The sequence below is a fragment of the Syzygium oleosum genome, unplaced genomic scaffold (genome assembly GCF_021117445.2).
Source record: "Syzygium oleosum isolate NSW1041296 unplaced genomic scaffold, Sole_v2.1 Sole_v2.13, whole genome shotgun sequence".
NCBI classification, from domain to species: domain Eukaryota; kingdom Viridiplantae; phylum Streptophyta; class Magnoliopsida; order Myrtales; family Myrtaceae; genus Syzygium; species Syzygium oleosum.
The window spans coordinates 9,173,444-9,243,768 of NW_026607497.1; the positions used below are offsets into that span (position 1 = coordinate 9,173,444).

At 40.4% G+C, this 70,325-nt stretch overlaps 6 protein-coding genes and 1 pseudogene across 8 annotated transcripts; 3 read left to right on the forward strand and 4 right to left on the reverse strand.

Moving 5' to 3' along the window:
- The first annotated feature begins 230 nt into the window (after positions 1–230).
- Positions 231–7,818, forward strand: LOC115693904 (thiamine biosynthetic bifunctional enzyme TH1, chloroplastic). The gene is made up of 10 exons (XM_030620963.2): positions 231–348; positions 429–743; positions 848–922; positions 1,916–1,991; positions 2,085–2,160; positions 2,837–2,971; positions 3,659–3,723; positions 3,822–3,949; positions 5,561–5,817; positions 6,946–7,818. The coding sequence occupies exons 1-10, from the start codon at positions 295–297 to the stop codon at positions 7,475–7,477; spliced, it is 1,713 nt and encodes a 570-aa protein (XP_030476823.2). The 5' UTR covers positions 231–294; the 3' UTR covers positions 7,478–7,818.
- A 750-nt stretch (positions 7,819–8,568) lies between these two features.
- LOC115693905 (serine/threonine-protein kinase SAPK7-like) lies at positions 8,569–12,891 on the reverse strand. Its single transcript, XM_030620965.2, has 9 exons — positions 12,540–12,891; positions 12,304–12,378; positions 12,061–12,162; positions 11,701–11,754; positions 11,522–11,614; positions 11,335–11,427; positions 9,975–10,079; positions 9,789–9,887; positions 8,569–9,428 (listed from the first exon to the last, which is right to left on the reverse strand). The coding sequence occupies exons 1-9, from the start codon at positions 12,657–12,659 to the stop codon at positions 9,105–9,107; spliced, it is 1,065 nt and encodes a 354-aa protein (XP_030476825.1). The 5' UTR covers positions 12,660–12,891; the 3' UTR covers positions 8,569–9,104.
- A 1,779-nt stretch (positions 12,892–14,670) lies between these two features.
- Positions 14,671–34,625, reverse strand: LOC115693906 (CHD3-type chromatin-remodeling factor PICKLE). 3 transcript variants are annotated; one of them, XM_030620968.2, is made up of 32 exons: positions 34,402–34,625; positions 33,570–33,716; positions 32,993–33,130; positions 32,743–32,897; positions 32,414–32,575; positions 31,809–32,056; positions 31,614–31,709; positions 31,396–31,532; positions 31,106–31,315; positions 30,923–31,030; positions 29,875–29,925; positions 29,672–29,771; positions 28,995–29,137; positions 28,812–28,915; positions 28,463–28,601; positions 28,169–28,338; positions 26,102–26,168; positions 25,895–26,017; positions 25,668–25,777; positions 25,508–25,589; positions 23,705–23,902; positions 23,311–23,461; positions 23,105–23,210; positions 22,779–22,853; positions 21,768–21,829; positions 21,579–21,655; positions 19,350–19,480; positions 17,671–18,052; positions 16,790–16,925; positions 15,722–15,795; positions 15,259–15,575; positions 14,671–15,140 (listed from the first exon to the last, which is right to left on the reverse strand). In XM_030620968.2, the coding sequence occupies exons 2-32, from the start codon at positions 33,711–33,713 to the stop codon at positions 15,122–15,124; spliced, it is 4,215 nt and encodes a 1,404-aa protein (XP_030476828.2). In that variant the 5' UTR covers positions 33,714–33,716; positions 34,402–34,625; the 3' UTR covers positions 14,671–15,121. The 3 variants fall into 3 exon arrangements, with proteins under 3 accessions (XP_030476828.2, XP_030476826.2, XP_030476827.2); XM_030620966.2 differs by having other exon boundaries at positions 14,671–15,575; XM_030620967.2 differs by having other exon boundaries at positions 14,671–15,575; positions 16,790–16,922; positions 34,402–34,624.
- A 14,505-nt stretch (positions 34,626–49,130) lies between these two features.
- LOC115662404 (multiple organellar RNA editing factor 1, mitochondrial-like) lies at positions 49,131–54,414 on the forward strand. The gene is made up of 5 exons (XM_056317322.1): positions 49,131–49,595; positions 52,003–52,100; positions 52,189–52,254; positions 52,417–53,126; positions 54,045–54,414. Exons 1-5 carry the CDS (start codon positions 49,321–49,323, stop codon positions 54,054–54,056), a joined length of 1,161 nt encoding a protein of 386 aa, XP_056173297.1. The 5' UTR covers positions 49,131–49,320; the 3' UTR covers positions 54,057–54,414.
- A 1,077-nt stretch (positions 54,415–55,491) lies between these two features.
- Positions 55,492–60,389, forward strand: LOC115693903 (phospholipase D delta-like; annotated as a pseudogene).
- Positions 60,390–62,283: 1,894 nt separating this feature from the next.
- On the reverse strand, positions 62,284–66,431 carry LOC115693911 (disease resistance protein At4g27190-like). Its single transcript, XM_056317323.1, has 5 exons — positions 64,107–66,431; positions 63,607–63,851; positions 63,251–63,462; positions 63,081–63,133; positions 62,284–62,967 (listed from the first exon to the last, which is right to left on the reverse strand). Exons 1-5 carry the CDS (start codon positions 66,393–66,395, stop codon positions 62,299–62,301), a joined length of 3,468 nt encoding a protein of 1,155 aa, XP_056173298.1. The 5' UTR covers positions 66,396–66,431; the 3' UTR covers positions 62,284–62,298.
- On the reverse strand, positions 66,395–66,911 carry LOC130139790 (uncharacterized). Its single transcript, XM_056317492.1, has 2 exons — positions 66,457–66,911; positions 66,395–66,401 (listed from the first exon to the last, which is right to left on the reverse strand). The coding sequence occupies exons 1-2, from the start codon at positions 66,909–66,911 to the stop codon at positions 66,395–66,397; spliced, it is 462 nt and encodes a 153-aa protein (XP_056173467.1).
- Positions 66,912–70,325: the final 3,414 nt, after the last annotated feature.

A 70,325-nucleotide genomic window follows, 5' to 3' on the forward strand; every position in this document is an offset into this window, starting at 1 on the left:
AATCGAATCGAATTTCAGAAAATGACTCGCGATTATCGATGGTATAAATGATTTTCGTCACATTATATTAGTCGTGAATAGATTGACCCAATTTTCGCCTTATTTTTATTCTTTTATTTTTATGTTTAAATTTTTTGGGGGCTTTTCCGTTTGGCACGCTGACTCTAATTTTTTTATATATAAGCGTTGACCAATCAGGTGCGCCGTTCACGGGCCTCCGGTGACCGCACCGTCATCTATAAAAACCTCGCCTCCCTCTCCCCCCATCAAAACTCTCTCTTCCTCTTTACACATATGGCTTCCTCTGCAACTCTCTCCACCACCGTCTTCTTCTCCAACCTCGACAAGGTCATCTCTCTCACTCTCTCTCTCTCTCTCTCTTCGTCTGCGATTCCGCAAATGTGCTGAGCCGCGGCTTTGCTTCTCAGACTCCGTTACGCTCGAGTCGTCGTCCTCGTCCGTCAATCTCGCGGGAGGAGCTCCGGCGGTCGCGCGGTGGTTCGGCTTCGAGATCGAGGGGCGGTCGGGTTCGGAGCCTCGCGGCGATGGAGGCGGCCCGCGGCGGTGCTGCGTCGGCGTCGGCGGCGGCTTTGGCGAAGGTCCCTCACGTCCTGACGGTGGCCGGCTCCGACTCCGGGGCTGGCGCGGGGATTCAGGCGGATCTCAAGGCCTGCGCGGCTCGGGGAGTGTATTGCTCCACCGTGATTACGGCGGTCACCGCACAGAATACCGTTGGAGTTCAGGTTTGTGGTTTTTGATGGTTGTTGTTTTTTTCTTGAGATCGGTGGGACTGTTTTCGATGCTCTCTGGTGGACGTTTGAGTTGGATAGTGAGGTCGAAATCGCAGGGTGTCGACAATGTGTCGGAAGAATTTGTCGCGGAGCAGCTGGAGTCCGTGCTCTCCGACATGCAAGTTGACGTGGTAAGCAGAGATTGGTCGCTGCATAAATCAACACTTTTGATTGTACCTTGTGGTAATGTGCTTACACCGTTTGGTTGGTGTTTCTGATTCAGTGTTCTTCTTTTTCTCCTTTCCATCTCCTTCGGCTTTTGAATATAGTGGAAAGGCAGTCTTTGAATTCCAGGAAAAGTACGCAAGTGTGGAAATAAAGAATAATAAACTTTAATGGAGGCTATCATTGAAGAAAATGGTATCTCCCCGGATTTTTTTGGGGAGCTCTTTTGGTGTTTCAAATGTCCATCATTCTCACCCGTCACTGAGCATCACTTCAACCTAATGGGACAGAGGAACATATACTTGATGAAGGGGACAATCAGACAGAGTCCATTCATAATCCTAAAAGCTTGAATCTCTTTTAATGCACGCTTGTACAATAGAAGAAATAGTAAAAGTGAAAGGCCACTGGAGAAAAGGCCAAATATAATAAGAGAAGATAAAGCCACCTTAAAGCGAATCTCAAGTATTAGTGGGGAAGACGATAAATTATCAAATTCCAAGTTGGTTTTCGAAATCTAATGGGACACTGAAATCATATTGGTATAAGTAGCTAATTGGTGTCAATTTCTAGTTGGGAATTCTGTTTGGTTGGAATCCTGATCTCTCGTCTCCCAGGATATCACAATACAACATATAGAGCTTTACATTTTATCACATAAACTCCACTTGGAATGGGCACAATGTTAGACTTAGACTCAATATTGGGATTGACTGAATGCACAAGATAATTTCTTAAGTTATTGGTTGAATCTTTCACTTACATCTGGAATTGAAAAGTACACTTAACTATCTATCAGATAATGGTCCAAGTTACTTTCATTATGGACTCTGTAATGCTAATATTGATCGTGATGCATATTACTGTAAGAGAATTTCTTTCATTCATTTCATATTATTGTAAAAGTGAGACTACTGTTTAATGAGGATATTAACCCTAGGTGTAACTTATGTTCATAGGTCAAAACTGGCATGCTTCCTTCACCAGGCATAGTTAGGATCCTTAGAAACAGTCTCAACAAGTTTCCAGTTCAAGGTATGAGTCTGTTATAATAACTGCTTAAACATGTATATGCAATCACAGGTTTATTGGCATTGTAGCTGACTGAATTTGTGTGATTGAAGGCAGCTTTAGTAGTTGATCCCGTAATGGTGTCCACCAGTGGAGATGTTCTTGCCGGTCCTTCTGTTCTTGCTGTGTTTCGGTATGTTCAAGATCAAATGTTAAGCATGAGTATAATGTAACACATAATTTAGAGAGTCTGGGCCTGTCCATTCATGAAAAAGATGGAGATGATGTTGTTGTTCCTATGGAGGAGAGATGATAGACATTATGTCTTTCCTAAGTCATCTATTTTCCATTCTGTCCAAGTAGTAGAAATCTTCACTATGCTAACATTTTTTGCAATCCCTGGTATGGAATGAGGTTCAAAGACTGAGAATTGTGAACAGTCACCATTTCATGGTCGTGGAAGAAGAGAGAAGGTTGCTAAAGGAAATAAATTGAAGGAATGAATATCATTTATAGATGATAGACTGTGATACTGGATATGAGCAAGATGAGAAAGGTAGTCAAGGTGGAGATTGAGTTGAGGAGGAGTCTTAATATATTGAGATTACGGAAGAAGAGAAGAATCATTAGGTTTTTGACTGAATGGACAGAAGGGCAAAAGATAATAATTTCATGAACGAGACGTAGTCTAAATAGTCAGAGTTTGGTTCTTGTGCAAAAGTAAGGGTAGTTGTTTTTAGGCAGGGGTTCCCAGTTGTCTCTTTCTTTTTACCGTTAAGCTAGCCAGAAGTATGCAGTAAATAGAATAATAAGCGACTAGTTTTGCTGGTAGGAAACTTGGGGAGTCACTAATTTTGATTCTGATACAGAGAAGAGCTTCTTCCTATTGCCGATATAGTTACCCCAAATTTGAAGGAGGCATCTGCTTTACTCGGGGGTAGGCAACTGGAGACAATTGCTGACATGCACTCTGCTGCGAAGTTATTGCATCAAATGGGGCCAAGGTTAGTTTCTTCAGTATATATTTGATATTTTATAATGTCTGTATCTAGTTTCCAATTTCTGTTATAATTTCTGGATAAACAACTAAAATTGAGGATGACTGAAAGGTTTTGGCAAAACAATCAGCTGCTTTGCTTGGGATGAATTGTCCGTACACATATTCTTTAGACTCATTGTCGACTGAGGACAAATCGTCCTCATAACTATTGAATATTACACGTTGTATCACTCATACATACCAGATAAACACTTATTGCTCCCAAATATTAATCGTGAGGAAACTCCTGAATAATGCTATATCGTCAGAATTTGGTTATGACTATTTGCTGTGCTTGTGAATTGGATGATATGCCTCTTACAGTTGGAACTTTCAGATATTGCCTCACTAACTGTCAGAGTTTTGTTCTTATAGGTGCAACTTTAGCAACTTTGCATAAGCAAGTTGGTGGTGTTTACGTATGAAAAAAGGATGCTCCTGCAATTACGTTTATAGAATCCTTTTCTTTTTAATTGGTTGTGCGCAAATTCGGTATTTCAATATGATGAATTCTTTAAAGTAAAACGATTGTTCACTGCAACCCACTGTACACTGAGTGCCAGGATACAGAAAAGGCAATTCAGATTTAGAACTTCCTGAGCTGGAAGAGAAGTTTTTCCTACTTTTAACTATTTACCTACATCCTTTACAGACACGTGCTTGTCAAAGGTGGCGACCTTCCTGGATCTTGTGATGCTGTTGATGTTTTCTTCGATGGTCTGATTCTAGAATCCTTTGCATTGGTAGTCTCAATACTTCAAGTGTTCGAATCCTTTACATTACAAACCAATACTGTTCTCTTGTATGTCTTGCAGGTGAAAGAATACATGACCTGCGTTCACCCCGTGTAAAAACTCGCAATACTCATGGCACTGGATGTACCTTGGCATCGTGTATAGCAGCTGAGCTGGCAAAAGGTTCTCCTATGCTTCCCGCTGTTCAGGTATTGCATATGCTTGAGAAACTCTTACCGAGTCCAACTTTGCTTCCATTTTGTTACAAACTCATTGAGGGAATGCCACTTTCCAATAAACCAGTATTTCTTGGAGACCACTGTTCATACTTGCATGTTGTTTTTGTCAAATAATTTTTACTGATTCTCTGGGGGTGCTGGAAGCCTCATCAACCAGTAAAAGGCTACAAGCTCATTTAACAGTTTTGGAGGGTAGCTGCAGCCATAGCTTTTTCCCTTGCTCCATCATTACTAGGTTCAATATATAACCATAAAATTATCTGTGAAACAATCAACTTGAAAATGTAAATTACAAGATAAGCTAGAGTAGTAGAATTTAGCTGCTTTAGCTTATGCGATGACATTTTTGCTAAGTCAATCTGTCAATATTGTGACCTCTTTTTCGAAGCAGAAAAGAATGCCTAGAAGTGCTACCAAATAGGCTTTTGTGTGCTAAAGTTGACAAATGGAAGTTGAGTACATTAGTTGAGGCTTGCTACTATAGCGTATAGGGCACAGTGTTGTATGATTATACTTGTGATGTGTCTAGGAGAAGAATATTGTAAGAGTGCATTCTGCATGTGCAAAAAGAAGATATTTTACACCCATTGCTTTTATGCATATGTGACATATGTCAACCAATTGTACTATATCGGTGGTAGCCATAAATGTGAACTTGTGAAAGGAGACAGTGAAGCTTGCTTTCTGAGGGTTAGAAGTGTGTCAAATGAGGTAAGGATAAACATCCTAGGCCTAGGGAGACGGATCAATATGCTAGTTGCTTTCTAATCTTGATAGGTAGTTGGTAGAGAGAGGTGCGAAAAGGAATGTTTGTGGATATCACTAAGTTATGTTAATTGGGTACATGAAAATCCCCAAGAATGGGTTCCAAGGGGAAAATATACTCATAGATCAGACAACCTATGTAATAGTATAAATTATCATTCCTTTTGGGAATGATGCAGAGCAATATGAGAACTCGGATGGCACCGATAACCCATGAGTGGGAGACGATTGGGTTGAATGATTGTGAGGGAAATGCGATGCGGGACTTAATTTGCTTGAGCATTGGAATTTGAGATTGAAAATTCAAAGAGTAAATCTGAGGGGACCATTTGTGGAGATTAAGGGTGCGATTGTTTCGCGGGAAATGTACCATTTCTGAAAAATACTTTCCAGGAACTCATTTTCCTGGAAAATGAGTTCATTTATCGATGTTTGACTAAAACCAAAAAATTTTGTATTTTTTAAATTATTTCAAATTATTTGTTATTTTTAAATTTTTTATTAAGAAAAGAAAATACATGAATATTTTCCTTCTTAGAAAGAAAAGAAAAAGGAAAGAAAAGAAAATAAAAAATATTAACAAATTCAATATGAGCAATTCCAGAAAATGTTCTCATCTTCTTAGATAAGGAAATTCACTTTCCTAAAAGTAAACATGATATTTGTGTTGACTAGAAAGTATTTTCCGTTGACCAAATCATTTTCGGAGAACCAAACGGATGAAAGTCCGGAAAAACACTTTCACCAAAATAAACACACCCTAAATGCAAAAATTTGGCATCAATTAAGAGCTTTCATTTCTTCAAAAATTGACAGGTTGCCAAACGCTTTGTTGAGAATGCCTTGGACTACAGCAAAGAAATAAGTATTGGAAAAGGACCTCAAGGCCCTTTCGATCATTTTCTGATGTTGAACCGAAAGGTTCATAATTTCAGGAAGAAGATGGTCCTAGGTCCAAGTGATCTGTTCTTATATGCTGTTACAGATTCGGGGATGAATAGAAAGTGGGGCAGATCTGTTGAATGTGCTGTCAAAGCTGCAATTGAAGGAGGTGCAACCATTATTCAGCTGAGGTTTGTGCATTTAAACTATATGCCTCATTGCCTTGCATGATTTATGGCATTTCTTTCATTGTCTAGTTTAAACAACAATGGCTGTCAAGGTCCAAGAAGCATGCAAGAAATTACTCTGCCAACCATCCCAGACTTTGGAATTTTGTATGTTGTTTTTGTACTGTTTGTGTACACCGTGATGATAAACTATCCAGTCCTATGTACAGGTTGGACATGTAAATAGGCATCATTCATCGTGCGGATGTAAGTCATTCGTCTACGTTGGTTGAAGAGAACAAATTATTTAGACTGGTACTTATTTCTACATTTCTTGTGAAGTGATACTGGTTCTAACCAAAAGAAAAAAACAAACTTCAGTGGCATTGTTGTGAAGTACATAATAATGAAGCTTCAAAATTGATACCTCTTATGAGAACAGTTTGCAACTAAAGGTGCAAGTTTCTGTAAATAGTTAGCGGTCTTGTCCTTCCAAGGTTCCCTTTCCATCTAAATTTGCTATTTAGCATTGTATTTTGTTCTAATTCATGGGTGGTGAATCGCATGTTTTGCCTTTGTCTTCAAGTCTTAATGAAAAGTTTACGATTGAAGAAGTTCTGATGTTCTGAAAAGGTAAAAAAAATTTTATACTTCTTGGTGATCAAATACTGAGCTTGTTTAGCACTTCAGAATATGATTACGTGAGCCTGAGGTGATCAAAGAAAACAATGGCACTTTGGAAATGTGATGTCAAAATCATCTGTGTGTAAGTCTCAGAAGGAGAAAAGGTAGACAACTAACGATGTCTCTCCAGGATACTAAATATGGGCTCAAAAGTGGGCAGTAGAGAAGATATGACTTTTGAGGGAATGTTCAGTTGTCCTTCACGTACATTATGAATGGAGAGTCGAGAGTTAGGGTGAATGGATTGGTTTTACTTCCTTTTCTGTTTTCGTCGTACACACAGCGTCGAAGTATAGTGAGTAGTTGATCTTCTATGGGTGTTTGGTTGAGTGGTTCGAGCTAATTCCTTGTCATTTAAGGAATATTGTATGCTTCAGGAAGTCATCTTTCCATATTGATGAGATTGGCCATAAAGCGCATCAGATGGGACTGCTTATGATAAGTGTGATTTTCCTTACCTTTTTCCAGGGAAAAGGATGCTGAAACACGGAACTTTCTTGAAGCAGCTAAATCCTGCATGGAAGTATGCCGTTCCCAGGGCGTTCCTCTACTAATAAATGATCGCATCGACATTGCTCTAGCTTGTGATGCTGACGGGGTCCATGTCGGTCAATCTGATATGCCTGTTCGCACCGCACGCACCCTTCTTGGCCCAGAGAAGATCATCGGGGTATCATGTAAGACCCCGGAGCAAGCCCAACAAGCATATAAGGACGGTGCCGATTATATCGGTTCTGGCGGCATATATCCGACGAGCACAAAGGAAAACAATCTCACTATTGGCTTGGAGGGGTTGAAAGCTGTTTGTTTGTCCTCTAAGTTGCCAGTCGTTGCCATCGGTGGAATCGGCATATCAAACGCACATGCCGTGATGGAACTTGGGCTGCCAAATCTTAAGGGAGTAGCCGTCGTGTCGGCCTTGTTTGACCGGGAATGCATCTCCACCGAGGCTAGAAAGCTTCATGAGGTGCTCTCGAGGGCAGCATCAGAGGTGAAATAAAGATGCAGGTGCAGTACATATCCCCTGATAATGAAGTCTTTCTCTATCTATTCGACTAGGGCTTTTGCCTTTGGTACATATTTGACGAATTCTGGCGGATTAGGCTTTTTACTGTCCTTGTACGAGGATGAGAAAAGAACGATATGGTTTTGTCTTCATCGATTCGTAGTCATGAAGTTGATTATCTTGAGGATGTAATTGGGTCGGTCATTCTGGTCGCGATCTTAGTGGTATTGTCCGCAGGAGTGATGTTTTATCGACAGTGCCTTAGTTACACCAGGTGCATCACAATGCTAATTGTTGACAAAGAGCATTATTTATCGACCGTTCCTTATAGCCTAGTTCCTTATAGCCTAGTCTATATCCACAAGTGAGGTAGCTTCCTGCTCCTCTCTTTCAAATATTAATATGCATGAGTAGACGGCTGAGTGACTTCGTAACCTTGATCTATTTTCCTACTTTAAGATCATAGACCTTTCGTCTCGTCCGTCCCTCTGCCTAGGCTTGGCTTGGCTTCGCTGTCCCACTAGAAAGGCTTAATATACATGAGAGTCGGCCTTTTGAATGCCTCCTTCCTTATTCATCGCGTCGTTCGCCTTTTGAAAATTAGCTACTCGAGCACGACTCAAGACTGAGAAAGATCGGTTGTATAGGTCACATTCACCTTTTGAAAGCCTTCTCCTTAGATACGTACTATTAACCCATTTCATCATTCCTCATTGGAAAAGCTTTCGTGGCAGCCCAAAAGAAGACTCATTCCTCCCCGGTCGTCTCTTCACTAGGAAATCGAAGACCGACTGCATAATTTCACGAAACACAAGATGTGTTGTGAATTATCGCCGTGTTCAGAACCAAACTTGTAACTACCTTACTCGCTTAGAGGAAAATCGACTCAATCAACTAAGTCTATCGTTAACTCCTGTTTATTACTCATGCCACCTCTTTCGGGCCTTAGATAGATGCAAGCTTGTTGTAAATTAACACATCGGTCCAGATGCGTATATTGCTGTCCAAACAAGCTCATCCTGCCTCTGGACATCATCTAATCTAAACATCTCCCCACCATATTTAACTCACTTTACCCCATGATGGAGGCAAATTTTGAGATTTATCCATTAAAAAAGCGAAACATTGCCGAAGTTTCACAAGTTTAACCGAAGTAGGACAGGACCCCAGTACAGAATGTCTGATCATACATGTCACTCACTGCGCTAAAAACCAACAGAGGGTACAGAAACATGGTAAGCTGACGCTCATTACCTTCTGTATCGCTCCTGTGACGATGATCAATAACGATACAGAGGCTAGGATATGTATCCATACAAAGACTTCAAATTCTTATACCTATACCTCCACAATGTACTACTTTAGACTCGAACATCTGAGACAAAAAAATGAAAGTGACTGTCAAATCAATGCTTTGTGCCTACATCTCCAAACTCAGACAATCTACAAAGTAGAAACCCTATATAGTCGTTTTTGACTTCTTTTCGCCAAGAAGACCATAAACAAGCCTGAAAACCTACAAACACTTCTGACACCCAAATTTACAGAGTAAACTTATTGGACACAACAGGCGACGAAGATTGGATGACAGAAAACGATGAGGCCCCAATAAGGAATAGATCTAGGTGACCTGAAATTCTCCACTTGCTTGTGCCTCCTTCACTCGCTTCTCATACTCGTCTTCTTCATCTTCCTCCACGTCTTCTTCTTTCAAGTCTCCATCATCGTCCTCTTCTTCTCCCGCCCAACCAAAGCCTGAAACTGTTCTGGAAGCAGGTGGGGGGACTCTGGCATCATTCACAATTTTCATGATTTCTTCATCACTTTGAAGGCAGACACCCGGGTTTCCTCTTCTGTAATATTCGGCTTGAGCTGCATCTGTTAATTCCTTCGGTAAATTCTTGAGGAACCATGGGTGACTCTTGATTTCTTTGATAGTGATTCTCTGGAAATAATATCACAGTAACAGTTACTAGTGTGGATGCAAGGACTGTTAATACAATTCATATCTTCACAGAAAAGGTAATAACCCCAAGCTCTTCTCCCACCACCAAGCTTGGGTTTTTTGTTTCCTTTATTTATCTTTTGTTATTAGATTAATCCCAGCCTCACAAGTTAAAAGATGATGCAACAACGCCTTGTGGCCAAAGTAGAAGCATATGACAGTCAAAATAGCATGAAGAACGTATGCATGGCCTGACACATGGTTCAAAAGGAAAGGGAGATGTCAAGAACAATCACTGACATTCAACAGTTTCACTTGATTGCACGCTCAGATAGAAGCACATCTCCTTAATTTACATACCCTGGATGAATTCGCGAGAAAAATGCGAGAGAGGAGGTGTCTACAGTCTTGAGATACGTGAACATAGTCGGGGAAGTGATACTGAACAGCCATTATTCGCTGCATAAAACATGTATGTCAGTGTAACTACCGTGAAAAAGGGGAATGAAATACATCAATTATCTGCCTAAAAGAAAGTGCACTCACGTTGATAGTTTTTCTAAAATTCTTTGGGTCTTGAGGGTCTTCGAATGGATACGCTCCAACCAACATCACATAAAGAGTCACTCCACAAGACCATACATCTGCCGTCTGCATATACAAGGAACCAACAAGACTTATCAGAGGATACGCTTCTTTACTTTTGCCTTATTGCAGAAACATTGTTGCAAAATCGGAAAACGTGGAAAGAAAAAATTTACTTTTCAAATCGCAAATTCTCATCGCTGTATCTTAGAGCAGAAAATGGACAGAATTTGCTATTTCTTATTAAAAAGAATATGGACATAATTTGCTGTCTAATAGTTCCCATTCCATCGCCAAATTGACTCTCTTAAACTATTTTGTCAGGACTTCTTGGAGGACATAAAGGTTAATTCCAGATATCACAATTCTACCTTTGTCCTTGATTCAAAACAATTTAAGTTACTCCAGACAAGTGAGGAACTTCCTCTTCCTTCAGTTTCCAGTCGTCCATTCTCTTTCTACTCTTAATTTCAGTCCAGAGGCAGTCTTAATACCAGAATATGGGAGGCATCAAATCCTAATCCTAACTGTAAAATGGACCGCAAAAGGGGGAAAAGCTAAGACCACGATATGGTGAAATCAAATCCAATGATTACGAGGAGGAAAAAGAGAACAAAAGAAATGCTAAAAAAGTAGACTGGTTCTCATCTATGGCTAGCAGATGTCTCACCAAGTGAAGCATACACAGTTAACTTTGGCATATCATTGGTTCAGGAGCAATTGGAGATGCAAGATAAAATATGTCGTCACTACGCAGTATTTTTGGCATATGACGCATTCTGGAGCAATTGGAGATACAATGTAAGGTCATCAGTATTGCGATAGGCAGGATATGTCAACTAACTTAATGTTCGATGCGAGATCTATGGAATAGATTCCATGAAGATGAAACAAAACATCTTGAGTCCTCCAGAAGAGATCATAGACATCATAGCTGGAGACTGGAGCTTTGGCAAGGATAGAATTCCAGAAAATCATAGACAAATATAGACCGGAAAAGGTCATCAGAAACTGAAAACCATGTGATGGATTTACCTCCATCTGCAATATTCCTGGTCATATACCAATATAATTTAATAGCAAGAAGCACAAGATGGAATAATCTAGAGAAAATTGCTTGCTCATCCAAAACATGTAAAAAAAGGATGCCAGAACTCTCGAAGCTGCAGATTAATATTGTAGTCCACTATAAACTACACAAATGACAATTGCGAAGTGTCATGCATCCATACACACCTTCAGCACAAGATTAAATGAAATCTTGTTTTGAAGAGTATCACTGTCGAACTACTTCCCATCTAAAAGCATCAAGTTGGCATACCTTGCCATCATATTCCCTTCTAGAGAGAACCTCTGGTGCAATGTATGCTGGAGTTCCAACCGTAGATTTGGGTCTTGAATGCAGAAGGGATGACTAGAGACATGCACCGACAAAGAAGAGGAAAAGTTAGTAACAGAACTAGAATAAGCACATGGACGCTTTTCATCCGATTTCATCGATAAGTTACCTTGGAGTAGCCAAAATCACATATTTTCAGACGAGGTGCAGGGCTACCATCCAGTAGAGTATTTTCCAGCTTCAAATCTCTATGACATATTTGCTGCAAAAGATATACAGGATTAGAAATTAGTTTGAAGCTACAGCAGAAAGGCAGTGTCGACAATGGCAATTTCACATTATGCTCACCATGAAATGGCAATAGTTGACTCCCGAGATGAGTTGCTGGAAGAAATACCTAGCCTGCGTGAATTAAAACAAAGCAAATCTTGAGTTAAAAATCACAAGTAACGAGCTTAGTGTGATCACCAAACAGAAGGACGAACCGGATTTCCTTTCCGTCTGGCCTTATCTGAACTGAAAAGTTTTCGCCTTTAGTTTAATCTTTCAGTTACTGAAGCAATTAGCAACATGAAGTCTACATATTCTAAGGTGATTTTGTTTGGCCCGACGACCCAACTTCACATCATAGTAATTGATAAGCAGCCTAAACATTCTAGATTAGTTAAGCTGAAAAAAAACTTAAAATCAGAAAAATATTAAGCAGACCTCATCTTCACTAAATCTCCCTGCATTGCAGATCCTCTCAAACAGCTCTCCACCAGCTGCATATTCCATCACGATAGCGAGATGAGTAGGAGTCAGAACAACCTGCATCAAATCCATCATTCGCTTCAAGCTCACGCATTCAAGTCATCCGCCAACCATTCATAAGGAAAATACTCCACACAATGCCCACGAAATAAGCTCGGAAAAACCGGGCGTCGCGGGAGTATCAAATCACGAACTGACCTCCTTGAAGCGGATGATGTTAGGGTGGAGAAGCGACTTATGGTTTATAATCTCTCTAGCCACATTCTCATCAATCTACAATCCAAAACCCAACAGAACAATCAATCCAAATCCAAATCCAAATCCGCAAGCTCCAACAGTATCCAAGATTCGATCTTTTCCAACTGGGTACGTAAGAAAACCCCGGAAACTCAGAAATTTAGAAGAGAGAACCCGAGCACGCGGACACACCCTACCTTGTGACCTCGCTCGATGTACTTCATGGCGACGAGCTCTCTCGTCTCCTTGTTCCTCATGAGCCTGGCCACCCCGAAGTTGCCAGATCCTATGTCCTTCACCAGCTCGTACTTCTCCATGCTTACCCAACTTCCCCGATCGAGGGTGCTCTTCCTACGTATCTGCGGAAACGAGATTTATCCGAATCCGTCGATCAAAAACAGCGGTTGCTTCGAGCGCACTCCAAGAACCCACCAGATCCCAGGAAGAGGTTCGGAAGCTCGTGCTGCCCGCCAAAAGCCCGGCGGCCGTATAGCTCGGAGAGGCGCGAATCGGAAGGGACGGGGGAGATGGTGTTCGGATCTTCGGCTCGGCTTCGAGGAAGAAGAAGGAAGGAGAAGAAGAAAGAGACAGTGGCAGGGTCTTCGGACAAGCGAAAGATTTTCGAAGGAAAGAGAAAGTGAGCGAAATCTCGGAAAAGCCCAAAACGGCGGCGTTTGGTAGAGAAGAGAGAGAGAGAGAGAGAATGGGAGAATAGTCGACGCCCAAAACAGGGCGTAGGGCGCGTGCGCGCGTGTGGAGTAGGAAGAAGAGCTTTGTGTGGGATTATCTCTCTCTCTTTCTCTTTCTCCTTCTCTTTGCTTTACTCAAAATATGCATTGAGTTTGACTGCCTTCCCTATCAATCAAATCTTACTCCCCTTTTTTTTTTAAAGTGTTTTCCCCCCAAATTGATTGATGACGTGTCCATCGCGCACGGAAAGAATGTAGCGGCCCCCGAAAGAAGAGGACACGTGAAACTGATGTGACGATAGAGGGCAACCGACGGTCGAGGGTCAATTATTTCTTTGGTCCTCTCGTCGTATCTATCGGAACGGATTTTTTAGAATGATTTTATGTGATGAATATCATCCTTCACGAAATAAAAATCTCGAATCAGAACCATCTTGGTTGCCTTTATTGACCTGAATTAGACATCGTCGGAGGTCTCCATCTTAGGCTCGCAACTTCCGATCGATCACTGGTGTATTGGTGGGGTTGCGACAGGATTGTCACGGAATACATACAACTTATTTAGCTATATCAAATTGAGCGAGATGATTAAGACATAGGAAGCACAGCTATCATACTTAAATTCGAAGTCTGCATGCGTACGGGGTCATAACCCTTCGCGAATAAAAATCTTGAATCGGAACTGTCTCACTTGCCTCCATCATTGACCTGAATTAGACATTGTCGGAGGTCTCCTTATCAAGCCAGCGACGTCCAATCGATCATCAGTGTATTGATGGGGTTGCAACGAAATCGTAATGATAAATATAATACTTACTTAGCTCTATCAAATCGAGTTCAATGATTAAGATATAGGAAGCACAACAACCATACTTAAAATCAAAGTTTGTGCATGTTCATGTGTCATAATCAATCTCCATGATTGCTTTTTCCCAAAGAAAAGCAAATCTCCACCCAAAAAAAAAAAAGGAATATCACGTGGTCCTTTCGTCCCCGTTCATTTTGTCATCTTTTTCCAATGAATGATTAACAAGAGCGTGCACTACAAACCCTAGAGAAGGGCGCGTGAGCAACTGGGGATCTTCTTCTTTCCTTTTTTCCCACTTGGATGAGGCCGACTCATGCATATGATTACGAGGAAGTCCGTAGAAGTGAGAAGTCAGCGTGTGTAGGCGGCGCATGTGCGCGTGGTGAACATGCATATCTGCTTTTTCTGTTTTCTTGGCCTTTTCATGGAAAGTTCGTAAAAGACAAGAGAAACATTTTTGAATTTTCTTACCTCAGGCAGGAGAGTGACTTAAGTAAAATTATATGAGGAAGCAGTCGAGATCGTCCTGTCTGTCCAAGTTTATACACTTGATGAGCTGATAGGACTTCGTTCTTTATTTCAACGTGCCGGTACCCACAATTAACGCGCACCACATGCATTTCGTAAATAAATTCGAGTAACTTTTTTTTCTCCCTTTTGTAAGTAGGGGTTAGTTTTTGAATTTAGAAAGTGGCGGATGATTTTCTATTTTTCAACCACTCCACATTTCTAGCCTTTCAAAAAAGTCTCACCAAGGAGACATTTCCTTCGAAATAACAGTAAATATTGCAGGGGTAAATTTGAGAAATCTGTACATATAGAGTGCTCCACAGTCAAACACCCTGCAGGTCAACATTGTTAACAGACCATTATTCTTTGTTCAAAGTCTCAAACAGCAACGAAGATCAGTCTCGAGACAATTAACTGCACATACAGACTGTCTCAAACAAGATCAGAAGCCAAATGCAAACCGACTCCGAATGAATCGGAGACAGCGGAGAAACACAAACAACCTCGAGAGCCCAATGAGACGGGCGCAACACTTCCCGTCAGGCCTTCTCGAGCAAAAGAGTCTAGCAATAAATGTCTTAATGCATCAATGAAGTAAATTCAGACGGTTCGAAAAGATAGTTTGTAAGAATTTATTAAAGGGTGACCCTGCCGCCGGGTCAGCGATATCGCCGCTGTATCTTTTAGTCGTCCAGCACGATCACGCGCTCAGAACCACCACCAGCTCCATTGGGTTCTGGGTTCTCTGTCTCGTCGGGGGCGTTCTGCTCTTTCATTTCCGCGCCTTCCTCCTTATTGCCAGACAAGCTCAAACGTTCAATCCCAGGTACGTCAACAATTTTAGTAGCAGCGACGTCGTCTGAAGGCATGTAGTCGTCCCGCACAAACTCCTTAAATAAGAAAGCTAACCTGCTTTCTCTCGTTGACATATAATCTTCATTTAACTCCTGCATTTCGGTGTCCGCCACGGCAGCACTGGCACGGCCATTTTCTCGAGTGAACGATGCGGTGGTTTTGGAGGATTCAGCCTTTGATTGTTGACCTGGACTGACCACTGGATCTTCTGATTTAGGAGGGTCCCCTGACTCAGGTGTTAGGATTCGAGTTATGCTTTCAAAGGCATTCTCAAGCGGAATGAGGTTCTTCCGCAACTTATGACTGGCTGGGCTGTCAGAGTAGAATGTCTGCACTGATTCATGAACATTATCCTGAACAACCTTGCACATCTGCAATCAATAAGAAAAATTAGAGAACAACCACGCAGCTACTCAGAAGAACAAAAAGTTTCATTGGCAGAATTCATCTTAATCGCACTAAAACCAATGTGCTAATGTTTCGAAACAAAATTATCAGACCAATACGATAGACAAACCTTGTTATACATCCGCGCAAGCTCCATTCGGTCTGAATCATCATCACAAGCAGCGGCGGAGATTTCCTCTGCAGCTGTTGACAAACAAACAATGAACTACAGGCGGAGAATTGACACAATAGAGTTATCTAACCAATGTGCTTCTTCATGGACATAAATAGATAGTTCAATGTTTAAAATGTAAATATGTCCTGCAACTATGGCCCAAAATGCAGTATTCCTCTCCATTGTATGATCTCTTTCACACACAACATCAAGACAAAATACGAAGAATGGCTATATACTTTCAACCTTTGACCTTTACTTATCAGCATAAGTCCAGTTTGCTTAGGATATCATACGTCTCGTGATGTTATTCAACCCCCATATTCTATGCTTATTAGGAGTTTTTCTTGACCAACACTACATTAAGAGCTGGAGTTAGTTCCAAGCTCAGATTCTTCTTCAAAAGGTTAATTCGTGTCCTTCAATCACCTACGTCCACGGGAAGAGCCAGACAATAATCCGCTATCCAACCTAACAATGTTAGGCAAGGTTCTTTCAAGTCAAAATAAACCAGTTTCCTAAAAATCTAGGGTCTTGCATAACCGAACTATAAATCAGTAAGCAGTAGAGGAAAAGATACTTGAAAATAAAAAGACCACCACAAGTGCCAGTCCCCAACTTCTCCAAATGGCCTACTCGTGGTTCAAGATAACCCACAAAATCAGCGACCACCGTTCGGAATAATCCTGTGTTCTCCTACTCAAAATGGTTGCACAATTCAACTTGTTTGAAAAACTTATATGTAAGGGGTCCAAAGATATATACCGATTGCCTCCCACCCATACACTCGATGCCATTAGAATGGAATACACACACCCTCGGTGCCCTTTCATGTACTTATAAAAGATAATACTTATCAAAGAAGTGTGCATGTAATAAAGAAATAAATGCGTAAGCACAAATAAGAAAAAAAAAATGAAATTCTTTCAACAAAAAATCTTGAAAAGATGTCATTATGAGGTGCACATCATGTGTAAGCTTAAAACAATCACCCAAAATTGAAAACTAGGGGAAGGTTCTTACCAATGACATTAATCTGAGGCAGCTGCTCAATTATCTTCATATCAACATTATCAGAGCTTGGAGGGGGTGCATCTGCCACTCTAGGTTCAGATTCAGGCGCCTCAGAACCATTCCCATTCGATTCTAGCTCTCCCTGCTTCATCAGTGGAAAAGAGTGTCAGCCAGGCATGGATCAACCATAACCTCAATGGACGGATGAAATTGATGCTGTGATTAACTCTAATATCCTCAATTAGTTGAATCTATATTGAATCTAAACATCAAAACCTAATTAAGTTAATGCAGGAACAACGCAATCAAATCAAAGAGAATAGCAGAACCAGTAACTATTTCGCATGATTAGAAAAAAACACAGATAGATAGGTTCCACACATTTCAAAAGTGACACTGTTGTAATAAAAAGAGAGATAAAATAAATTCCACCGGTGAGACTGTTGTAACTTTTGACATTATTTTTCTAATCGGCAACCATATTACTTGATTATACCTCACATAAATACATATGCTAGAGAAACAAATCTTCTAAGAAGACAGTTCTTGATGTTACGAGGGCAGCCATAGAGATAATATTGCTATGGTCGTAAAGGGAAAATTTGTTGGTATATGAGGAGCAATAATTTTACTGTAGCTGCAAATCTGAAATCTGAAGTACTAATTATTTGAACAATTGGTTATTTGATGGAACCTCCTATGTGAACATCTGCTTGGACTTCATTTCATGAAACAAGACTAACAGAGATGTTATCTAGATCGAGTAAAACAATTATAAAATGAAAACGCACCAATCTGTTGAGAGGCAACTCAAGATAACCAAGTGATCAACAAATCATTACCAACTTTAACATGCAAAACAAAGCCCAAGTGGAGACATTTAAACTCACAAAGTAATCTCGCTGATACTCTGTATTAAGTCCTTTTTCCAAGAGGAGCACCCTTTTCTTGATAAACTCAACTTGTCTTCTCTGCGTATCTCTATAGTGATATAGAAGATTAGAATCTTGATACACCTGTCCCTGGGTTGCAGTTTCAGTCACTCTCTGTGACACATTAACAGCTGGATCATTTCCATTTCCATTGCCATTTCCCCGGGGCTGGTTGTTGCTTGAAGTTGCGTCAGCACTATTAGCAACATTTTGAGGTTGAACAGGAACCTGTCCTGGGATAGGTACGTTTATAAAGGGAAGATTTAGTTCCTGACAGATGACCTCCTGAAGCCTCAAGTCCTTGTCATCCACAATAGCTTGCCATCGTCCATATCCATGCCTTCAAATTCCAGCAAAGAAATGATACACCAAGAATCAAATTAATACAAACAGAAGAGTTTACTTCTCATTCATCAGGTACACATGATACCCTAAACCAGCAATCTAGTATGACATCCCTACTAAAAGAAGAATTTAAATGGAATGACAGTTTTCAGAAAAAGCCAGCCTAAACAAATACGAAAAAGGCACTTTTTTTGGTACAAAGCGATATATTACTCCTACATGAAAACCCAAGCAGGAGCAAATGAGAAGCTTGAACTCTGGTGGAAAAGGTTGGAGTCTACTGGTGTTTGTTTAGGTAGTAGCATAAATTCAGTAAGAGTAGGTGTTCGCTATCTTGAATCCATTTTGCAAAAGGATTGAAATTGACAAATACCTTACTCGTAGAGCAAAAGAAAAATGGATTAACGGAAGATGTACATCTGGGTTTTGGCTATTGTCAAATGCCACGAAAGCTGAAGGGAAAAACTATAGGGCGACAATATGACCAGCAGTGTTTTATGACACCATAATGCTGGGCGGTTAAACACCAACAAGTACACGAGTTGAGTGTAGTAGAGATGAGAATGCTCTGTGGATGTGCTGACACTCTAGGAAAGATATACTATGAATGAAATTATTCAAGGAAATGTGGGTGAAGGGCCAATCGAAGACAAGATAAGAGATGCTCTTTCTAAGTGTTTTGCCATGTGAAACGAAGGCCTCTGGATGCTCCAATGAGGAGCTGATGACATGAAGAGCTGGGCTAAATCGGGCAAAGCAAACCAACTTTAAAGGAGAAGATTTAAAAAGATATGGACTTTTTAGGTCTTTCAGAAGACTTGACAGAGAATCAACCGCAATAAAATAGAACGCTTTCATATAGCCACAACCACCTAACAAGTGGCGTCGTCGGAAAAAAAGAGGTATTTAAGTTGACCTAGCTTTTGGCAACTAAAATCGTTTGCTATCATGCAGACTGGTCCAAGGAGTGCCATTGAAATCTTAGTCACATCAGCATGCAAAAGAATCAGAAAAAGGATTGATAAAATTATTTAGTCACTTACCAAAAAAAAAAAATTATTTAGTCACCAATCTAATAAGGCTTCGCTCATTACTAAAAGTAGCATGAAGTCTCCCGGGGAAATACCGGAGGCAATGATGGGACATACACTGATGTGATATCAGGAAAAGCGCTCTTAAAAACATAGTAATTTGGAGCATTTGCTGAGAGCACACTACTTCTATAAATATAAACCATATGAAACCACATGTCAAAGCATTACTTTAGTAAATGACCAGGTTAGAAGGCATACTTGAGCACAGCTCGCAGTAACAAAAAATCATGTTCATCCTTCCAAAATTTTCCAGGCTTCAATCCCGTGAAGCGCGATATTATGTCCTCTGAAAAAAGTGGTGCCCCAACATTTTCTGATGCGGACTGCACCTGCATTATCAGAAAATGCTATCGCCATTACTCACAGCTGAACTGATACTATTCAGCTTGCACATAAGCAAAAGTCCAGGGGCCAAGAAATGCACAAGAGAGACAAAACAAACAAGATGGCCATTTCATGTAAATACAAAATATTATGAAATAAACCCTAGGTACTCTACGTATAGCGATCCAATCATAAAGTTACATCAAGATTGTACCTCCAACTGATTGAGTCAGAATATGATGCGGACCACAGGGAAGCAGGCTGTAATTCCATATACTTCTTGATTACGCAAGCCCCAGCTCTAGCACACATGCAATTTTTCTTTTTTGTTTTTTCTTTTTTCTTTTTTTTTGATAGATATAGATCTCTTATTGCAAAATGGCACCAGGAAGGAGCCAAATCATGTGACAGATCTTTAGTGAACAGCACACGTGCGACTGAAATTCCAAATTTATCTAACCTCCACCAATTTGTTTAGCAGACAAGCATATTCGTCTTCTGATGTCAACAATAACGTAAATCTCCTCGAATTCTGTTGAAATGCAACTTACATTATTTTAAAAGTTAAAAACCCCTGTAGTTTCATGTTATTTTTTTGGTGAGTAGGTAAGCGCCCTACAATTAAACAACTTTATTTTCTAAATCTTCATATGCCTAACTGAATTTATAAGTATCTAGGACATTGTTCGGTATGGATTCTTAAAGACTGCACCTAGACACCACCTTACAACTTCTTCAAGTTATGATTAGAGACATGTGCATCATATGACTAAACTCTTCAAGATCAGGCTAAAGAGAGCAAGTGCGATCCTTCAGTATGAACTATCACGATCAATATAGTTTACTTTGAATTTTAAACTGCAAGCGCCATTAATAAGTGCAAAAGTTAATACAGGGACTAAAAGTGAAATCATGCACCATTGGAAGGAAGAAAGCTATAAAGGCAGACACAGTAACACATATAAAAGGGCCAACAAGCCAAACCTTTCCATGCGAACATTAGAAAAAACCTACAACTGAAGTGACTATAAAATATTACTAAATGATAAGCTTAAGCTATAGAAATTCCATAAATCCTGATCATGGGTATTTTTATACCTGTAAGGATCAGACCAAAGAAATTATTTAATAGATAGGCCGACGAAATATGTCTTTGGTGCAATCAAATGCCTGCAGTGATTCCCACCAAGTAGCCGTTCATAAAGTACCGCAGTATACAGCTATTATCATAAGCCATTGACCTTCAAAATCCCTTTTGCAAACAATCATTTAATGAAGAGATTATCTAACGCTACTTTCACACAGCTATCATGGGATCACCCCGGCATATGAACCTACAAGAGCTATTACTTGTACACAGCAGAAGTTGGCAACTTTTTCCCTGCAGGATTTGTTGGAAAACTAAACGACCAACATACTTTTTTTGTGGGAGTGCCGGGAAGTAATATTCAACTATACAAAATTTGGAGAGAAACGCTTGGCTGCTAGCCAGCAGGTGCTGTTTTGGTAAGCATTAGACATTTTTTTCTCGTGCACCATTGCCCCAAGATTCGGAGAATTTGAAATGTGGCTCTATCATTCTTGCACATTAGTTTGCCCACAGGCAGAGTCTGTTAGCTGGTAACTCTCAACTTGGTTAAGGTTGAAATGTTGTAACAACATGGAAAGTTTTTTGTCTTTAATCCCTGCTTTCAGTTTTTAGACTATTTGGAGGAGAGAGATAGGCAGGCTATCAAAATGAGGGGTGTTGCATTATTTAGATCTTTTCCAGCTTCTACGTTGCAAATAGGAGGAACCACATCGGTGCACTTTAATATCATACACAAATATCAACTTGATGTCTGTCAAAATCGTGAGAATTGCCCAAGATCAGCTTATCCTTTCACTCAGATAATCGCATTGACCATAGCCCAAGCATCAAGCAAATTGCCTTAGACCTAATGAACACCCAATGCACCATCTCTGCATATGCTATAATTGATTCCAGTGTTACTTAACAAGAGACAAGCACAAAAACCCAGTCCACGTGTCCATGAATGACTTCAATATATGTTTGTCTGATACAATGATATAGAAAGACCCGAGCAAAGCTGACAAAATTACCTTTTCCTGTATCAGCATCAATTGAGCAATTCGAACGAGTACATCTGTTATTCTAAGTCCTTCCTTTGGAACACCATCTGTAATCAACCATCATGAGAAACAAGGCACAAGAAGCAGCAAGATAATTGACAAAATGTAACATACAAAATCCCTAGATTTAAGAAAACGGAGGTCACAAGCACTAATTACCTGAAAAATTTGGCGCGTCTGTAATTTCTTCAGCAATATGAGCCAAGAATATTCTTCCATAACTGTAAGAACAGAATCCACTCCTTAGTAACACCAATTATAACTAGAACAAGTATAAGGAATGAACATTTATTATTCCAAATATCAATCCAAAATCCAAAAGTGATGACTTCAACAAATTATATACCAAAAACTAATGTCTTGCTGCAATAGATATTATACCAATGTGTAGTATGATTGACAGCTGTACACAAATGGAATTTAGAACGATACGCAGCATACTATGCAAAAAGTAAGCTGAACTAAATTGACAAAATAACTGGAACACTACAAATGCAACAATGCGACAATCTACATTCAATGAAATACAAATAAACATGCATCATATAAGGACAAAGCAGAGTTATGAGCTGAACGTGTTTGCACTGAACTCACAACATGGCTCCAGTTTTAGCGATTGTAATGTATGTGGAACTTCCTTTTACGGAGAACCTCAGTGTTTTTAATTGAAACCCCCCCCCCCCCCTGCCCCACCCCTTTCAAAAAAAAAAAAAAACTGGAGAAGGCCCAAACTCAACATCAAATCACATTTTCCCACCATAAGTGTACCAAGTAGTCCCAGTCGTCTTATTTATATAAAGAACCTGGAATAAGCTTTAATTAGTCAATCCTCCAATCCATCTTAATTGACAGTATTAAGATGCTTAAAGCATCCTATATGAGAAGAAAGAAAATGATAATCGCCTATTTACATGCAGACCTGTGTAATCTAGTGATGCTAAGAAATGGGAATTGATAAAACCAATACTCATTCTTGAGGAAACTCGAAAAATGTAACTTAAAACAGTTCTTTTCAAGTGTATGAGTTGCCTCAGTAACACATATCAGCACCTGCAAAAGTTCATCTAACAGAATATATCTAATACAGAAAATATCGACCAAAAGAGCAAAATATTAGAACCGTGTTCCAATCCCAAGTTTCTCAAAACTATAAAGATGGTAACACATTACTCTTTAATTTCTTCATAAGTCTTCTGCTTTAAACGGGGAGCAAATTCCCTCCATTCAAAATCACCAACTCCAAATCTGCAGCAGAGCTCCAAGTAAGTCTCATCATAAAAGTTTATTCTTAAACCATAAAAATACGTTCTCAATAATAAGCTTCACTTTCTAAAATGCAGAATCGACAATAACCTATGAAACAATATCAGCAAATCAAAATGTAATATATGTAGAATCCAAAAAAGAGATTGTCTGTTCATCACTGTACAGATCTTGCAGTATTTAATCTGAACCCAACATACGGATGATTGAATTTTGCAAATACAGAAGTAAACCTCATCAAAATCTGCACAAAGGCTGCCCGCTGATTTTGATTGAATCCCAGTACCCTAAATGATCGTCCTTCACCTTCCATAAGAGGAAGTGGCTCCGTACTGTCAACTGCAGAAACATGATCAAAGATGAGCACTTTAGTGAAAAAGCACATTATGGTAATCGAGCACAAACTGCACTAGCTAACACAAAAAAAGAATTGACATACCCCTAGGTCTCTTTCTATAAGGCCTTCTTCCAGTTTGAATTCCAGGAAGAGCAGCTTCACCATCCGTGGATTCAGCTTCATAGTTTTCATCCTCATCCTCCGAACTGACATCTTCCAGTCCAGCCAGATCGTCGTCTTCAACAGATACCATCTAGAAAATTCACAATAACCCACTTTGAATCAAACAAAGTTTGAATGTTCAGATTGATTGTGTGTTAATGATCACTCTAGACCTCCGACCATATAATAGGAAATAGCGCAACTCGTATAAGAATGGGAAATTCTTTCACAGCCTAACAGAAAAAGTTCTGTAAAGTTTTATTCATTCAATAATCATCATCAACAGCACAGCGAGCCACTTTCTTATAACATGGCAAAAACATACAGTACAAACCTGTTTCCGACTTCTTTTTCCTTTCCCCAAGGCATTGAACTCCTCAACTTTGTGCACTTCATATCTATCTCTTAACAGCTCTTCCCAAAAATTTGTTCTTTCCGAATTGCTTATGGTAGATTTACTCTCTTCAGCAGCCTTCTGCACTTCTTCTTCAGCTACAGCTTCTACTTCATCAATATATTCGAAATTCGCCACCTAGACAAAAAGGATTTATAGTGATTTATAGCATGACGCCCTAAAAATGAAGAACCTAAACTTGGAGCTTGACTATACGTAGTGCTCAGCAGGAAAGTCAAATTGTTTAAATCCTAGAAATCACCAATAAGTACATAGAGGTTCATGCAATGGTAGGTCGCATAAATTATATGAATTCAAATAGAGAAATCAAAGTTCTAATAGCAGACATCTAAATAATTTGTTGGTAGTCTGATGATTTCTAGAATAAGCCAACTCAAGACATGCAGGGACTCCCTTGTGTGTAATTTTCTTCTCTTTGTGATGTTTAGCATCATTCCAAGGGTATCAGCTTAGGCTCAACCAAGCCTTCATTGGCAGGTTACAAAAACCACATAGTGGGGAACTGAGCCCATGAAGCTCGCTTTTTCTTTACAGTAATTAGAAAAACTTCCACATCTGAGTGGATCTCACCAAAAATATTTGCCCCCCAGAGAACGCCGAAGCCAAATCGCCTGTGACTATGATAATAAAAAGAAAAAGGAAGGCCTGTGGCGATATGGAATGGAGAAGGAACATCCTAGGACTTTGATCTAGGTCATGTCCCAGCTACTGACTCGCCTTCTTGATTAAATAGACGTGCAACAAGGGCAAATGCAATGTTTTAGAATTGAGAAAGTGTGAAATTATAACTTGAACAGGGTATATAACTCTTCCTGAGGAAAAATGTACAGTGAAAGGTCGAATAACTGTCAGATACAGAGTAGTATGTCAGATCATAGCCCTCAACCTCATGCCTATCAAAGGGCCAGTCCTAGCAAGGAAGTTTGATGGATGTGTGATTCAGCAGCCCCTTGAAGTAAAACAACCACCACCACCCCCACCCCGTCTTCCTCCCTTGAGAAGGAAAAGAATATCAAAATCAAAAGAAATTATTGATCTATCTGGTTGCGATTCACTACCTCTTTGCCTCGAGACATTGCACCGTGAAGCAGGATAGATTTTCTTGAAGAAGGATGTGAACAAAAGGTGCCTGCTCGGCTGTCTTATATACTAAGGCCCTACCAGGGATAGAGCCGATGGAATGGGAATAAGGAGAGGTGGTAAGGAATTAAAGTTGACGAATATCGTAACTTCATAAATTCACCAATAGTTAAGGCTTTTATTTGGCATCTTTTCATAGAAGGAAACTCAATGTGGTAAGTACATCTTAAAAATCCATGTATTATTTAGTCTTATAGTGATTCACACCTACAAAATTTAAACCATACATTCATTTCTAGAGCGTTATCAAACAAGGTAACTTAGCTAGTAATTATTATTCTCGTTCTCAATTTTTTTCTACAGATTCCTTTTATTTTATTTCCACCTTCTCAGTCCTGTTAACCAAACAGGACCTCAAAGTTTTATCGTCACTTGTCCTACCTATCAATGATCTCTCATCCGGGATTAAAGAAGTGCCATGTGAGAGTCTCATAACTCCTAATCCACTTCTTTCTTGGATATTATACATCTAAAACTATATGCACTGTGTAGTTTAAGCTCACTAGACAAAGACAAATCTCCCATCACATCACACAAAAGACAAGTTCTATAATCTTCAAGGTTTAATGCTAAATGAAAAACCTTGAAGGCCTTCAAAAATCCATCATCTTCATCATCTTCCACTGTAGTCTCTTCACCTCCAACTTGTTCTCTATCAAGTAGTCTGTTATAAAGTACAACAATCTCACGTTGATTATTTATAATTTCATAAGTAACGGAGAAAACAAAAATGGAAGCTCACCTATCTATGGCAGCATCATCGTAGTGAATTTGGCGGGACTTTCCAGCTTCATCATTTTCATCAGCAAATAGCTCCTTCGAGCCATATCTAATTATGTCATCTAACTCTTCCTGTGACCAGACAATAACAGATCAGAACTCTCAACACTGGGGGAAGGAGGGACCGGGGGGGGTGGGGGGTGGGGGGTGTGGTGGCGCAGGTTATCAGTGAGGATCGGAGCTGTCTACCTGGTTAATGTTTTGAGCCTTTAGCCTTCCAACCACCAAATGCTCCAAAACCATCTTTTTCTTAGTCATTTGCATCATCCTTTCTTCAATAGTACCTCGCGTAATCAATCTGTATATCATTACCTGAGCACAGGAAAAAGAACCTCTTGTATCAAGACCACAAAAAATAACAACATCCTGCGGTATATCTAAACAACAACACTTAACTGTGTTGGTCTGTCCAAGTCGATGAGCCCTGGCCATTGCTTGTACATCAGCATGTGGATTCCAATCACTGCAAAAAAAAAACCGGAAGAAGTTTCCATAAGTAGAAAGAGAAAAATAAACGCAGGCCACAAAAGGAAAGATGCCTATCACTGGCAATATCTAAAATTTTGACATAAACTAGACCAACTAAAATGCCTTAACCACATCATAAATGACTACTTATCATAAACACTGTCAACTAACTCCAGAACCAAAGAAGAAAAGAAAATTGAGACACTCCCCCACTCTAAACAGAGATACATTCCATAGAGAGTCTCCGACAAAATGGCTGGAATGGAAAAACTGAAAAACGCTTTATTCGCATCTTTCTAACTTTTTCTTATCACATTCGGACATTCATAACAAATAATAGGAAAAGGAATGACTTCTGCTTTCGGAAGATCCTTCAACTGCTAATCATGAGATATATCCTCAGTATCTGTTCAAAACTAAGAGATTCACCGCCCATAGAATTTCTAGCGAATAGCTTTCAACAGATCTAATGATCTTGTACTTGAATATAAATTGAGAGAGAGAGAGAGAGAGAGAGAGAGAGAGAGAGAGAGAGAGAGAGAGAGAGAGAGGGTGCGTGGGGCCCGAGTAGGAAGAAAGACATGAGGGAGAGAGAGATGTCAAGTGGTGGGACCTAAGGGGAGGGAGGAGAAATAAAAAACTAAAAGAACTTCACCAAAATAACGTATAGGTGACCAATACTTATGTAAAAACAGAACATAGATACTAATCATATTTCCTATTGTTGAAAATGGACAAAGTTAGGAAAGCTGTATAAATAAGAGTGCACTAGACGAACAACAATATATAAAACGTCATGCATGAAAGAATATGGTAGTCTTTAAATAAACTTTGCACAGTTCACATTTTGCGTAACTCATTCAAGACATATTTCCCAATTATATTAAACAAAACGCATACTGATTAGATAGAATCAATGAATCCTTGATTAATCCAGTATTTGTCACAAAATTTAAAGGAACGAATTGCTTAAATAGAAGTTCCCAAAAAAACACGCCTAAATACAAGTAATGTCTGCAGAAGGATCCACAACAGATTAATTTGGCAACGATTTCCTTCTCGTTATTTGATAAAATTAGAGATACATAGGATAAAATATATGTTTATGAAATCTATCATTTCAAATTATATCTTTAACCATCCACAAGTTGTTTCCAAATACAAAAGAAGCCCTTATTCGTACAAGAAAATATCTAATTGCAATATGATTGGAGATGTCATGACCCAATTAAATTAATTGGGTGACCAATAAAACCAGACATCCAACATCATAAAAATAAACACCTACATTGTTCTTATTCATTTATGGAAAATGCTCTTTAGGTTTGTCCAAAGCATGGATTCCAGATCGAGTGATAAAATTGATAACAATCAGAGAAAATAGATTCCGGAATTGAATGAGAAACTGTTGTACTGAGAGAGTAACAACAAACAAGATCTCTGATCCATAAACAATTTGGTTGAAAAAGGGAAAAGAGTACTGCTTAAAGAAGGAAATAAAGAAAGTATACATTTCCAAGCTCCAGTTCACTACCAAATCCTCCATAGTCCTCCAAAACAGACCATATAAACAAGATTTTCCCTATAATATGCTTACACAAACTACAAATTAAGTATCCCCAAACCCTCCCTATAGGATTCCTTGTTCTCACAAGTGACCCTCCTCCAAAGTTAGCCCCTAGTATATGTTTTGTTGCCAAATAAAATAGATTCTCGTTTCCTCCTATTTCGCCTTACTTTAATTACCGTGGGAGAGAAAAGGCATCTCCCAGGGAAGATAATTATGTCAACACCTATGTCCATCCGACGGTAGATATGATAATAAAGCAAATCCTCCTTTAGAAGTTTTCACTTCAACAAATCACAGATTGCCACATACATAACCAATGTATTTTTTCTCAACTTACCAGTTTAGGTGCTGATCCTCTCAATAATATTTATTCAGTGCAAACTCTCTAATACAATTAGAAATTAGGATAAAATCAACCATTTTACCTGTCGTATATAATTACGGTATCTGCGGTAGCAAGGTTTATTCCCAACCCTCCAGCTCTTGTAGAGAGAAGGAAACAAAATCTGGTGGAGTTTTTGGCATTAAAGCGATCAATACGTATTTGTCTCTCTGCTCCACCTACCTTGCCATCTATCCTTTCATATTGCCATTTCTGTGTGGTAAATGAGATGCAAACGCACCCAACATATCAGCAAATGATGACATTAGAATGCTAAATACCACAAATTACATGCCGAAAAGAACAAACATCCAAAGTATCGACATCGGGTGGCTACCTTGTAAGTGCAGTAATCTTCAAGTAAGTCCAACATGTGCTGGAATTGTGTATAAATGAGCACTCTATGTCCTTGCTCTTTAAGCTTCACCATCATTTTGTCCAACAGCTGCAATTTCCCACAAGATTCCAGGAGTTGTCTGTCGAAAGAAAAGTGGAAGAAGAGAAAAGGGGACTCATAAATTTGAACAACAAACAAGCTGACCATTGCAACATCAGATCAAGTACGTGGCAGCTCTCATAACTATGTCGAGTGTTCTAGGCAGTGAATTCACATAAAATTCAACGAAATGCAAGCATTAGAGCCATCTTCAGTAACATGATACAAAATCAAAGAGATTGTAATATACTTGTAGGCTTCACCGCTATCTTCTATATCTGGTTCAACTCCTTCTAGCATGTAAGGATGGCAACACAGTTTCCGCAGTTCCATAACCACATTCATAAGAGATATCTGCCACTTAGAACAAACCAATTAGAATGTTGTTGTCAAATATAAAGAATAGCTCCTTCCATTAAATCTCCCATTCTACCTGGGCACCACCTCGCCGTGTTAGTATCTGATAATTACGAGTTAGAATGGCCATGTAGTATTCTTTCTGTTTGGCACTCAACTCAACACGTAAAATAAGTTCCTTTTTTGGGGGCAGCTCCTTCATGACATCTTTCTTTACTCCTGCAGTATCACGCAAACTTGATTCACATCAGATTAAGAGACTAAACCTATTGAAAATGAAACTCCCATTACATATGGTAGCTATATGTCTACTATAACATGCATCTGGCGGCCATACAAATATTCTACTTGAGAGCTATTGTCTCCAATCAGTATAAACCCTATCCAGGACGTCACTGGAATTTAACTTCACTGAGAGAATATTTGATTCTTTACTTTAATTGCACCGTAGGGGTAATTATTGTCGCCTAAAGTGAAGAAAAATTCACAAGGGATACAAAAGGCCAAGAAAATGATATCTCTTTCAGCCAAAAGTGTTGACAAAAAATAGTTTCTTCTCTTTGTAAAACACGAAATGTTTGCATCACTAGTTTGGGAGTCATACTTCGAAGAAGGTGTGGAACCAGCATTTTATGAAGTCTACAAAAGGCCAAGAAGATTAAATATCTCTTTTAGCCAAAAGTGTTGACAAAAAATCGTTTCTTCTCCTTTCTAAAACACGAAACGTTTGCAGCACCAGTTTGGGAGTCATACTTCGAAGAAGGTGTGGAGCCAGCATCTTATGAAGTCTTATAATCTGCTCCTCCTGATTGATGTCCTTGAATTCTTCCTGGAATTCTTCCAAGCTTCCAAACTGCAGGCGCCAAAATTGATTGGGGAGGTATCAGCCAGATTTAAATCCATCATAGATCTAAACAAAGTATTCTGATATTTTCTAAATGTCCATGTAAACGAACCTTCCCGGCATCAAGAAAGTGCATAAGCATAAAAAGCTCATCCAGATTATTCTGAAAATGTACCAAATAGATAGTTGTGAGTAATTGTTGCTAATAACTTAAGTAAAACAATGGTAATACAAAACACAGACAAGAATAAAAGAAAAGCTAGAAAAGGGAAAAATTCTGTACACAAGATATCTAATCCTAAATTCTGTTACCATAACTAAGACACTGGTGATTGGCTTAACTATTCCATGCTCCAACCCAACATCCAAAGTTTACTCACTGCGAACCACCCACCCAAGGTAATTCTTCTAAATTAATTACACAAATTTAAAACTCGTCTTGACTCCACCAAGAAAAGTAAAGGAACTCAGACTCGTAACACAAAAACGCTCCACCGACATTCTCTGAATGAAAAGTAATATAAGGTTGTTACTAACTAATGACAGAAACAGCAAATAGAAAACACACTCATGTGGTTCAGTCACAGAGACCTATGTTGAAAAGGAAAGACTGACAATTTAAACAAGAAATTTAGTCGGCATTCCCAACTCAGTCGCTCAAACCCCAGCCCCTACCAATTTAGTAAACCCCGTCCTCGCATTGTTCTCAGCACACGTGACAAGGAGGTGGAAAAAAGATTTTACACAGAATAAAAAAAACAAGCTAAACCTAGCTGCAAACGAAATTGGGTTTGCTTATCCTGTCAGTCTGTACTGCACTAACAATTTTTCTTTCCATGAATCAGGTTAAGAAATTGAGTAGTAGGCCATGTGCTGTAAAAATATGGGCTATAAACTCATGACATTTGACTTGCACCTCAAGGAAACTATAACCCTCCCTCATCTTTAAAAAAATAATGGACATGTGATTTTGTCTATCAAAGGCTTCAATGGTCTGTAAATCATATATAAGCTAAGCATTGAAGTAGGAAGTTGTTATAAGAAAAATCACTACAAGATTTGAGTGAATGCAGACCTAGCTATAATTGGAAAGTTGCTCAAGTGAATCCTAGTACCAGGAAGTACTGTCATTTTTCGGGATAATATTATAAAAAACTCACTTGAAGAGGTGTTCCAGTCAATAGGACTCGATGTCTGCTTGAATACTGCTTCAATGAATGGAACAATTTGGAATCCTTATTTTTCAACCGATGACCTTCATCAACAATCTGAAGGAACACATCATGTCAAGCCTTCATCAAGTTGGATAATATTTATCAGTTTAATTACCAACAAAATCTTACCATGCATTCCCACTGTATCGGCTTCAATGATGCTGTGTCCAGATTAATCATCTCATATGATGTTAAGAGGACATCGAATTTTATCCTATCCTGCTTGGTCTCACTAACAAGCTGGCCAGATTTTTTTTTCTTGAGCTTCTTGCTTTTGGGAAAGTAAAATTCATAGTCTCGAATCATGGTACGAGCTTGGGCAGAGCCAACATACATGACCTATGAAAGTAGAACCTCACATGACAATGCTCACCGATACTGCTGATAAATATGATGTAATAAGAGTTTAATATACATACAACATTCAATTGAGGTGCCCATGTAGCGAATTCCCGTTCCCAATTCCGCAAAGTAGAAAGTGGAGCGACAACTAAGAATGGATATAAATTTTCTTCAAACAGAGATGCTAAAAAAGCAATACTCTGTATAGTTTTGCCTGCAAAAAATAAAGAATAGCTTACACAGAAAACCAAAAAGCAAATTCAGTGCATAAATTTTCCTCGTGACAAGGACTTACCAAGACCCATCTCATCAGCAAGAATCACATGTGTCTGTTTAGACCAAGAGAACCGTAGAAAATTAAGACCTTCAAGTTGATATGGATGCAGCGAACCTTCATTATCACAAGCAGCAGATAGACAAAGATAAGGAAATAGATGGAAGATATATCGAAGCAGCAGAATGCAACACCAACAAATACTGAGAATTATACCTCCTGTCAGAAATTCTGGACTATGTTCATACTGATGAAATTCTTTCTGCTTCTTCCTCGGATCAGAAGAGTCTCGAAGGCTACTCTTTTTTTTAACATAAGATGATCTGCGAGACCTGGACTGTATTTGATTAAATTTTTCAATTTCCGGCTGGAATGCAGAAATATCCGTCTCAAATTCCCAGTAACATTCATCATAGGCAAGCTCTTTCCACTTCACTAGATATTCCTTTTCGTCATCAATTCCCCTACAGCATTCAGTACATGACACCACACTTAATAATACAATTCAAAATATCAAAACACCAATAACTAACAAGATGAGAATGTAGAAAAGATCAACATAGCAAGAAAACTGAGGAATAAATAAAACCAGATCAAAAGGTAAATATTTTCTTGACTTTATTGCCAAGTACAAAGAAGCCCAATTCTTCTTTATGACAGTCTAAATTGAAGAGTACAAGCAGCACAATGGATGTACAACATTATACCTAGGAGCACTAGTACTCAAACCTCACCTCAAGAGCAGATTAGATAGCAAAAACAAATTGCCTGAAGGCAAAGTAAGACATCTCCCAAAGTGCTCGAGGTCAAGATAATCAAACCTGCATGCAATAATCCGATCAACTGTAGTCCATTCTGGTCTTATGGCAACAAATTCATCCTCGGCATTATTGTTTGATGCCATTTGCTTGTGGAAGTTGTTCAGCTTTGTCTTTAACCGTGGAGTTGACTTGAAAGCTTTTAGAAACTCCTTCTCAGGGATCCTGAAAGAAAAACACAATGGAAGTTGCATGACAAGCAAAGCTGAACAACCAACGAAAAGCGAGATTTCCCAGCAATAACAAAAGAGACACAAAAAGTGTAATTACAGAAGTAATAAATCTCATATGGCAATTCTCGTTACTGAGGAAATGGTGCAGCCTAAAATTACCAGGTGCAATGCAGATAGGACAATCCCTTCCACTTAACAAGATATTGTTTCACAAAAATTTGCTTTGTACCCAGTGTAGAAGCATCACTATCGCCAGCTGCAGTGGGGCGCATTTCACAGTCTAAAATCTTCTCAATATCATTCAAGGGGCTAACCTGAAATCACAACATACCAGTTCTCACATATGCCGAATGATTGAGAACTTGCCAAAAGAAAGAAATAAAAGAGAATACATCTAAGGGAGCCATACACATTCAGGACATTTCCAATTGCTCGGATAAGGAGCTTTGAGAGGCGGTATCAAACACTTGGCATGGTAAGAATAGTTACATGTCTCGCAGCTCAAAAGATTTTCACTTTCACCACAGGCTTGACAAGAATCTCCCTTCTGTTAATCAAAGAAAGCAGATAAACAGTTCAGAAATGAAACCGTGATCTAACTTTCATCTATAAAACTGAAACTAAATAACTGGTTAACGAAGTAGTATTATTAAACAACTGATATCAATAAAAAAGGAGAAAGAAAGAATACATGTTTCAAATCACAGTGCTACAAAAGATATAAGAAAAAGAAAATACAACAAATCTCAAGCACCGCACAAAAGTACAGCGAACAACCAAATCCAAATTAGAGCACAATTGGAAGCGGCTTTCAGTCACAAAGCCGATTAATTGACATTATGCAATCCTTACTGTCCATCTTTTACAGCCCACTCCTCTGTTTCCATCTTAAATGTATACTCTCAAGTATAAAGGAGACGCATCGATGAAAACATGCTGCAATCATGCAAAAAGGAAAAATGGAAAAAAAGGATGCTAATACAGACCGCATCATCCCTGACTATCTTTTCTAGCTTGTCAAGAGTCACCCCAGGTTTTCGGGGAACAAAATCATCGTCATCTGATTCATCTATGCTGTAAATTGGCCTTCGATCTGATCTAGCACGTAGCCGTTCGACCAAGCTGCTCATATTCTGCAATGAAAAGATAATCGCTCATTTAATGAACTCATCACATAAAGTAAAACAAAAAAAGAAAATCAAGGAGCAATACATAAAACTTAAATTTGATGCCCGCACTACTGCGGAATAATATCGTTGTCGCATTTAAGAGGCAACCGAAAAAAAAATGATGATCCAACACTCTATAAAATTCGGCACATTAAAAGAAAAGATACGAGAAACCGTACCCGCGATATACTACTATCGTATTAAATGAAACAAGATTTCTTGCATAGACATTGCTGCAATTGGACGCATATCACAACAAACCAAGTCGCGGAAAAGGTCATCATATCCACAAACCTTTGAATTACTTATTTCCTAAGAAAGAAACGGGCGAACCCAGATTACGAAATGAGAGGACAATGGGAGAGCTATCGGAGAACTGAAGCACACGGGAAGATCAATTCTGGACTCCTATCAACCTCAATGAATCAGATACAGCGATCGCGAGTGTCTACCGCCGGCAACAGGATCAATTGCCACTGACTAACCATCGAAAAAGCAAACCAAACGACCGGAATCAACAGTCTACCACTCGGAACTACGCGCGATTCCGCAACCGAGATTGACAATCCTGCTCATTTTCCATGCACACGCACCGAAGCAAATCTCAAGCAGGACACTTTCAGCCGAGAAAGGACACGGAGAAACGAACCTCCGGCAAGAAATCCGCCGCCGAAGAGGATCGAGCTAGCGGACGCTGTCCAGGAGCCGCTCGAGGCAGCGAGGGTCTGCTCCTCCGCCGCCGCCGCCGCCCGCCGCCCGCCGCCGGAGACGCCGCGCACTGTAGCAGAGCCGCTGGGCCACGCTCGGGAAGGGGGAGGGGGGCAGAGAGAATTTAGGGTTGAAAAGTTGAAAGATGGAGAAATGGAGGGGCCGCTGCACAAGATTATAAACGGCTACGCATGAAAGGGAAAGGAGAGGATTTTTTACCATTTTTGTTCAATTTCGTCCTCGCCCTCGAAACGATTCTTCCGAATTTTTGTCATTTTCGTCCTTGTAAGATTGAACTATGCCGATGTGGGAGCTCACATCATGGTTGAAAAATGTTGGAAAAATTGTAAGAGTAAATTACTTTTGTAGATTAAAAAAATGAGTAAAAAATGTAGGAAAGGACACGATTTTGCTAATAAAAATGGTGGATATATGGATACGGAACTAGAAAATGATTTGCATAAGTAAAATAAAAGGCGGAAATATATCTACCCTCCTTTCTTTCTTTTTTCAGATATTGCTAATTCTTTCTCAGACGTCTCTGAGTTTTGTAACGTCCCGTCAATCTTTAAAAGTCCGTTAGGATGATATCTGGCGGTTTTTTTTTTTGGCGGCTGGGTGGTGCTCGGGCGGCTTTCGCGCCACCTTCCGAGACAATCTTAACGTCGCGCTCCCCGACATTAGTTCGGTATATTTAGGGTTTCACTTTTGGAAAATGCGCCCAAAGAGAATTAAACCAAGACGACAACAGGAGAAACAAAATGTCATTACCATTTAAGCCAATACCTTATTGGTTGGACGACATCTAACATTGTACTTTGAACCCAATTTGGGCCATATGCACTCGAGTGACCAATTCATGCCTATTGTGAAAGGTAAATCCATCCATTGAATTTGTGTAAATAACACCAGTTTTCACGTTAAATAGAGGCGATTAATTAACAAAACGAAGATAGTAAGTTGATTTAAAATATTATCGAGGCTCCGTTTGTTTAGCGGAAAATGAATGATCGCTTGTATCATTTTGTAACGCCACGTCGATATTTAAAAATTTGTTAGGATGATATTTGGTAGTTTTTTTTTGTCTGCCGGGTGGTATTTGGACCGCTTTTGCGCCCCCTTCTAAGACAATATCAAAGGCGCACTCCCCAACATTAGTTTAGTACATTTAGGGTTTCACTTTTGGAATGCTCCCAAAGAGAATTAACCAAGACCACAAGAAGAGAAACAAAATCCATTACCATTTAAGCCAATACCTTATTGGTTGGACGACATCTAACATTGTACTTTGAACCCAATTTTGGCCATATGCACTCGAGTGACCAATTAATGCCTATTGTGGAAGGTAAATCTGTCCATTGAATTTGAGTAAATAACACCAGTTTTCACATTAAGTAGAGATGATTAATTAACAGAACAAGGATAGTAAGTTAGTCAAGTTGATGATATCTGGCATTTAAAACATTATTAAGACCCCGTTTGTTTAGTGAAAAATGAATGATTTGAAAAAATTTTGTTCTAAAAATGATTACTTGTATTGTTTAAAATAATTATTCAATGAAAAATATTTTATTCTCAACAACGATTTATGTCTAAATATTTTTGTGGACAATGAAAAAGAATTTTGTTCGTTCGTTTTGGTAAGCGATACAAGCGACTATTTAAAAAAAAATATTTTTCGAATCATTTATTTTTGCTGAAACAAACACACCATTATTACCTCCTTGATTTTGTGATTTCTTGAATGTTGTTTTCAATTGGTTGTCATTGCATTTTGGCGCCAACCATTAGAGCCTTAGAACTTTACTAATGCAAGACTTTAGAAGAGATCTTGTACTCAAATGAAAAAGTAATGTTAAGTGTTATAAAAATTAAACCAATTTTTTTTTTTGGTAGTTGTACAAAACCAAAATTCATAGTATATGGTCCTATATACTTTAATTGTTACACAGATTTTACAAATTTTATTAGTTGGCCCTCGTATTTTTGTAACACTCACTTTTAATATCGATTCAACTCCAATTCTTTAATAGTCGCTATTTTAAAAACAAGAACAAATTTGCTTTGAGGATGCAAAATATGGATCTACTCATCTTTGAATGTTTTGTTTTTGTTTTTCTAAATGCACGGTTCCACTCATGACCATCCAAACAAACTATTTTCAAATGAAAATAATTTTGTTAAATAATTTACTTTAAAGATTTTGCAAAACTGACTTATTAAAGCGATTCAGATCATCAAGTTCCTTGATGACAATCAACTTGTAAGCCCACCTCAAATGTGACGTCCCGAAATTTTGCATAACTAATTAGTGGCATTATATGAATTGCTAATTGGAAATGGCCAATAATTGATTAATTAATTATCGAGATACTTTCAGAATATCAATGATTTAGTGTTTGACATATTTTGATCCGAAAATTTTTCGAATGAATTGGACAATTGAAGAGATCAACGTGTGGTCGGCAATTTTGGGCCCATTTGGCAACGCGCCAAATAGTGAAAATTTATGTTCTTTTATTCCCAGAATCAGTTTGGGAACAGAAATCCGTTTGTTAAATTTTTGTGCCCAGTGACCGGCCAGGGTCGGCAAGGGTGGCCCTCGTTGCCCCCGGCGACGGCGAGATCGGCCTCGCCTTGGCCGGGCGAGGCTCAACTTTGCCGTGATCTGGCGAGGCCGACCTTGCCGTCGCGACCGGTGAGGCCGGCGGCGAGGGCCGCGATGCCCTCGCCGTCACGACAGGCGAGGCCGATGGTGAGGGCCGCGACGCCCTCGCCGGCCCTGGCCTATTGCCGGTCGCCAGCAACCGGCCATGGCCAAGGAAAAAAAAGAAAAAAAAAGAAAGAAATATTAAAATATTCAAAATATTATTAATAAAAAGAAATTTTGTGTAGTTACCAAATGCATTTCTGTTCTTTTATTCTAAGAATAGAAATTTTGGACAGTTACCAAACGCCTTTAAATGCTGAGAAATTGTTCCCGGGCACAAAAGAAAAAAGAATCATTTCTGACCAAAATTTGTTCCCGGGCACAGAATGGTTGCCATGCGCAACCTTAGTTCCCATTTTTACATGCACCATTAGAGAAATTAAGGTCAATTAATTATGAAAGGTTGCTTATGTCCACCAATGAAGCTTGCATGAGAAGGTGAATGATGAAGCTTGCATAAGAAGGATTATTAATGAAGCTTGTTGGGCAAGGTGGGAGACTTGTTGGGCAAGGTGAGAGGTTTTGGCTTATTGGACACACCTTGGGGTTCATGATGAAAAATTATCATAGCACTCTCTCTTTCCTTTGAACTCTCGTCAGCAATCTCTCCCTCACTCTCATTTTTTCTTTCATTTCTCTCAAACACACACACACACACACAACCTCACTCTCTCTCTCTAGCCACTCACTCCCTTGCTCGCCGCCCTCTTCCCCCGCGCTCTCACCCCCGGTTTATCTCCATTTCCAACCCGTTTTCTTCTGTTTTTGGTGCTGTGAAGGCGTGGCCAGCACCCTTGAGGAAGTATTGCCTGTCCTAAATCATCAAGGCAAGGAGATGAGACTCATTTCTAAACCTTCCAATCTCCTTTTTCCCTTGATTTTGCTAGAATTGAATTGTAGATGCAATTTAGCGGCTTGTATGTGTGGCACTTGATGTTTATTGTGCATGAATGGGTATGACCAGACCTAGAAATGAAGTGCATGTGTGTTCTTGAGTTCTAAATGGGTATTGCATGTCCATTCAAGTTGCTGAGTATGCGTTTTGTTGAATCAAATTTGGTGGTTTTCCCGTTCGGACTCAATTCTTGTTCTGGAAAACCCAAATTCGGGTCCTCTGTACCTCTTTGTATTGCTATTTTTGTGAACCGAATTTTAAGAAAATTTCTTCATCAAAGTTATTTCCAACATCTTGAAGTATAACATACTTTAAATTTAGATTTTTCTAAGATGATTTGGTTTGTACGAAAGACCACTTTCTAAACGGATTTGAACCGTCCAGTGTTGCTGTTTCTGTAACCTTTACACCTTCTTAATTTTCCACGAGTTTTTCTAGAACGATTCTTAACAAATTTCCTTTACAAAAGTTGTTGAGGACTTCTTTCTCTATAACATATATAAATTTGGGAATTTTTGGAGATGATTTGGGTTCTAAAAGAGCTTACTTTGAGAAGCAAGGATTCTATTCCAGCGAACTGTTTTTTTGTCTGCATTTGAGCTACTAAAAGTTGTGTTTACAAAAAGATTCAGATTTTGTGTTCTCCATGGGAAATGTCTATTAAGGCCTTGTTTATGTCATATTCAAATTTTAGAATTTTTGGAGTCTATTTACTATGTTTTTAAGTCCGATTTCTTGAACAATGCAAAACTGCCCAGTTTTGCCATATTTCAAAGATTCATCATTTTCTATATGAGAATGTTGGAATTTCGATTTGATGTCTTTTGGAAACAATATTTATACATTCCGAGCTTTCTAATGAGATATGATTGACCTTGATGTGACGTCAAATGATGGGACAAATGTGATTATGCATGAGAAAGGGCAATTGATGAAATGTTCATGGCGATTGATATGCTATTATGAAATGTATGTGAATGATGCCACGTGATTAAGACATTTGCCACGGCCTATTCGCCACCAAGCGAATTCCCTTGTATGAGTTATGGATAAGACTCTAGAGTCAGCCAGATGTTCTACCGTATGAAACGGTTCTCTACAAGGTTGAGATGATATGAAATCCTATAATGACATGACTCGTGTAGTCATGATATGACATGGCTCTTGTAGTCGTGGTATGACATGGCTTTGCCATGGTATGATGTTAAGAAATGACCATAATCACGCGGATGTACAGTGGTGTATTTATCCTCGCTAATGAAGAGGACACTCATGATGAATGGGCCGAGGTATGGCAAAGGGTATGAATGATTCCGTTCTCCATGAGTTGGTGGTGACGATACCTCGTTAGTCGATATGCCTCGTTAGTCGAGATGGTCCTAGCTAGTGACAAATGTGAACACATGTGTGTAAATTGATGAAATACGATGTGGTATTATGAGATAATATATCATCTGCTTTGCATTTGAGTGAATGATCATATTCAAATTGCTTGATACTTATGGTCTTCTAAGATGTTATAAATCATACTTGTTTGCCTAAAATGCATACCATGTAGGTGTGTCCTAGGAATCAAGAATTAGTAAGATCGGTCGGTTTATAAATTGATCTTATTTCTTGTTGAGCGTTAGCTTACTCCTGTTGATTTACATTTTTCAGATAATTAGAATGAATATTCCTTCGTTGGAAGATGTTGTGAAACCAGGATCGACCTTGCTTATTTCTCACTTTTTGGTACGGCCATGAGGCTTGGTGATTGGATATTGGTGGAAACCGTGGGTCTCACTTGGATAGCATAGGGGGAGTAGGATACCTTTATGACCTCCTAATCGTTGTCTTTTGATTTGGTGTTTAATGATGTGATTGAAATCATCCTTGTATACAAATAAAAAAGGTGGGAAATGAAGATGAGTAGTTCAGTAGTTTCAGGAACTTTGAGTTTAACACTTCCAAAGATCACTAGTAAGGATTGGATCAGACCGTGTAACGAAAGTGAAGATGGGTTTTTGTATATGAAGTTTTGATGTATATTTTCTAAGGTTAAATTATTTGTACATTTGGGAATAAGTTAGTTATTTATCAGAGAATTGAAGTGGAGTTAATTTATATATACTCCTTTGAGGTTCAAATTTTATGGAAATTCGGGGCGTTACATCAAACCTCCTCAATCAACTATCGTCCATTTGATACTTGTGCAAGCTAACAGAAAATTGGACCATAGCATGATTTTATGTGGAGAAGGGATCCAAGATAGAGTTTATAGAAGTTGAATGTTTCTTAATCGAATGTTTTATAATTCTTATGTCTGAGCATGTTCGTAAATAGGAGGTGCATTCTCAATCGTAAGAGTTCAACTTTTAGTCGATAATATATGAGAATCCTTCTTGACTGAGTAATTCATTCGATTCTAATTCTTTGGTGTTGAACCTCAAAGTTATTTATCCTTGTTTGGCGAAACAATCTTTTGTGCCTTGGCCGGTGAAATCTTCAATCTGAAAGTTATTTTCCCTAGTATATACACCAAGCACTTTCATTTGTCCCCATCCAGCAAATTTTCACAAACTGTCCAAGCTTTATAAGGAATATTTTTCTTAATTAATTAAGAAAAATATTTATTGATAAAGTACAAATAAATTGTACACGTATCAAAATTTGTCTAACAAAATTTTTGTTGATTAGAAAAGATTCAACTTTGACTATTAAGACATACGAGAGATTATATATATTAACTTCCGCATTTGTCAATGGAATCAATATTTGTAAAATAGCAATTCAGGAAATTTGAGATCCTCTAAAAGTAGGAGGTCCTTTTGTTTTATATGATAATAATGGCTTTCTTTACTTAGTTTTCAAAGGTAAAATATCTTCTCAATGAAATTAGGACAAAAGCCATAAAAAAATCCTAAATTATGCCCACTGTGACACATTTACCCTAAATTTTTTTGTGACACAAAAATCTCAAACTTGTACATGTGTAACACATTTACCCTCCGCCAAAATTTTTTCAGTGTGAACCATTAAAAAAATTGCCTATATAGATGTTAGAAAGCAAACATTTACTCCACGTGGCTTAAGTGAAATAAAACAATGTTGTTTTGGTTGAAAAATCATCTAACGGAACCTTGCGGAGAGTAAATGTGTTACATATGTATTAGTTTGGGGTTTTTGATGTCACAAAAAATTCAGGTAAATGTGTCCCGATCATGTGAGTAGGAAACAAAAAATATCTATTTTAGTTCTATCATCAGCTATGGGTTCGAATCTAAGAGAAATTCTAGAGAATGTTTGCTGTTCTGAAATATTCTTGTCTTTCCTGAATGATAAAGAGAAAAAAAAATGGGTCAAAAGAAGAAAATGCCATTTTGGAGTTTTATAAACAATTTGCTTGTGTAGGGCAGAGATCCGGTATTTTCTAAATCCTTATATAAGGAATTACAAAAGAAATTCTTTCAACAAAGATGTGAATTAGGAGGATATAATTTGGGGGTTTCTTGTGTCTTTTTCCCCATGAAATTATTAGTCAAAACTCAAAATTTTCTCTCTCATCAATTTTTTGTTTATATTTAATGAAAAAATGTGGAAAACTATTTATGTTATCATATTCTTAGATTCTAAAATGTTAACTTGTGAGGACTTTATTTCTTAAGCAAGCCATATTGAAAGTATGGGTGATCGGTTTTAAGACGGTCGGTTCCCATCCTGGAACTAACTAGGTGTTTTTTTGTTTCTTTAAACTTCAGTGTAGTTTAATTTCTTTGATGCCACACCTTTTATCATCACCCTTCTTCAAGTTGGGGAGTTCTAAGAACGAAGAGAAACAGAAACTAAGACATATGAAGTCAATTGAACTTTTCTTCCTTTTTCAATGTGCAAATATGTAAAAAATTATTTTCTTTTGGTCTCGAATAAGTAATATTCAGGAGATGAGTCTTTCACAATCCTTCATCTCCACCACAAGATTTATCCACGTAAACACACACAAGAAAAGGCAAAAACAAAAAATAATCATGAAAACTAGCCAAAACAAGAGCAAAAGAGGAATATGGTTAAGCCAATTCCATCGGTCCAATTCAAAACAAGGCACTGGAAAATCAGACCATTATTATCAATTCTAAATTTTTAGAACCAGAAACCACCTAAAACTAGCCAATGCTCACCCCTACTTAAGGGAAAAGTACAAAAAAAAAAATTAACTAAATCTTTTAATTGGACCAATTTAATTATAAACATTTACATATTTGTACCAGTTGAGTCAATCCAGCCAATTTAGATTGGAAATTACTGATGCAGACACTGGCCGTCCTATGTGGCTCAGCTAGCGATGACGCAGATATTTTTTTAAATTTTTAAATATTTTTCATTTTTTTCAATTTTTTCTCTTTTCGTTCTTTTCTTTTCTATTTCCTTTCTCTATTTTCTTTTTCCTTTATTTCCCTTTGCTAGTTGCCAGTCTCCATGATGGCCGGCGACCATTGGCCATTGCTGAGGGCGAGGGTTGGGATGCCTTGCTGGCCTCTGGCAAGGGTCTCCTTGCCGAATCTGGTGAGGGGCGGCCTCGCCCAGCACTCTCTAGCCCTCGCATCGCCAGGCTTACTTGTGGCCGAGAAAGGCGTCTCAGCCCTCACCCTTGGCGGTGATGGTCGATGAAGGTCGCCGACCATCACGAAAGTTGGCAACTGGCAGAGGGAAATAACGAAAACGGAAAAAAGAGAAAGGAAAGAAATAAAAAAGGAAAAAAACAAAAGAAGGAAAAATTAATAAAAAATCGAAAAATTATAAAAAATTATAAAAAATGTTAATGTCAGTGCCAGCTGTGCTACATAAGATAGCAGGCATCCATATGAATGATTTCTGGCCTAAATTGGCCGGATAGACTCAATTAGTACCAATGTCAAAAGGTTTAGAACTAAATTGGTTTAATTAAAATATTTAGGACTAAATTGATACAAATGCAATAGATTTATAACATTTTTGATATTTTTTCCAAAAGTTCACTTCAATTTCAACCCCAATGTTTTTGTCCCAAGTGTAAAGAATGTTTATGTTGTGTTCTATTTTTCAGGAATTTAAACCCTCACCCTTTTTTTTTTTCGGTGAACCCTCACCCTTTATTCCCACTTATATGCTCATGCGTGTTCCACTTATTTACCCTCCAAATCGTTAGGGTCGTCACAACTTGTCTCCCGACATCTCAATTTTGGCATAGATCTCTGTTGTTTTCAAATTGATCTCAATGTCCCCCGGCATTTTTTTTTTGGATAAAAAACGTCCCAGCATTGACTCCGACGACATTCTCACTTAAAAATCGATCAAAGGATGGCACACGACCCATCTTCAAGAGCAATTGAAGGCAAAATTGTCTTTCTAGTGCAAGAATTACATTTTGCCTCGAGGTTTATTACATAACTACAAATTACCCTTCGTTGTTTCAAGGTTTTGCAATATGCCTCCTCATATTTTAAAATTCTTTATAGTCTTCTCCTTTTAATAAGTTACAAGAAATTAATTAGACTAAACGAGGGGGGAGGAAAAGGGGTGACCTTGATCCCTTAGGTGTTCAAATTGATTTTTTTTTTCTAAGATCGATTTGAGCATTCACCCTTTCTGTGGAATATTTCTCCAACAGAGGAGTGAGATGGGCTTCGGATATAATAGAGTAAGCATCTCTTCGAAAAAGATTTCTGTAACATCTCATCCCTTGAAATATATATTTCATTTTCTGTCATTTTTTCCTTAATTAAAATTAATCCTTTCATTTTCTACAATTATTTTTGGGCCGTGCTTTTTCCACTCCTCTTTTAGCTTAAACACTCTTTTTTTTGTATTTTGACAACAGTATCCCTCGTGGGGTTTACCACTTAGGCTGCGTTTGGTTGTCCAGATTTCTAAACATGATAGGACTGGATAGGATAGGATAAGAAATCCTAGGATTTCTTCATATCCTATCCACTGTTTGGTGGACTACGGATTTAAAGTCGGATAGGATAATTTTTTTTTTTTTGCTATTCACGGGTCCGGAGGAGTCGGTGAAGGAAAAAAAGCCAAGAAATTTTTTTGGTGAAAGCGCACAAGGTGTGGGGATGAAGATGACGGCGAGTGGAGCGTAGGGTTTCTGAAAAAATAGGCATTAGAAATCCTATCCAGGTCTATCTCACCCCCTCTCGGATTTTTTTATCCGGGCTATATCCGGTCTATATTCGACCTTATACTATCCTGGACCACCACCAAACACAGGATAAGATAAAACATATCCTATCCTGGCTTTTATCCGGTCGACCAAACGCAGCCTTATGGTATAGCTTTTTGAAAGTGATCCTTTTTCTTTTATTATTTGATCAACTTTTTTCTTCTTTTATTTTTTGCGGGTTCCACTTTCCTTCTTCTTTATTTCTTTCCACTCCTTTGACGTTTCAGTTCTCCACTCTTGCAAATCATCTACGCCTCCTGCTCCTTCTTTTTGTTCTTCTTCTTCTTCTTTGTCATCTTCTTCTTTCATACATCTTATTGTCCTTTATTTTCTATCTATGATGCCAACCCTGTCATCCTCCACATTTCAATTATAAAAGGAGTACTGGTTTTCTCTACCAGAAAATGGGGAAAATAGCATTAGAGAAAAAAACAATAACCTGATAAAAACATAATTTTCAATTCTGATTAGAAATGGGCGATCAACAACAAAATTGATTAATTCTAATCAATCACTTTCGTAAAATTAGTTTTGTTGAAAAGAAAATTTTCTAAGAAACCTAATTCTTTCTACGTTGTCAAGTAAAATCTAGAAAATTTTTAACATAGACACTTCTTTAACAAAATCACTTGTCACGCCCCGCACCCTACGGCGCGCCACATCCCTCGCAAAGGTCGATTCAAGTGCGACGTCCCAGGACGCGTTGCCGACCCAACGCCCAAATTTCAGAGAACACAAAGCACAACGGAAATAACCAAACACCCGAACAATTTAAAACCACATAACCAAGGATAGTCGAACAACAACCAACATGAACAAACATACACTTGCATTGATACTGGGAACCATATACATCATTCATTTACAGCTTGCGCTCAAAAATCAAAAGCGGTTCAATGGCCACTACTGACAAAAAGGGTAAGTGGCCTGGGGGTCAGGGTTACTAAAACTAGGAGGGGCTCTGGTCAAAAAGGTACTGGCCCTACCAGACTGAGACTAAAGCTAAGCCCTACAGTGCCTAGTCCGGGTCGGAATCATAAGACTCCGAAGATGAAGAGCTATCAGGCAACTCCTCCTCAGAATCTGATGAGTCCGACTCTGACTCAGCCTCTGCGGCCTCCTCCTCCGAGTCCATATCCTCCGGCTCGGCATCTGGTACGGGGTCCTCTTCGATCGGCTCCGGCTCTATCGGCTCCGGAACAGCGTCCCAGTCAGCTGGCTCCAAGTCCATCTGATCGGGGTCATCCACTTCGTACTCTACGGGTACCCCGTCAGAGCTCACACTCTCCTCAACTGAAGAGCCAGGATCAGCCACCTCTCCATCGGGGCACTGGGGGTACCTCGTGCCCAGCCCGGTAAACGGGACATCAAAAGTTCGGAGATGACCATACTCTCCGAGACTATCCCTGAAGCACCACGCTACATATTCGTGGGTTTGATAATATGTTTCTCCCACGTCCACCCATACGAAAGTATAATGCCTAATATACGACTCCCCGTTCCCTACGGGGTGTACCGTCCTCATCCACTCTATATGATGCGGAATCCCAAAACGTACTGGAACTTCAGGCATCCTCAGGATCGGGGGTCTGAAAGGTGGGGTTTAAACAACAGTGAAAATAAATCTCAGCGAGTAGGTTCCCTAAACCTAAACTAGGCTAACATGCACCTCCTGACGAGCACTAAACAACACACAATTCAACACATAAATTACTCAGGCCCAGATTCAATACTTACTTTGCCCTGCAGGTTAGACAATTACAAATCATAATAATAATACAAAGCCCACTTATGGCACATACACGATATCACTTAGTCACAACGCACATCATGCATATGCTATGCTCGTGCTCACACTCGTGCTCATGCTCACAATGCACTTTTGCACACTTGCACTCTTGCACACTTGCCATTTACAAATTCTCCTCCGACCCGCGTAAAACTCATCAGGTCCATTTACTCTGAGATCGATCTCCGGCCCGCGTAAAACGCATCAGGCTCATGACACACAACCCGCGTAAAACGCCTCAGGTTGATCATCTTCCGGTATTCCGGGTATCGTCCCGCGTAACATGCCTCAGGACGGGTTCAATACCCCGCGTAAAAACGCATCAGGGCTTTATGTGATCACACACTCACATACACCAGTTATTATCTGAACCCCGCGTAAAACGCATCAGGGCGATTAGGTGACCACATTCTCATGTCATTCGCGCACACTCATATATGCACATGTGATGCCAATGTTCGAAATGCACACTCATGGCCATAACGTTCACACTTGGGCATTCACGAATTTTGCAATGAGCATTCAGTTGCACAACAACACTTGATCAATTCACCGCGCAACAAGCTCAATTCAATGTATCACAAGCCCAACTAATAAAATCACCCAATCCAGCCATGGCACAAACTTGGCACACAAAAATCACGAAACCAAATCAACATGAATTTGCGCACTCGAGGCCCGCCATGCTACTCCATTCTTGGTCACACTAGGCATATGACATGGCATCACAAAATTAATCACAACCAAGGACAATTCAGCCACTCAATCAAGCAATCCAAACATTCCCGGTAATTACACAATTAAACCCCAAATTGATCGCACCTTGTCCAATTAAATCCCGGTATGGACAGCCACCAAACAGGTCACTCTAGGCCAATAAATATCTTCAAAATACTCTATTAGGCTCCCCAAACATCACCCAAATCAGCCACCATGAGGACAATGCGCGGCGCGTACAATATTCCACAATTTAACCTCGAAATAAACCGAACTCAGGCCAATTCAATCCAATATTTCCAGCCATCGCATAGCACATTCTAGGCCGCTAAATCTCATTAGAATCGTCACGATTAACCACCAAATCAGCCACAATAACAGCCCCTAGCATTCTCCACAAACTAACCCCTAAATTACCCTAATTAACCCCTAAAACCCATCTAGAAACACACATTAGCCTAATTAGGGTTTAGGGTTGTACTCACATGGATTTCCTAAGCTCCCAACTAGGCTAGACAGAAGGTGAGGGCGGCTGAACAGTGGCGGGGCAAGCGGCGGCGACGGGCGGCCTTCACGGCGGTGGCACCGGCGGCGGCTCGCGGACGGCGATCCTAGGCGGGGGAGGCTGACCACACGGCTGGGAAAGGAGAGAGAGAGTGAGAGAGAGAGCTGGTCGGGTTGGTGGCGAGGCAAGGCGGGGCGAGCGGCGGACGGTGGCGGCGCCGGCGGTGGCGCTCCGGCGAGCTTGGCCTTCCACGGCCAAACAAGAAGGAAAGGAAGAGAGGAATTGGCGTGGGAGGAGGGGATGACCGGCTGACTTGGGGGGAAATGGGAAGAGAGAGAGTCAATGGGAGTGTATAGAGAGAGTGAGATAGTGGGGTGGTTGACCAACCAAGCAAAAATGACAATCCTACCCCTAATCTAATGGCTAGGATTAAACTTGCTAAATATCTTGGGGGCAATATGGACCTCAAATTTCATCATTATTGGGCTGATACACATCCATATAAAACCTTAAAATAATCTCCAATTAACCCTAAAATTCGGAACACTAAAATTAGGCCTAGGGGCAAAACGGTAATTTTCCGGTCCCGGGTCAATTTTCCAATTTTTGACTCTATCGATCCCAAATATGAGTGGCCACATAAAAATGACGTCGTCCTCGCAAAATAGTCGCGCACGCCCACGAAATTCGATACCGAAGTCCGGACTCAATTCCACGATCGATTTAGCTCAATTTGCAGTTTTAGCGTCTCTCACTGACGGGCGGCTGTTTAGGGGTTACGCGTATCAACCTAGGGTTACTCGAGTCGTGATGTTGTCGATTTCGCAGAGCACACGAGGATTTATCGCTAGTCCCAGGGGTCGCGGTCGTCCGGAACAAGTTCGGGATCTTCCGCAGCGTGTACTCTCGGTCGTGCGGAATCACCCGCTATCCGATCGTACGTCGTCGGTCGAACCAAATCCGTCACTCTCCTTGGACCGGCCCACATTGGCACAGAATATTCTCTCGTCGTATCTCAGAATCGGACTCAATTCACGGTCGAGTCCTTGGGTCCACGTACCGTTTTCCTAGTTAGCCTTTCCCTATTGGTCAGTATCCCGCGAATGATCAGTTCCGGACGAGACTTACTAAAATGAAATGAGGAATAACCATCTATTTTATTAATCCCGGAAGTGGGTCGAATTCATGACGTTACATCACTTATTTATAAACTTTCACTTATGTTATGTCTATCACTATTACTTTTTTACTCGACAAAGCTTATTTCTACGGAAGTAAAATCCAAAAATAAAAAGGAAAACATTGTGCCTTTAATATATATATTACCCACAATAAACAAAAAAAAACATGAATTGCTTAATTATGATAACTAGATCCTAAATAGTAAATGAAAACAAAATAAATAAGGAAATTAAATTGATTTGGGGTCACACTTTAAATTCCAATCGAATTATTGAGGATAATTTTGTCTTTTCAATGGAAAATGGAGTGGATTGGTTGTATAGGGGTGGAAATAGCGCCGCCCTTATTTTTAAGGGAAAAGATTGCAACTAATTTCAAAAGATGGGGAGCACATTGCAAATAATTTGAATTATCATAAGGCAATGTATAACTACGCCAACAAATCTAAGTGGCGAAAGTATAATTCCCCTCGAAGTTCTCAACGTCCGTGGTCACGTGACATCACGTGATCGTCTTTAAGGCGACCTTGCCGCCGGAGTCGGTGCGGGGGAGATCGAAAATCAATTTGAAAAATATCGAGGGATTTGTGCCAAAATCGAGATATTTGGGGGAAAATCAATAATTATCCAAAAAATAGGGGCCAAATTGTAATTTTCCCAGTCGAAAATCACAAAATCAAATGGTCCTGCATCGGAATTCACATTTTGCCAGAGAAGAACTCCTCCAAGCCCCTAAACCCTCACTCCCTCTCTCTTCGACAGCAGCCATGGCGATGCGTTTGGTCCGCTTCCGGCGAGCCCTCGCCGCGCCGCCCGCCCTCCGACGCCCTTGCCGCGCCATTTCCGTCGCGGCCGTCGTCGACGCCACCGCCGGCGATGTCTCCGCCTGCAATCGCGCCGCGGCCTCGGTCCTCGGCGGCGGCGGCTGTGGCGTCGTCGTCGATGCTGCTCTTCTCGCGTTCGCTGGCCTACAACGCCGGCGGCTACAACGATGGCGGCGGTGACAAGATCGATCCGGACACGGTCCTCTTCGAGGGGTGCGACTTCAACCACTGGCTCATCACCATGGACTTCCCCAAGGACCCCAAGCCCACTCCCGAGGAGATGGTTCGCACCTACGAGGAGACTTGCGCCAGAGGGCTCAACATCAGGTGTCTTGATTTCTCTCTTCACTTGTGTTGTTTCTTTCCGCACGGTGTGTCGGAAATGGTTCTGCGATTGAGTCGAACTCAGTGAAGACAGGGTAAATTTCTTAAAGGAATTTGTTTTTCGATTGGCTTGCTTTCCATCAGCAGAGGCGGGAATTAAGTAGTGTTTGGCTAGAAAGCATGAATTTAGCAAATCATGATTAACGTGACTCCTAGTGAATAGATACGTTTTTGGGACCATGAACCAACTAGAGAGTTGGCTCAAAGCAAAAAACTCAAACCTTTTGGCCCGAGTAATAATCGAATAGATTAGTTCTATTCCTGGTTGGTAATCCGTTCATGCCTTGCATAAATTACACTGTGCAGGCTTTATTGTAGGTACTGCGTGCTATGTTTGAGACCATAATATATGTGCTTGGTTGACGAGGCAATGTTCTTTTGGGTTAATGCACTGTCTCATCGGTATTGGGCTTTTATGGAAGTGCGTAGAACAAATGCTAGATGAGGTTTAGCGTTAACTAAGTTGAGCAAGCAAATATGGGATGCTAAGCCTGTGCCTCTGTTACATGATGAAAAGTGTTGTAATATTACTGAACTCGCTTAGTTTAGCAATAAATAAGCAACACGAATTATTGTTTACCTGCCGTCTCTCTCTTTCTATGGTGCATGCTTTCATCCGGATGCACATGTATGTGCGTGTCCTTTTCTTTTTGTCCATGCTCTTAATCCCGGGAGAAAGACATCTCCCTTAGAATTAGGTGACATTTTTATTTAATTGTTTATCTGGGCAGACTATGGATTATACAGTGCTAGATCTGGTCCAAAGCGTTTAGCTCAGTACAGAGATAGAGCCACGCAAAATGCATCTACAGCACAGATAGGCTTAGAAGGGATTTCTTCTTAGAGTTCGTCTGTCCTCATCCATCTGGAAACTTAAGTAATAAATGGTACCTTTGGTCAATTGAAGACAGAGGTGGAGTGGGTTATCAAGAGGCTTTGGAGCTTTATGTTCAATTTATAAGATGTAGAATTTGAAGATGAGTGTTGCTTAGAGATTAATGGGTGTCTCAGTACTGGCAAATGCTTAGGGATAAGTCAGGTGTTAACGACAAGCATTGCCAATACAGGCGGGAAGTTTAATGAACTCTAATTTATGGGAGGGATTGAAGCCCTCCTCAATAGTGAACAAAAAAAAAAGGATTCGTGGGAAATTAGGAGGCTCTTTGGATGCAGGGAAGAGGTGATTATGGGAGTTGAGGCAGAATGTCAGTGGGGTAAGGTGACATATCTGGTAGAATTGGCTAGTGATTTTGGAAGAGGCTGAAGTTTTCCTAACTGGTTGCAACTTGGGGAGGTCAGCCCCTGGGCTAAAGGTTTGACTTGTTCTCATAACTAATTGAAGTTACTCAAGCGTCTATACCTTTCCACCTGATAGGGGCCGCACGGATAAACCAAATTGGAATGAATAAATAAACAGATTGGAAATTGGTGTCGGGATGAGCCAAAAAAATGTTTAGGGTCTGAATCGAGTATTTCTTATGCGGGAAAATGATACCAATAGCCCCTAAACTTCGGCCCAATGTGTATCTTCATCCTTAACTTTTGTTTCATTCAGTGTGGTCCTTGAATTATTTGTTACAATGAAGTCCTTTTGTTTGATCAAACGAGGGAGAAAGTCAAATACATGTCCCTTAATTATCGTGTAATGTGCAATTTAGTCCTTAAACTTTCAATTTGTTCAATCTAGCCGCTCACCTTTCTGTGGCAAAATCAGATCAGTCATTTGGTATCATTCACTAGTTTTCATAATTATTGTATTGCCCAAATTTAAGATTGTCCTTCCATTTAAATTCATTTTCTAAATAAAAAAAATATTTTTATAGTAAATGATCCTTGTGATTAGTAAGAAAGACTTATTTGACTTTGTAATGTAAAGCTGAGGAATTAGATTGAACAAATTGAAATTTGAGGGACTAGGTTGCACATTACCCAATAATTTGAGATACTTGCGGTGATTTTTTCCCTTGTGTGATCAAACGAAAGGACCACATTAGACATTTACGAATAGATCAAGAACCACATTGAACGAATTAAAAGTCCAAGGATAACATTGTACATTGGGCCAAAGTTTAGGGACAATAGTGTCATTGTCCCTTCTTATCCGCTTGACAGCTTGTATGGCTTTTGGGCCTTTTTCCCCGCTTTACTTAGGAATGCCTTGGTAAGGCTTTTTCTTATGTTGTAATTTCCCTAATTAAATATCAACTGAATGATTCTCATCATTAAAAGTTAGGTAAGGACATTTGTTCTCTGCATTTACGCTAGATATGTCAGTTTTTGTTGAATCATTGCCGATCTTTCTTAGTTTTGTATGTGTTGAATGAGATGACATTTGATATTGGTGTTTCAGCGTGGAAGAAGCAAAAAAGAGAATGTATGCCTGTAGCACCACAACTTATCAGGGGTTTCAGGCTGTGATGACTGAAGCAGAGTCAGAGCAATTTAAAGGCAAGTGTCTTTAATGAGTTTCTCATTCGAACCGATGAATGATAGTATCTCATCATCGTTCTGCATTGACTTATTGAACTATAAACAGATCTGCCTGGAGTTGTCTTTATATTACCTGATTCCTACATTGATCCCCAAAACAAGGAGTATGGAGGTATGACTTGACTCCACAGGGAATTTCATCCACTATATATCTCTGCCACAATTTTTGCAGTCATTTAATCCCTTTATCCTCTAATTCCTTAATCCCAACTCTGTGACATGCTTATGATAACCCTGGAACGCTTGTTGTTTTGTTGAACTTACTGATTATTAGGTGACAAATATGAAAATGGAGTAATCACGCATAGACCACCTCCGGTTCAGTATGGGAGGCCTGGAGGTAGAGTGCGTGACCGCAATAGAAATTATGACCAACCTAGATATGACCGGCAAGGAGGTCAAGTGCCAAACAGACAAGGGCCCCCCCAATATGGTTATCAAGGACCTATGCAGCGGGATGGTCCGCAAAATTATCCTCCTCAGCAAAGTTGTGGTCCCCAGGGGCAAGGTGAAAGAAGAAATCCCATGCCAATGAGCAATATGGATTATGCCCCTGGTGGAAGGGATCCATATCAAGGACAGAGGAGAGATCCGGTGCCTTCATATCAGGGAAATTACAATCAACAGGGTCATAACAACAATTACTATCAGCAACAGAGAGACCTGCCGCAAGGAGATAGATGGAGCTCTGCACCTCCAATGCAGAATGCACCTCCAGTGCAGAATGATTATAGGAGAGACAATCGGAACTATGCACCTACTCCTGGTGGAACATATGGGCAGGGTTCTGATGGATTTCAAGGGCAGGGTACTGGTAGTGCACCTGGGCAAGGAATGAATCCCAGTTATGGACAGAATTATACGGGACATGGCGAAGGACAAAGGTTCACACCACCAGGGCAAAGGAGCATGCAGGAAGACCAATGGAACATGCAGCAAGACCAAAGGAGCTACAGACCAGAAGGACAAGGGGGAACTGAGCAAGTAAGCTATTCAAGTTTAGTCTATTGATATAGATCTTTGTGTGGAGTAAAATATATAAAGTACGGTAGTCATCACTCGTTAGCCATGTGGAAAACGTTTCTCATTGTATGAGATTTCAACCATGCCTAGTTTGGGTGATGCGTTCATGCGAATGGGTACTTTGCTATGCATCTGCCAGAAAATGAAAAATTGGATTTGATTGTTGCCTTTTACTCTTGAGAGAGTTGTTAAGTGGGATGCTTAGCTAAATTTCTCGACTCAACTTGGTTAAGAGGGCAGTTGATCCTTGTTGCGTGTAAACTTAAGAAGTTAACAGTGGGCAGTTGCTTTTGTGAACAAGCGCTGCGAAGTTAATTCTGCTGCTAATTCCAAAGTACCGCACATTTTTCATATTTAGATGGAGATACATGCTTGCACTGCATCTGTCATAACTTTGGCTTTAATGATGGTTGCGGGCTGGACCTTGAAACGAGCCATTTTTTTCTGCAATTAAAATACAGATGAATTTGTCCTGTTGCATAATTTTGTGTGCACACTCATCCAAAGCTCATTATATTTGTGTATTTTCTTATCCTCTCGGGCCAAAGCATACTTCTGCATCACAGTCTCTATGACCTGAGAATTTTGTTATCTGATGTGTTATTTTGTTATCCATGGGGTTAGCTTTTCCAAGTTTACGGGCAAGTTAGGCTCACAGGGATTCTTCACCCCTTGCTCTGCTCTGGAAATATGATGGAAAGAAGAACAAAGAAATAATTTTCTAATGTCCAATATTGTATTTGCTCCTTGTCAATTTTGCCATGACCATGACCCATTGCTTTGTTTGGGGAATCTTAACTTGGCACATTCTAGCTGTTAAGTGTGAGCTTTTCTCGTCATGCTGCCTCTGACATACCTCAACACCGCTGTCTTCTGCAGAGGAGATACTAGGGAGCTCAAATGGGGTCCTTGGGATGCAAGGCTTGCAAAGATGGTGATTTACATGACTTCCCTCAGGAGGATCTAATCTGGTTCCTGCAGGAGTGACGAAGTTTCACATGGTCAGGATAGTCGGTTGAGAACTTTTCACAAGATAGTAGGTTGAGAACTAAGTCCTTTTAGATCGTGTCATTTTTCATTTACTCTGGCGGTTCTCTCTATGTTATAGTTGTGAGGTATGAGATGGATTCTTCTGTGCGTGCGTGCAATTGCAAGATCAGCAAACCCGCATGGAATCAATAATATTCACTACAAGATGGATAGCCCATCTCCCTCACCAAATTAATGTGATCGCGAGCTGGATTATGCACTTGCTTTCTTCCAGAAAACTTGGAATTCTTGCATTGGACTTAACTTTCGTCGCCAAGTCTTGTTCCTTATTCAAATTATACCTCGTTGGATCGTCACTCTCTTGCACCACCGGTGAATAAGCTGCTTTGCCAAATGCTTGGACATGGTTCAAGGAAACTTGTTGCCATTTCCCCCTAGATCCCACACATACGTGTGATTTTTCTTAGTGTGTTATGCTGAAAATGTACTTTTCTTTTTCCTTTTTAGAGGACTATGTTAAAGTCGATGAATTAAGTTTTGCTAATGACTAGTGAGGATGAATCGAAGGACTTTCAATCGACCCATAATTCCCGACGGGAATTAGTTTTCTCTCCAATCGGAAAATAACAACTCAATTTTTATACCATCAACCATCTGAAATTATGTAGTGTACCTTGTCATCTGGTTGCACATTGGGGAAAGGGAGTCACTAAAACGAGTCCTTGAGATAAAGATGGTTACACATCATCATCTGAGGCTTCCCACCATCTTCGCTTTTGTTTTTCCCTCTATTTTCTCATTGTGGTCTTGTCCGTTGACCTTTTCTCTGTGTTTTTTCTCCAACGAACAAAAACCTTTGCAAAGCTCTTTTTCCATCGTTTTCCATCCTTTTGTCTCCCCGAAACTGGGTCTTCCTCGCTTTTTCAACATCAGGTAAGTCTCCTTTTTACTCCTTTGCCTCTTTCTTCTCTCTTCTTTGCCCGGCAAGCTCTTGGTTTGAATGGGATTAGCTCTTTGATTTTCCTATGGCTTGAGATTTCTGGGCGTAGCGCTTTCTCTAATCGATCAATCACAACTCGAGGTTGATATGTCATTTCCTCGAATTACATGATTGGATCCTTGAGCATTAAACTATCTAAGTAGCGATTCGGAAAATATTATCCGTGATCTGTTTATCCATTCTTCTTTTTGGAAAAGTTACTAAAGATTTTCTTTTTCTTCTTTCAAAAAAATTTACAAATGGGATGATATTTCTTAATGCGTGAGAAAAACGTCGTACCCTAATTTTGTGTAATTTTCAGCGAGGAGCACCTGCGGATCCTTATTCTGCAGAGATCGAATTCGTCGAGGGTTTCATAAATTACGCGAACAAATCAGTACTTTCCTTTAGAACAACTGTGTTTCGATTTAGCAGACTGCATCAACTTTTATTAGGTGCAAAAGTCTGCACAAATTTGGGTTAAATTGATGTGATCAAAGAAGTGCTTGAGAAGATGGAAGATTGGCAGCCGGCAAAAAGAGGCGTGGGCAACGAGGATGAAAAACCAGGGAACGCAAACACTGAACCGGCGAAACTCAATGGGCTTAACATCACCACAGGGCCAATTTTCTTGCACGGCGAATTGGACTTGTACATAGTGGAGGCCAAATCCCTCCCAAACATGGACCTGGCCTCGGAGAGAATAAGGCAGTGCTGCTCCATGCTTGGGCCACCCTGCGCGCCTGTATTACGCAGGCGGCGGCCTGTCGCCGTCCGCTCCTCAGGGAAGCACTCAATGATCACGAGTGACCCCTATGTTTCCGTCTGCCTGGCAGGGGCCACGGTTGCCCGGATCCGGGTTATTCCAAACTGTAAGAACCCCTTGTGGGACGAGCGGTTTTGCGTTCCCGTGGCGCACCCGGTTGTGAAGGTGGAGTTCCATGTGAAGGACAACGACATGTTTGGGGCCGAGCTCATCGGGGTCGTCAAGATCCCAGTGGCCAAGATTGTGTCCGGCAACATGATCAATGACTGGTTCCCGATAATTGGCAACTTCGGGAGCCCCCCCAAGCCCTACCCGGAACTTCACATCTCAATCCAATTCAGGCCGGTCAGCGACAACCCTTTATACAAGGATGGCGTTGGTGTTGGGCCAAACTATGTGGGCGTACCAAACACATATTTTCCACTTAGGAAAGGTGGGGATGTGACACTGTACCAAGATGCTCATGTCCCTGAGGGCAAGCTGCCTCAGATTTTGCTTGATGATGGGAAGATTTATGAGCAAGGCAAGTGTTGGGAGGACCTATGCCATGCCATTTTGGAGGCCCACCACTTGATCTACATCATTGGTTGGTCCATTTATCATCCTGTGAGGCTTGTGAGAGAGCCCACAAGGGAATTGCCCAATGGAGGAGAGCTTTCTTTTGGGGAGCTCTTGAAGTACAAGTCCGAGGAAGGTGTCCGAGTGGTCGTGCTCATTTGGGACGACAAGACTTCACACGACAAGTTCCTCTTGAAGACGGTAATACTAAAACATGGAAATGTCTTTATGGTTTTTGGGATGATTGTAATACTGCTGGGTCAAGAAAAATTTGTCCGCCTGCGTTTTTCATCACTGTTGATTCGTTGGCAAGTACAGTAGAGCGGTGGGAAGTCACAACCAATGCATCGATGGTGATAAGAGCCGCATGTGAAGAAATTTCTATTCTAAGTATCATCCGTTTATTACCGGTGCACAGGATGGACTAATAGTTCTTTCTTTCGGCTAGCCTTTACAAAATGTAATAGGAGAATATGTTCTATAGTGGCTCTTTTCTTGAATGAGTGTCCTAATATATAATGCAACCCACCGTTTGGCCAAATTTTAAATCCATGCTTTTTGTTACAGAAAATCTGTATGTTTATTGACTTAGGAAATGATAGTTCTTTGTTGAGATCTCTCATCATTGAGACTCGGCATGTGCCACGTTTATTGTGTAGGATGGCGTGATGCAAACTCATGATGAAGAGACGAAGAAGTTTTTCCGACATTCCGGCGTCCGTTGTGTACTCGCTCCTCGTTATGCAAGCACCAAACTTAGCATTTTCAAGCAACAGGTATGTATCCTTAGACGTTTGGGTCAATTCTTAATCAAAATCTCATCGTTAGATTGCATCAAAAGCGCTGCTTTTGCTGTTTATACCCGATTATTCCAATCGGGTATAATTTCATAGAGAAGGTTTTCCTTTCATCAGACAATCTGCGGTAAGTTTATTGATCTATACCCACGCTGTCCTAGATGCATGTCACGTGCTTTCTGACCTAATGACCATCCATTTAGGACAGTTCTCAAATAGGGAGTTTTACAGTTTTGCGGAGGCTATCCATTCGATAGAAATCCGACATAAATTTATGAAAGTGTTAGTTTAATTTGTTGGTTTATGGGTCCTTTGTAGTCCAGGTGGTGGGGACCCTGTACACGCATCACCAGAAGTGCGTGGTTCTCGACACTCAAGCCTCAGGAAACAGTCGCAAAGTAACAGCTTTCATTGGCGGGTTGGACTTATGCGATGGCCGATACGACACTCCTGAGCACATGCTCTATAGCGATCTTGACACCGTCTTTAAGAATGACATTCACAACCCCACATTCACGGTAATTAAGCTAATGTTTACCTTTGCATTGTTATAACATGTGCATGGTATATTCTGATCACGAGAAGTACTTGCTTTTTGTGATAATTGTAGTCCACTGTCAATGTCCCAAGGCAACCGTGGCATGATCTACATTGCAAAGTTGAGGGACAAGCTGCGTATGACATATTGAAGAATTTCGAACAGAGATGGAAAAAGGCGGCGAAGTGGCGCGAGTTTAAGCTGAAAAACGTCAGGCGTTGGCATGAGAATGCTCTCCTAAGGCTCGACAGGATTTCGTGGATACTTTGTCCCTCGACAAGCCCTGATGGCGACAAAAAAGTACAAGTCAGGGACGAAGACGACTCGGAAAATTGGCATGTGCAGGTTGGGAAAATTTACATTGAATTAAAGACCATTTTCATGGGACTTCAGTCGTAGACAAAATGAAGCGTGACAACCGTCTTTCATTTCAATTTTATGTTGGCATAGGTCTTTAGATCGATTGATTCAGGATCTGTAAAGGGATTCCCGAAGAGCGTTGAAGAGGCTGCAAAGCAAGTAAGTTTTAGCTACTAATACCATGCCACTAGATTTGCAACAGGCCGATATTTATGTATAACTTGAAAAGTTTTCCTTACATTAGAAAGTCACTCTTCTTTTTATTCACAATCTTTAGTGTTTTTGAATAGAGATTGAAGTCCACATTGATAATGTTGCTTCTTTCAATCTCTTCATGGATGCAGAATCTTATATGTGGAAAGAACTTGAAAATAGACAAGAGCATTCACACGGCGTACGTGAAAGCGATTAGATCAGCGCAACACTTCATTTACATTGAAAACCAGTATTTTCTTGGCTCTTCCTATCATTGGCCATCGTACAAAAATGCAGGTATAAGGTTCACATTTCTATTCATTCTGACTGATGAGTTGAGCGAGCAACAATCCCTCCAGTAACGAGTATTCAGACTTTGCTGCCTCTGGGGATTGTATATAAGCTAATAATAGCTAAAACTCACTATATAAGACATTGAAACTGGATTTCGATTCAATATGTTATATTTCTGAGACTGACTCTCCAAACTTTTTAAATTTCGATTTTTTCCTCCATTTTCTAGTATTGTTTAGGCCTGTCTAATTTCTTAGAGTTTAAATTTTGATGGTAACCAATGCTTGATTTGGTTTTGACAAGCAGGTGCAAACAATTTAGTGCCGATGGAGCTGGCATTGAAGATCGCAAGCAAAATCAATGCAAACGAGCGCTTTTGCGTGTATATAGTAATACCGATGTGGCCAGAGGGTGTCCCTACTAGTGCTGCTGTGCAGGAAATTCTCTTCTGGCAGGTCAGATTAAGTATAAACTCTTTCATCTTGCAATGAAATACTGATGACATATGCAAATCGATAACAGTATTTGAATTTATATGACGTCCTAGCAAATTGAAAATAAATAACATGACGGAATTGAGCAGAAAATGACGTGATCCAAGCAGACCAAGCCTAGCTACTTGAAGGGGAAAATTTGAGATCCGTCCTCGTTTCAGTCGTTTTAGTATTTCTCTCCGAGATATGATGATATGAAAAGATCAACATTCACTAATCTCACATGCGTGTATTGACAATGTGGACAGGGACAAACCATGACGATGATGTACAAAATTATCGCCAGGCTCTCAAAAAAGCTGGGCTGTCACACAAATATCATCCATTAGATTACTTGAACTTCTATTGCCTAGGCAAGCGGGAGCCCTTGTCCTCTACGCAACCTTCATCCCAAGCAGTGAATCAACAATCCGAAAATAATGCGGCGGTATATGTCTATACTCTTTTCATGGATTCTTCTTTTGACTCATCTGTTAAAAAAGTAAAACAAAGAAAGTCATTAAGAACTATGGTTTCTGCATGAGTGGTAAAAAGACTTTTGGTTGAAACATGTTTGTGGTTTCTATCCATGCAGGCGTCGGTTCAAAAGTTCCGCAGATTCATGATATATGTGCATACCAAGGGAATGATAGTAGATGATGAGTAAGTGATCATGGGATCGGCAAATATCAACCAAAGATCTCTTGATGGCTCAAGAGACACCGAAATCGCAATGGGGGGTTATCAGCCGCATCACACTTGGGCTGGGAAAAAGAGGCATCCGCGTGGCCAGGTTAGTTGCATCGGGTTAGCCTCTCATCTAAATAGCATATACAAGGCGAACACCCGAGCGAGTGCAGCGAAATTCATTTAAAAACTGAATCTTGCAAATAATTATGTCAACTTATGCTATGCAGGTTTACGGTTATAGGATGTCGCTTTGGGCAGAGCATTTGGGAGATTAGAGGACAGCTTTAGGGAACCTCAAAGCATTGAATGCGTGTAGCCAAACGGAATTGGAAAGCTTATGTGGATGAGGACCAACGTAATCCCAAGGAAATGAAAGGGCACCTGATGCAGTATCCGATTCATGTGAGCAGAGACGGAAAAGTCGGTCCTTTGGCTGGTTTCGAAACCTTTCCTGATGTGGGCGGCAAAATCCTCGGATCGCCCACCACTCTTCCCGATGCTTTCACGACATGATCAAATATGTAAATTAGTGGGATTCGATTATGGGAGGGTGCAAATACAATGATGTATACCAAAATTTTCAAGTGATTTTGGGTTAAACAACAGTAATTTCAACAGCTGAATTGAAAAATATAAGTAGAATGAGCAAGCATGAGCATGACAAAGCAAGTTGTGAGCTGGATAGATACTCTCTACTAATTAAAGCTAGCTGTGGGCATGACATGCGATGTCATTGTTGTATAAAATGCTTCGGATGAGTTGATGTTATTGTGTGAACATTAAGATAATTTCTTATGGTTCATCAAGTTCTTCTTGGCCGTGTGTTTTCCATTCGAGATTTGTAGCATAAACTTCTAAGAGGGAAAAGATTCAACTTTTTCAGATCATAAAATTTTTTCTTGCTAGCCTTGTCGATCGTAGGGTCTTTCTCCACCAGGTTTATCGAGAAGGATGACACCCGTTTTGATATTTTTTATGAGACAAAAAAACTAAGTGATATTATTAAAAGTGTATTTTTAGTTAGTAAACTCAATGAAATCTAATTTGTGAATTTTTGAAAGAGCCTAAAAATCTAATATATTATACTAAAATTGACGTCAAGCACATTAAATCCATTCATATTTAAGAAAAAATATTCTTCTTTTTCAAATAAAATTCGAAGAGCTTTGTCAAGAGAAAAGTAAACGTATAGGATAATCTCTTGGTAATATACGATAATAAAAATGCTCTTTGCTCATTAACTACATTCAGTTTTAATGAGTTTTAGAGAAAAAATTCTCGATAACAACAAGTACAATTGACTTTATGACTGAGAATATTTCAAGAGGAACTTTTTAAGATATTAGTATAATTATAAACATCACATCTAAAAATATCCAAATCTAGAGTAGTAAATAGTTAAATTAATTCTACGAGAATGAGAAAATATTGATGTTTATGAATTCTTATAAAATTGATTCTATTATGCATGAGATATTATGTTATATATATATAGAAACAATAATGAAGGGTAACATGACTGAACTGGTGGCCAGCCTATAAGAAAAGGTTGAGAATATTAATATCTGCTTTAGTACTAAAATTGTTGGCGCACCTGAATATTGTCGAGTTGCATGCTATTTTTGAATAAGTTACACGCGTCCAAAAAAGAGATGAAATGTTGAAAATATCTAAGCGATAGAATTTCTTTGTTGAAACAGTAAGGATGGGGATCTTTTGTCGAAAAAAGATTTGTAACGTTAAATAAAAATAAATACATTTCGCTCCGAGTATGTGAACAAGCGATTTAGTTGATGATACCACTTGTCTTTAATTGTGACCAAAACTCGAGTTCATTAAGTTCTCCTCTAGTCACCACAACATTTATTACGGTTATATATATATCAAAAAGTTATCTCCCTTGAAAAATAGTTCAAACTGAAGGAGGCTTTGATTGAGTGCTTCTTGTCTAGACAGATAAATAGCCTCTTTGTTAGGAGTGTTAAGTTTAAAAATTGTACTTACTCGAATGAAAACAAAACATACATGACCGAGAAAAATTTCAGTATGACCAGTGCATGTATTAAACACACTCAATATAATAGAGCATGTATTTTCTAATATCACGCGAGAGCGATTTATTTTTACTTATTAGGTGGTTCGATATTATCACGAGAAGGCACTTTATTAGGATTTTACACAACATAAGTGTATGGCCCAGCGATGGGTCCTCATCATTACAGACCAGGAGACAAACCAAAGCAATGAACAGTGAAGGAATTAGTCACAACCTTCGTGGGAAGTGTACAAGAGAAAGCAGAAAACGTAATCTCAAATTTACCGGACGGGCTATTCTATATTGCCAGACACCGTTTTCCATTGCAATAATCACAAACTTTGTGGCTACACCTCATAAATATTAGTAGCATTCCTCCTCACTTCATTCGCTGCCCGAACGATTCTGGTCGATGAAAGCGTCAAACGAATCATCTACCCGAAAACGTTGTACTGGGTTTACCAGTGGACCCAGCCCCAAGCTTTGCCTTGGTTCGGCTCTGTTCCACAGCTGTGTACGTACACGTCTTTCACGAGTGGGAATTCCGCAGAGTATTCCTCAGGTAAGTAGCTCCTGAATTTCTGCAAATTTTTTAGGCCAAGGTTAGTTAACTTGGAGAAGGTGATTGTCATACCGGTTGCTTCTCCACATTCTCCATGGCCAGCAATTAGTTCCATATTTTGACAATCCTCCACCTGCAGCATTTCGATTTGCCCGAGAAATTCTGCCGTGAGGGTTGGGAAAAGTATTTCCAAACGTGGGCAATGCGAAGCCCTTATGAACCTCAAGTTTGGAAATGGGATGTTTGGGAGGCCTTCGTACTGCCAAATGTGCCTCAAGTTTTCCAGAGAGCTCAAATTGAGGCACCTCAATTTATCGCTCTTTGTAACTGTTCCATCACTTTCGTATATGATCTCGATCGAACGGCATGATGTCACTATAAGGCTCCCGAGACAGCACTTCAACCTCTTCCACATATAGTTTGGGGCAATACATCGGAGATTGTCGCAGTTTCCCAAATAAAGGCGTTCCAATTTGCAAAAGGAATCGGTGGGAATTTGATTGTTCCATAGCTCTTTCCATTGAACGTCTTTAATTACTAGTCCTCTTAAATTGGGAAATGTAACCTGCACAAGGATAAAGTGAGAAAAGAAGATAGCATGACAAATTATTACATTGTTTGTTCTAAAACATGATAAATGCAAGAATACAGATGATAGTAGTAAGGGATAGAGCAAACCATCTCATTAAAAAACGGTTGTGGCGATTCATCATCTTCTTCGGCCTTCTCGCCTAATGGCTTCTCGACGCTTGTAGGACTCCGGATGAAGGCTCTCAAATTACGGCATCCCCCAACAATTATTTGTCTTAAGGAAGGGAAACTCATCACATCTGCCTCTGATTGACCACCTTCTTTCTTGGGAACAACTTCCTTCATCTGTCCGCACTCCAAAATCCTCAGGTCATCAAGTTTCTCTAGAGTTGTGGCCGTCAAATTGGGGAAGAGATATCTTAGTTTGGAGCAATTTCCAACATCGACTAATGTTAGACTAGGAAAACCCAAAACCGTTTGGGAGTCGCTTTTCACCACGTGTCTCAGACTTCTTGCTCCACTCACAGTCACACTTTCCATTTTGGGGAGAAATACAATTTTTTGTTCCATATTTGAATCAAGGGACCCACAATCAAACACTGATTCCAGGGAGTCACACTCTGTAATATCAACGTCTGCCAAATTGGGGAGCAATACCCTTGTTTGTCCGGTATTTGAATCAAGGGACCCACAATCAAACAACGATTCCAGGGAGGGACACTTTCCAATCCAAACTCTTTCCAGGATGTGCAATCTCCCTATGATTGTTGAAGGGAAGACATCGAGTAGGTCGGAGCACCCTCGAAGGCTGAGGTCGGCTAATTTGTCGAAGGAACTTTTGGGAAGTTCACCGTGCCACATCCTTTTGAAGGATCCTACTGACTCAAGCTCCAACTTTTCCAAGCTTGGTAAACTAACCTGCTCATAAAAGTTATGCGTCGGACAATAGTTACGAAAAATTTGACAATTTGACCTATTCATAACAATCTATCCGATGTGGTGAAAGAATGAATTTTCAGTAGTGACCTTACTCTTGCAAGTGTATTTATAAATTATGAGCACATTTTAACTAATAAAACCAAATAAAAATCTTCAAAGAGATTTTATTACTTGCCCCACAAAGTGGGTGCTTATGGCTATTATGTATATAATCTCAAGAGAAGGGATTTGTACCTTTTGATCAAAGAAGCAATCGGAATAAGCATCTTGTGAATCTGAATTGGTGGTTCCCGACTCTTTCTTTCCATGAAGATTTGAGAAGAATTTCTCTGTGGGACAGTCATATATATGTAGTCCCTTTAGGAGCGGGAACTCTATAATATCATCTGTCCCTTCGTCTCTTCCTTCTTCATCCACAATCACCGCCTTCATATTTGGACAACGCATTACTCGAATGTCTCTAATTTCTCTAAGACATTTAGCCACGGACACCGGAAAGAGAAATGCCAGGCCCATTTCTATGACCACGAGTTCCTTCAGTTTGCTGAAGCACTCTGGTGCGATAGGGCCATGGTATATCTTCTCCAGATTAATAAGATTTTCAAGGCACAAAGACTCTAACTTCGTAAAAGCAACGAGAGGGAGGTCGTCGGATGAATTGGCAATGTACTTGATTGAGGGGCTGTCGTCAATGTCGAGATACTTCAGTTCTCGGAATCCTTGGGTGCACAGTTCGTGATCGCTCTTTTTGAACTCACTCAACTTGCATAAATACAAGTACTGAGTCTTCTGCAGAGCTTTCTGAACCCATTCTATTGAAAGAATATTGTCGCACCCTTCCAAATTGAGCCCCATGGTTTTCAAACCTTTAAATTTCCTCACTTTTGCATTTCCTATGTTGATCCAAAATCTGACCAGGTTCCCAAATGGCAGGTCACCATCCTCCAAGAGTATGATGGGATGACGAATCGATATTTCTAGAGATGCTAGCTTTGTCAAGCTCTTCAACTCGGCAAGCCTAGCACCACACGATTCCGATGGTATTTCATGCTTGCCCATCCATTGATCAAAGCTTCCTTTCATATGTAACTCTTCCAAGTTGATTAAGCCTTTTAGGGCTCCAGGCTCGATAATCTCAAGCGAGTAGCAGTGGCTTAGATTCAACGATCTAAGATTTGTTAGTTCCCCGATTTCTTTAGGTAGCCTAGAAATTGTAGATCCTGCGAAGCTGAGAATCTGCAATGCTTTGAGCTTGCCAAGAATTGCCACATCCTCCACATAGCAATTTATGCTTAATGACCGGAGGTTCCCGAGGATTTCCATCGAGGAAGGTAAACTGGCGATGTGCATGGAGCAAAGATATAGGGCTCGGAGCTCCTTCATGTATGTGAAATCCATGTCATTGCAATCTCCCATATCATATTGTTTCGACAACATAAGTATCTTCACGTGGGGAAACCGACACAGCATTAGTTCAGCAAGCCTATCACTGCCAACATTAACTAGGCATGCCCAGCATTTCTCAAGCTTTTCCTTTGGCCATGGGTCGTAATTGTTGTTAATCATTAAGGAACGCTGACCACAAAATGCATTTGAGACGACCACCTCTCTGTAAAGATCATGTATGGTCACATTGTCCTTGTCATCGCCACTATCCAGCAACAAGCAAACAGAACGGAGGCTATCGAGCATATCATTCAATATATTCCTTGAATTTTCTATCATGTTATTGAATCCCTCAAACAAGCCCAACCCCATGCCCAGTCCCAGCAGAAGTTCGACTTGAATGGTCCCGCCAATAAGACCACATAGCAAGAATAAGGACTTTGTGTCGTCACTCTGCAAATGGTCGTAACTCAACCGCACTATAGTTTCCATTTTTTCCTTATCTATTTTTTTCAATGCGTTTTTCCATGCGAACACGTTGCTATTTTTCAAGGATTTTGCGACAGAGATAATCAAGAGAGGCAAACCTGCAAGCATTTCAACCACTTGAGTCGCCATTGCTTTCAATTCCTCATTGTCTTTGAGCCTTTCCCCAACCGTCTTTTCAAATAGCCTAAAAGCTTCGTCATTATTTAAACCCTCAAGACGAAATGTTTTATCGGCACACATCTCTTTCTCCAGCACATCTTTAAATCTCGATGTGAGCAACAACTTGCATCCGCTGCTCTCGTCTCCTGAAGGAATTCCGACCGCTTTCAAATCAAGTTCCGTCCACAAATTGTCCAATATTATGAGAACCTTCTCATCCGGATCACGGTTCAATCTCTGAAACAGAACATCTCTTCTTCCCTGTGGGCTTTGCTTGTCCTTCAGATTCAGACTCAAGGCGTCAGCGATCTGGTCTCGGATATTATTCAAGTCCGGAGTCTGCGAGACTTCCGCTTTGACGATAATGGGGAACGGTCTCCCCTCTTTCCTGAGTTTCTTGTTGACTTCCTCCAACAGCGTAGTCTTCCCCACGCCGCCAGGCCCGTAAATCCCAATCACTTTTAGCTTCTCATCATCCAGAGCTTTCATTATGCCCTGAAAGATGGAAGCTCGCGTATCGGTGATAGTGTCACTCGCATCACCGACTGACAAATGCACGTCAGGAGCGCCAGCGACACGCCCCGGTGGAGTACTCTCGTAGTAGACCCTCTCGAATTTACCTTCTGAAATGAGTGCCTGGATGGCCTGGACTGTCTTTCTCGCGTCCCTGCCGAGACAATAACGCTCCTTTGGGTTGGGAATCCACCCGTAGAAGCAAGTTTTCTTGGCTCTTCCATCGTAATCCAGCACACCGCGCGCCTTGTTGGCAATGGTCTCTGCATCATTCTTCCATCTGTCAACTTCGCGTTTGATCACCTTCATGTTGTTTCGAGCATCATTGATAGAATGCTGCACCCCAACCCTCGCATCCTCCAGCTTCTCAACTTCATCATTAAGTTGGTGAACATAGCTGTCGGAGAATATCACATAGCCGCATTGACGACCAACCGGAGCCACCAGGTAGTCTGCCACTTTGGAAGCTACAGACAGAACAACATCCGCCATTTCCCCCACTTTTCGACTTCTACTTTTCTGGTTTTCTAGTAGGAAAATTGGGAAGTTTAAGAGATTATATATGCTGAGAAAGGCGGAACTGATGGAACCCAGAAACGAAACGAAACGAAACGAAACGACCGAGCAGGAAAGATTCAATAGGACGAATCCGCAGCCATGAAAGATTAGGTGAAAAGAGACAGCTTCTAGCAATAATTGGCGTGAGTTGAGATCCAAATCTAGAGAGAGGAAGAGATCATTTAGAGTTGCAACGATCAGGAAGAGGAGCACATGGCTTTAATAGAGGGAGCGTCACTATGTTACACACACATAAGCCCACCCGCCTATAGAGTGACATTAATTTTTTAATTTCCCCAAGATGCCATCCCGTCCTCCAATGCGCACAGGCTGTCCAGCTGTCACCATTGCTTTTTGAGGTGAGGTGAGTGAGTTCATACACTGTCTTACACCGCAAAAAGTTTTCTCAAGTATTGAAATTGATTTGTGAAAATAATAATAATAATAAAGAAAAAAAAAAGGTGTGAAATTTTACGGGACATGACTATTCACAAGTGAGCGTTGACCTCTAGCTGTTGAGACCCTTCGTAAATATGCATCTGTTTTGATTCCGGCAGTCCACGATTTCATTCTGTGTTGAATAGGTGAACTATGATGAAACAAGATAAGCATTTCCCCAAAGATTAGCCTATTCTTAAGATCACAATTTCCCGATTAATCATTCCATGCTTGAGTAGTATCAATCGCAAATCCGAATCGGTCGAGTTATTGGAGAGCCAACTGAGTTTTAAATGCATATATATGTTGTGCATAATGACACCTAAAGATTAGTATTGCAAGTCTACCACAAACGTATTACTCATCACAGTATTTTGTCACTGAAGTAGCTAATTTTTTTGTTACAAAGCTGTAATAGATATCACGTAACCCCTAAAACTTTTGGAAGAAAGTACTTCATGTAAGGCATCAAATGGAGCCTTTCGATTAGTAGTATTCTATTGGAATTTAGGAAAAAGGGTTTATCATCGGTTAGTCCTTGGCATCCTATGGGATCTCTTCTTCATCACTATAGCTGAACTATGTTCCATTTGTCAGTTATGGAGGTAGGCTTAACATTGATTTCTAAAGGCCATCTTTTTCATCTTTTGATAGACTCAACATGGATCACCATAGGCTTTAGTACTATGTTTCTTACCATCTATAACTAATCTTGATTAAAGGACAAGCATGTTATGAAATAATAATCTCAAAAGCACATAGATATGGCAATAGTTGAATCTCTTCCACTGAGCTGCATACACATTAACCATATGATACTTGTGCATTTGATGCTTTCTGTTCATACCGGAAATACAATTAAGCCTTTCTTGGTTGTAAAATGTCAAGATACGATCAACCATTAAACTGAGAGATAACTTACGAGAAAGAAGTCAATTAAACTTTACAAATGCCAAGAACGGGGGCACATGGTTTTAATATATGAAGCATGACTATATTATGCACATATAATGTCACGCCCCGCACCCTACGAGCGCGCGGTCATCCCTCGACGGTCGTATTGAACGCGACGTCCCAGGACGCGTCGCCGACCCAAACGAAACACCCAACGATAAAGGCAAGCGGAAGCGAATTTAAAACAACCCAGACAATAAAATATGACAAAGGGATAGCACAAAACAATAATTCCAAATACACAACATCAAAAGGGAATAGTGGTGGGGTATCCTACTTGCTATACAAGCGAGGGCACATAAAATATGGGGTAACTTGACCCGTCCTCCATCCCCTGAGATACCCGGTGTCGTCTCCAATCAATCATGGTCGCGGATCGAAAATGGTTATATAATAACCGTGAGAACGAGTCTCAATAAGTAACCCCTATACCCCACATAGGCCAATGCGTACCCGGACAAGTCGTACATGCAATCTACCCGATTACATATATATAATTCACATAAATGGACTTACCTCGCCATCCAACCACATGCCCACACTTGCACATTAGTCAAATCATAATAATGCAATAATAGTCAATGAACACATCAAAATCATTCGAGCGCCATACACACGTACGTTCATCCAATTCAACCCAAACACATTTCACATGCGCATCCATCCAACTTTCACACGACCCGGGTCAACACCCCACTGTGTCGGCCCTCCGATCAATCCGGGCTCCCAGTCAACACCCCGGGACCTTTCAAAAACAAACTTTCACACGACCCGGTCAACACCCCAGGAGTCGCCCTCCGATCAATCAGGCTCGTCCCGAGTCAACACCCAGGACCTTTCACAAACAAACTTTCACACGACCCGGGTCAACACCCCGCGTGTCGCCCTCCGATCAATCAGGACTCTGTCCCGGTCAACACCCCACGGACCTTTCACAAACAAACTTTCACACGACCGGTCAACACCCCACGGTCGCCCTCCGATCAATCGGCTCGTCCCGGTCAACACCCACGGACCTTTCACAAACAAACTTTCACACGACCGGGTCAACACCCACATGGTCGCCCTCCAATCAATCAGGGCTCGTCCCAGTCAACACCCACGGGACCTTTCACAAACAAACTTTCACGACGACCGGTCAACACCCCACGGTCGCCCTCCGTCGATCAGGGCTTTTCTCATGCACATGCACCACAATACAAAATTCACCATGCTCTTAGTCATATAAATCAATTTCAATCACCACCCATTCACCAATGTCAATCTAGCACGCCACATCAGTCCAACTCAATTCATGCTCCCGACATCGGCCCACCGACCCGACATTCATGTCGGCACATTCAATTAATTCAATTCACCCAAAGCGCCACAACAATTCGGTCGGGCATATTTATCTCGGTAAATCACTAAATTAGTCACACAATTACCGCCACAATAATTCACAAATTGGGCACCCTCAATCTAATTAGCCCACGCCTAAATTAATTCCTAACCCGATACTAATCACATCCTAAACAAGTCTAAAAATACCCAAAGTACTAGGTAGGGTTTAGGAAGTCACTTACCTAAGTTTGGCTCGGTAAAAGTCGGCTCGGGCCTAAAATGGCCCGAGTGAGCAGTGATCTCACTCGGCGCGGGCAAGGGCGCGACGGGCGCGGGGCTCGGCCACGGTGCTCGGCCATGGAAGGCCGGCCAGCCACGGCCACGCATGGGCACGGCGCGGGCAACGGCGCGGCACGGCGCATGGCGGTTTGGTGGGCGACCAGGAGGTGGTGAGCACGAGGCGAGAGAAAGAGATTAGGCGGGGGGTGGGGGTGAGGAGGGAGAGAGAGAGTGGGGTCTGGCGAGGCAAGGGCGCGAGCGGGAAGACAAAGGAGAGAGGAGGAAGTCGGGTGAGGCGTTGGTGCGGCTGGGCGGTGCGGCGGGGTCGGGGCAATGGCGGCTCGGGGAGGAGGG

Excerpts from the sequence above, each read along its gene's own strand:
- LOC115693904 (XM_030620963.2), top strand. The coding sequence starts at position 295 with ATGGCTTCCTCTGCAACTCTCTCCACCACCGTCTTCTTCTCCAACCTC. Across the intron at positions 1,992-2,084 it reads CAACAAGTTTCCAGTTCAAG|CTTTAGTAGTTGATCCCGTA; the intron begins GTATGAGTCTGT and ends GATTGAAGGCAG. Across the intron at positions 2,972-3,658 it reads TTGCATCAAATGGGGCCAAG|ACACGTGCTTGTCAAAGGTG; the intron begins GTTAGTTTCTTC and ends CATCCTTTACAG.
- LOC115693905 (XM_030620965.2), bottom strand. The coding sequence starts at position 12,659 with ATGGAGAAGTACGAGCTGGTGAAGGACATAGGATCTGGCAACTTCGGG. Across the intron at positions 11,428-11,521 it reads GTGATTTTGGCTACTCCAAG|TCATCCCTTCTGCATTCAAG; the intron begins GTAACTTATCGA and ends GCATGTCTCTAG. Across the intron at positions 9,888-9,974 it reads ATTTTAGAAAAACTATCAAC|CGAATAATGGCTGTTCAGTA; the intron begins GTGAGTGCACTT and ends TGTTTTATGCAG.
- LOC115693906 (XM_030620966.2), bottom strand. The coding sequence starts at position 33,713 with ATGAGCAGCTTGGTCGAACGGCTACGTGCTAGATCAGATCGAAGGCCA. Across the intron at positions 28,339-28,462 it reads AAGATTACTGCACTTACAAG|AAATGGCAATATGAAAGGAT; the intron begins GTAGCCACCCGA and ends TTTACCACACAG. Across the intron at positions 15,576-15,721 it reads TTGCGCGGATGTATAACAAG|ATGTGCAAGGTTGTTCAGGA; the intron begins GTTTGTCTATCG and ends TATTGATTGCAG.
- LOC115662404 (XM_056317322.1), top strand. The coding sequence starts at position 49,321 with ATGTCTCCGCCTGCAATCGCGCCGCGGCCTCGGTCCTCGGCGGCGGCG. Across the intron at positions 52,101-52,188 it reads AGAGTCAGAGCAATTTAAAG|ATCTGCCTGGAGTTGTCTTT; the intron begins GCAAGTGTCTTT and ends AACTATAAACAG. Across the intron at positions 52,255-52,416 it reads CCAAAACAAGGAGTATGGAG|GTGACAAATATGAAAATGGA; the intron begins GTATGACTTGAC and ends ACTGATTATTAG.
- LOC115693911 (XM_056317323.1), bottom strand. The coding sequence starts at position 66,395 with ATGAAAGCTCTGGATGATGAGAAGCTAAAAGTGATTGGGATTTACGGG. Across the intron at positions 63,852-64,106 it reads ATTGCTTCTTTGATCAAAAG|GTTAGTTTACCAAGCTTGGA; the intron begins GTACAAATCCCT and ends TTTTATGAGCAG. Across the intron at positions 62,968-63,080 it reads AACCGTTTTTTAATGAGATG|GTTACATTTCCCAATTTAAG; the intron begins GTTTGCTCTATC and ends ATCCTTGTGCAG.
- LOC130139790 (XM_056317492.1), bottom strand. The coding sequence starts at position 66,911 with ATGGCGGATGTTGTTCTGTCTGTAGCTTCCAAAGTGGCAGACTACCTG.